This window comes from Enhydra lutris, unplaced genomic scaffold (assembly GCF_002288905.1).
Source record: "Enhydra lutris kenyoni isolate GAN:26980312 unplaced genomic scaffold, ASM228890v2 scaffoldscaffold27, whole genome shotgun sequence".
NCBI classification, from domain to species: Eukaryota; Metazoa; Chordata; class Mammalia; order Carnivora; family Mustelidae; genus Enhydra; species Enhydra lutris.
The window spans coordinates 6,355,371-6,427,459 of record NW_019154111.1 but is presented as its reverse complement, the minus strand read 5'-3'; the positions used below and the strand labels follow the sequence as shown (position 1 = coordinate 6,427,459).

Here is a 72,089-nt window from a genome sequence, read left to right as displayed (position 1 = left end):
GTTTGTCTGGTTTGGGATCAAGGTAATGCTGGCCTCAAAATGAGTTTGGAAGTTTTCCTTCCATTTCTATTTTTTGGGACAGTTTCAGGAGAATAGGAATTAATTCTTTAAATGTTTGATAGAATTCCCCTGGGAAGCCGTCTGGCCCTGGGCTCTTATTTGTTGGGAGATTTTTGATGACTTCTTCAACCTCCTTACTGGTTATGGGTCTGTTCAGGTTTTCTAGCTCTTCCTGGTTCAGTTTTGGTAGTTTATACATCTCTAGGGATGCATCCATTTCTTCCAGATTGTCAAATTTGCTGCTGTATATTTGCTCATAGTATGTTCTTATAATTGTATTTCTTTGGTGTTGGTTGTGATCTCTCCTCTTTCATTCATGATTTTATTAATTTGGGTCTTTTTTCCTTTCTTTATTTTTACTTTTAATTTTTTAAAATATTTATTTATTTGACAAAGAGATAGAGAAAGAGCACAAGTAGATAAGATGGCTGGCAGAGGGAGAGAGAGAAGCAGGCTCTCTGCTGAGCAGGGAGCCTGACAGGGGATTTGATCCCAGGACCTTGGAATCATGACCTGAGCCAAAGGCAGATGCTTAACTGATTGAGCCACAAAGGCACCACCTTTTCTCTTTTCTTTTTGATAAGTCTGGCCAGGGGGTTATCAATCTGATTAATTCTTTCAAAGGACCAGCTCCTAGGTTTGTTGATTTGTTCTACTGTTCTTTTGGTTTCTATTTCATTGCTTTCTGCTCTGATCTTTATCATTTCTCTTCTCTTGCTAGGTTTAGGCTTTCTTTGCTGTTCTTTCTCCAGCTCCTTTAGATGTAGGGTTAGGTTGTGTATCTGAGAACTTTCTTGTTTCTTAAGAAAGGCTTGTATTGCTATATACTTTCCTCTCAGGACCTTTTTGCTGTGTACCAAAGATTTTGAACAGTTGTGTTTTCATTTTCATTTGTTTCCATGAATTTTTTCAATTCTTCTTTAATTTCCTGGTTGACCCATTCATTCCTTAGTAGGATGCTCTTTATTCTCCATGTATTTGGGTTCTTTCCAACTTTCTTCTTGTGATTGAGTTCTAGTTTCAGAGCAGTGTGGTCTGAAAATATGCAGGGAATCATCCCAGTCTTTTGGTACCTGTTGAAACGTGATTTGTGACCCAGGATGTGATCTATTCTGGAGAATGTTCCATGTGCACTAGAGAAGAATGTATATTCGGTTGTTTGGGGATAGAATGTTCTAAATATATCTGTGATGTCCTTCTGGTCCAGGGTTTCATTTAAAGCCTTTATTTCCTTGTTGATCTTTTGCTTAGATGATCTGTCCATTTCAGTATGGGGGTGTTAAAGTCCCCGACTATTATTGTATTATTGTTGATGTGTTTCTTTGATTTTTGTTACTAATTGGTTTATATAATTGGCTGCTCCCATGTTAGGGGCATAGATATTTAAAACTGTTAGATATTCTTGTTGGACAGACCCTTTAATAGTGTCCTTCCTCATCCCTTATTATAGTCTTTGGCTTAAAATCTAATTTATCTGTTTTAAAGATTGCCACCCCAGCTTTCTTTTGATGTCCATTAACATGGTAATTTGTTTTCCACCCCCTCAGATTAAATATGGAGGTGTCTTCGGGTCTAAAATGAGTTTCTTGTAGACAGCATATCAATGGGTCTTGTTTTTGTTTTTTGTTTTTAAGTCCATTCTGATACCCTATGTCTTTGACTGGGAGCATTTAGCCCATTAACATTCAGGGTAACTGTTGAAAGATAAGAATTTAGTGCCATTGTATTGCCTATAAGGTGACTGTTACTGTATATTGTCTCTGTTCCTTTCTGTCTGTTACTTCTACTTTTAGGCTCTCTCTTTGCTTAGAGGATCCCTTTCAATATTTCCTGTAGGGCTGGTTTGGTGTTTGTAAATTCTTTAAATTTTTGTTTGTCCTGGACACTTTTTATCTATCCTTCTATTTTCAGTGACAGCCTAGCTAGATATGGTATTCTTGGCTGCATATTTTTCTTGTTTAGTGCTCTGAATATATCATACCAGTCCTTTCTGGCCTGCCAGGACTCTGTGGAAAGGTCTGCTGCCAATCTAATATTTTTACCATTGTATGTTACAGACCTCTTGTCCCGAGCTGCTTTTGGGATTTTCTCTTTGTCACTGAGACTTGTAAGTTTTATTATTAGATGACCAGGTGTGGACCCATTTTTATTGATTTTGAGGGGGATTCTCTGTGCCTCCTGGATTTTGATACTTGTTCCCTCCTCCAAATTACAGAAATTCTCTGCTATAATTTACTCCAATTTACTTTCTGCCCCTCTATCTCTTTTTTCTTCTTCTGAGATCCCAGTTATTCTAATTTTTTGTCTTATGGTATCACTTATCTTTTGAATTCTCCCGTTGTGTTCCAGTAGTTGGTTGTGTCTCTTTTGCTCAACTTCTTTAGTCTCTATTTGGTCTTCTATATCACTAATTCTCTCTTCTGCCTCATTTTTTCCTAGCAGCAAGAGCCTCCATTTTTTTATCACACCTCATTAATACCTTTTTTTATTTCAACTTGGTTAGATTTTAGTTCTTTTTTTTTTTTTCTCCAGAAAGGGATTCTCTAATGTCTTCCATGCTTTTTTTGAGCCCAGCTAGCACCTTGATAATTGTCATTCTGAACTCTAGTTCTGACATATTACTAATGTCCGTATTGATTAGATCCCTAGTCATCAGTACTGCCTCTTGTTCTTTTTGTGTGTGTGTGTGTGGTGAGTTTTTCCCGCTGTGTCATTTTATCCAGATAGGAAGAGATGAATGAGAGAACAAAATACTAAAAGGATAGCAACAACCCCAGAAAAATATACACTAACCAAATCAGAAGAGGCCAGAAACCAGGGGGAGAAGAAAGGTCGGGGTGGGGGATGTATATACATACATACATACATATATATTAATTAGACTGGTGAATAGAACAGAGCCACACACTTGATTTTGGGTGTATTTTGGCTTGTTAGGAGAAACTACCTCCCAAAATTTTAAAGAAAGAAAAACTTATATAGACACAAAAATAAGGGTATACACGATGAAAGGATGGAATATGACTGTAAAGTTGAAAATTAAAAAAGATTCTAAAAAAGGAATTGATAAGAAGTTGGTTGAAAGAGAAAGAGAGGAAAAAATGTGATCAGGCTGGATACTAGAACAAAGACGTGCACTAGATTTAGGGTATATTCTGATCTATTAGAAGAAGTTGTATCCCAAAATTTTAAAGAAAAAACCCTAAACGTATACAAGAAATAAGGTTAAATACAATGAAGGGATATAATATAACTATAATGGTGAAAATTAAAAAGGATTTTAAAAAGGTATTGATAAGATAAAATAGTTTAAACAAGTTAAAATAGGAAAGAGGAAAAATTTTAAAAATAGAATAAGAACAAAATAAAATTTAAAAAATTTAACTTTGAAAAACTAAAGGATCATGGGGAAAAAAGCCATGAATTCTGTGTTGCTTTCCTCTAGCTCTGGGGTTCTGCAGTTCTCATTGTTTGATGAACTTGGTCTTGGCTGGATGTTCTTACTGATCTTCTGGGGGTGGAGCCTGTTGCAGTGATTCTCAAAGGTTTTTGCCTGAGTCAGAATTGCACCATCCTTGCCAGGGGCCAAGCTAAGTAATCTGCTCAGGTTTGCTCTCGGGAGCTTTTGTTCCAATGGCAGCCACCCAATCTTTGGCCCTCTAGGAGCCAAGAGTTCTGGGACCCCCTCCTCAGAACACCCTCAGAGAAAAGCAGTCAATCCATCCTGTCTCCCTGGTCTCTGGCTGTGCTCTGAGCTCTCCTGGCCTGTGACCGAGTATTTCTCTCTCTGGGGCATGGCCCCGTTTGGAGTCTCCAAACCCAGCAGATTCCTGCAGTGCGCTCCTGTGCTGCTCCTCCTGAGGGAGGAAGGAGGGGTCTCCTTGGATCTGCAGCTTGTGGGGTCCCTGCTCAAAGAGCAGTGGCTGCAATGTGACTTGGATCATGTTTTAAGGTAACCCCGAGCTGAGAGTCCCCCTCCTTGTCTCCGTCTTTGCTGCCACCTTCCCCACCCTGATACCTGAGAGTTCTACCACACTCAGGCACCCCTGGTCTTTCTGTGCTCCTGCAGGTCCTGAGACCACACTTTCCCTGCAAGGGCTCCACCCCCTGCTTAGCCTCTGGAGTGATGTCCCTCAGTGGAGCAGACTTCTGAAAGTTCCAATTTTGTGCTCTGCTGCTCTACCACTTGCCAGGAGCTGGCTCCTCTCCCCGCAGTCTTTCTTCCAATCGCATCAGATTCACTTCTCCACATGTCCTACCTTCTGGAAAGTGGTCAATTTTCTGTTCCTAGAATTGCTGCTCTTCTCTTCTGTGTCCTGTTCAGTTTGTAGGTGTTGAGAATGGTTTGATAACTATTTAGCTGAACTCCTGGGACCTGATATCTCAGTCTCCTACTCCTCCACCATCTTACTTCACAATCCTTGAGTTCTGTGTTTTCAAATCCATTGTTGGATTTGATCTATAGGAAAGGAAAATTATTATTAATATTATTTACCCAGCAGAGATTGCCATATCTGCAAATGTGAACTATATATGATTGTAACTAACTTTCTATCTCTTAGGAAAGGTTAAGCCTGAGAAACATTGTCAGAAGTGAATATTAATGAGATGGTAAAGTATGAGAGTGTTAGGTGAGGAATAGATTCTGAATCCAGTCTGGACAGAGATGTAACATGCCTGTTTTGTACACTTAAAACCTATTGGTTGAATTGATGAACAAATCAGTGTATGAGTGAGAGAGTAATAGCTAAAAGAAGTGGAGAGAAAGTCATTGTTCCACTGTTGCAAGGAGGTCTAGCATCACGCCCAGAGGAAGCAATGGGGGCCCAGGCACCAGGGAGAGGATCCAATGGTGTGTTCACAGCTTGGCAGGAAGGACAACCTGGTATTGGAGAAGAAAGGCCGATCCTAGCCTGAGAAATTAGCGAAAGGGTGTGCTTGGGAAATAATTGACAACAGATTTCCAGCAACACTCTGGGCTTGCCTAGGGTTGTGACTTCCATTGGAATAGGGTTCTTAACTAATGGGTACCTGAAGTAAATTTGGGGATCTATGACTGAAACAGGGAAAAAAAAAATCTTGATTATTTTCACATGTCTCTGAACAGAAGTTTGACATTTTCTTCCATGACAACTATGGGCAACAAGCCACAACAGTATTAACAGTAATTGTGACTGTGTCATGAATAGAAAGCACAGATTGTCTCATTGTTCTAGCTTTGCAGATATCTAGAAGCATCCATTGTATGGATCACTATAGTGATTAGACTGAACTCTAGAACCTGTTATTTAATGGGTAGTGAGGCAAATTATTTCTAAATCAAACTTTTAAAAATATAGTTACACTGTATTACAATATATTTGGAATCATTTCTAGTCCAATGCAGTTTATTTTAAGCATAAAAACACTGCTCTGTGAGGGGACCCATAGGCTTGCCTAGCCTGCCAGAGGAGTTCATGGGACAAAAAAAAAATGTTAAGAACCCCAACTTGAGAACAAGCATCTTGGTTTTAGTGTTCTCAGTGCTCCATCACGTTATTCTCTACCAGTCTCCAGGTGAAGGGCTCCATCTGTGAGCTCTCTTCTCTGGGACTCTCCTGTGATTGATAGTTAGCACGACTCCTCTTGCTGCCTGTGTAGATAAGATAAGGTGTTACATCACCCTTTCTATTGTTTTCTACACTCTCCTGGGTGAGCATTCTCTTCCATTTAAATGACTTCCCCTATCTTAGCACACACCCAGAGATCAAGTGGATAACTTCAGGCAGGTAGGGATGATTCAGAAGGACTTAAATCTGGAAGCAGAGATCTCAGCACAGGGATGGGAGCTGCTGAAAGGAAGGGAAGGAAAGGAAGGTGATGGGAGAGGAGATGGTAGGAGGGACGGCCCAGTGGACAGAACCTAGCACTCAGCGACCAGAGAATATAGGGGTAGGCCCCAGGTTGGCCAGAGGCTAGCATCAGGGAAGTCCAGGAAAATAAAGGAAGATGTTAGCTGTAACAAAGCCCAGAGAATATGCTAGTGCGTACTCTAAAATCAGGCAAAATGTAGAGTCATACCCTGATTCACATCAGACAAGTCTGTCCAGATGTGGTTAGAGATTCAGAGCAGGACTACATCTGGATGGTGATGGTGTGGCTAGAAGGGGAGGGTAGAGTTAGAAAAACAGAGCCTCTTCTTAGAAAGGCCAGAATACTGGGCGAACTTCAAGGGAGTCAATTAAGGACATGGTGGAAAGAGGTAATAAATTGGAGGCTTTGTTTCAGGTGTAAGGTATGATTCTGTATCTTATACATGGGACACATTTTGAGTGGCTTGCCGGGGAATATCTTACTGGTGAATTAGAGGACAATTCACAAGGTTCATATTGGGACTAAGTCTGCTGGTCAAGGTGACCTCATTCATGCTAATAGGAAGGGAGGGCTATGAAGTCATAGAACCAGGAAGTTTGTGACAACTGGTCCACTTTCTAAATCTGCCATACGCAATAAGGGATAGCTATCTGACATTAGGCTCCCAAAGCAAGAAGAAAAATGTGTTATTAAATCAGATCTCCTTGGATCACAAAGAAAATAACAAGGCAACAGTGATAGAAGAGAAAAAAAAAAAAAGAGAAAATGACTGGGTGGCCAGAGGCAAAATGTATGACAGATCCAAATGACCTTCATTATTTCTCAGTTGGAAAATTCCAATAACTTCCTAAATTGTCTCTCCATCTTAAGTGCTTTGCTATTCAAATTTATCTTATAAACCACTTCCAGGTGACAGACTAAAATCTTTCAAGTGTAAGCATTGTTACTCACGCCCGTCTCCTACTAAAAATACGAGTAGCTCTTTGTTGTCCAACAGGATCCTTTTCTTTGCATTCAAATTTCTGTATAACTTGGTTCCAGCCCACATCAGTGCTTATTTCCTGGCAGTCCTTGTTTTTAATAGTTTAATATTAAGCATTATGAAAATAATTGATTAAAACAATTCTTTTAATGCTTCATTTTTAGTATTTTGTTTTTCTTTTTGGCAAACATGCCCATCTTAGAAGAGTTGCTCCATTTCATTTTTGTGTGATTCCAATAGGCTGCCCATCTGGAAACTCCAACACAATGGGAGTCCCATGTGGCCCAGGTTGGGCCAAGCAGAGTCCTGTCCCAGGAGGAATGTCCCATGAATGAGGGAACATAGAGGGACCAAAAATCACTGGAACTGAATCATGTGAGGAATTCTTGGGCTGCTCACATGTTCAGAATATTTGTCTTTTTTTGTTTTTTTTTTTTAATGCTCTTCTGATCCTCTACCCTTCCCTAGCCTCTTCTACTCAATTCTATGAGCCACTGAATATCCTTTCAAAAAATGTCTTTGCACACACACACTGCATTCAGTTTAAGAATAGCAGTTTCTATTAGTTGCAACAAAGGAATGCTGAACGATGCAGAAATCAAGAACAAGAGCATAGGGGGGCTGTTAGGTATAGAATAGGGCATAGACCTTCCGAGATGCAAGTGTGTAGAATTAATTATGAAGCTGAAACTCATTTAAAAAAGCAATGGGCTTGACATCAGCATCCTAAGCTGGGAAATGAAAGGTCCACAATATAGAGTGAAGAGCTGGTACATGAACTTATTGCTGAGATGCTGGGATGCTGTAGTGGAGGCTTTTAGTAACAGGTGGCTTTTGCCGTCAACCCCGCTAAATTAAACTAAGGAAATGAGGAGCTCAAATGTTAACATTTTCATTTGGAAGCATGGACTGAAATCCAGAGTCCTGCCACCAAGCATCTCTTACTTGTTGTTATGGGACTGGGATTGATGAAAACCAAACCAAAAGATGGGTCATTCAGCTCACTAAATTAAATCAGGTCAAGGGAGAACGTCACCACAGATGCGATGGTATGAACCTTGAGGACAATAATGGTATAGGAGTTGTTCAGCAGTTGAGTTAGTAAGGATTTGAGGAATCTGAAGAAACCTGAACCTCCCAAGCCCCTACCAGCCTTCTTACTTTGCCTTCTTGGTTGAGGAAGAGGTACTCTCAGAGGAGAAATAAAACTTCCTCTGGTCCCCACACCTCACTGGAGCTGCCCTCATTCCTGTTACTCTTGTGAGCTCTTCCTCCTTTACCCATGGTTTCCTGCATCCACAGGCTCCCTGTTATTCATGGAATGTGTTGAAAACTTCCATCTGGAGCATGCACCTCCTGCCTTACAGAGCTCTCTCTGCCTAGAATGTTTTCCTGCAGGCAACCCCATGACCTGCCTCTGGTTTTTGCTGGCTTGAATGTCCCCTTCTCTTTTCACTCACTGTATTTCGAATGCCAGTGTTTACCCAACACTGTGTATTGCCCTTCATGGTTTCATTTTCTTCTATGGAACATAACACCATCTAATGTATGTTTTACATTTGTGTATATTTTGTGCCCGACCAGACCCCCCGGTGAACCCTGTTTCCTGGGATTCACTCCCTGTGTAGATCCTGCCCCTAGAATCTGAGCTGGCCCTGACTCATTTTCATGATTAGAATGTGGTAGAAATGATGCCTGGCCAGTTCCAGTCCTAAGCTTTAAGAAGGCTGGTGGTTTCCAACTTTGTGCTTTGGAGAGTTCTTTGCTGCCAGAATACCACTGTATTCATGGTCCGGATCCTCAGTGGGAGTGTAAGTGCCTTGAGAATAGCGTTTTGTGCTTTCCTGCATCCCTAGCACCTGTATCAGAGCTGAGCACTTAAACATGCTTAATGAAGGAATTCACACATTAGTTAATGAATTTAAACTGGTTCTAGTCTATGGGGTAAAATTTATAATCAGAATTTGGAAGGGGCAATATACCCAAAGAGGTTTTCAGGAAATTAATCTATATTGATCTATATTGATCTGTTCAGGTATAGTGATTGTATCCATATACTCGACTTGCCCTTAGTGGAGATAGAAATGTTACATAAAATAATAATCTCAGAGAATATTCTGTTTTTTGACTGTCAGATCCATCATACACAGGCCAAAGTAACACTGAATAGTATTTCTTCAAACACATTTTAGAGATGCACTTCATAGGAGAATGGAATCTTATTTTGGATATTGTTATGTGTCTTAAGAAAGATGCATTCATCGGAAAGTCTGAATTCAATTTCCCAGCCCTGGTTAAGTTTCCTAGCTTAAATAACCCACGTGTAAACCAAATGCTCCCCAAAGAAAACTATCTTAGATGCCCAGGTATCCTTTAACTTAATATAGAGGTAAGGAACTCAGAGAGCAATTATGCATATCTTGCCCACTCTCCTCTGGGCCACTTCTCAGAACAGGCCCCTCCTCTCTCGCCTTTCATCCTTGGTACCAGACCAGACTGTAGTTTGTCAGATCTCTTAATAAATTGGTAAGAATTTTAATTGTTAGCATGACTACCTTAAAAGCATACAACTTTTGGATCTAGTGGTCTAAAAATTCATACCACTCATTGCAGGCATCTCAATCTATTTGTCATGTAATTCTATTCATGCAATTCTCAAAGAGTCTCCTAAACTGAGACACTCGAAGACGATGACTTTGGCCTGTGTTGGATGGATCTGACAGTCAAAAAACAGAATATTCTCTGAGATTATTATTTTATGTAACCTTTGTATCTCCACTAAGGGCAAGTCGAGTATATGGATACAATCACTATACCTACATGATCTCTAATGTGATCCCTCTATTCACAAGAATTTAGGGATATGATGTCAGCATGTTTTCATTCTTTAATGTAAAATGTATGGCTTCCATGCACATTTTCCAAAAAAACCCAAAATACATGGTGATAATTGAGACCTATAATCTCCTTCACCAACCCCATGGGTAACTTAATATAACAGTTACAATGGTTACATACGTAGGAAGTCATTGGACAATGTACTTCCTGTTGAGGTTTTGTCCCCTAAAAAAAATAAAACCCTTTACAGAAATCAGATTTTGAGAGCTAATTGGATTTTACTGTTCTTTTCAAATTACAAAAATAAACACGTGTAGGTCTGGATTTCTTTGTGCTGAAACATCCTTGAATTACATTATTTTACTTGTGACCCTAACAGAATTGAGCAGTTTACCTTATTTTTGGTGCCTCCCTTGAAGACTGAACGATCAAGAGGAACAGAGACCGTGGGACAGGGGGTGGACTTCTCAGATTGTGATACATTTTTCTCTGATTAAGATGTCCCATATCTTATTTCTGGGGGAATTAGAGTCTACGCTAGTTTGAGGTAGGCATGAGTTGCTGGATGCTCAGAACAACATTATGCCCCTTTCTCTTGATGTAAATGTATTCTAAGACTCTGTATCTTCTTTGAAAAGTAGATTGGAAATGTGTTTATTTGACAGACCTGGAGCAATTACTGTCTGTTACTAAAGTTTGTCCTCTTTCATTCTGTCTGCCTGATTTTTGCAGCCAAGATTTAATGGGGAAACACAGGAGAAAAACATGGTAATATAGGGAAAGACATGGAGAGAATTTTCCACATCCAAAGATACTTGTTTATTTATTTTTTTAAAGAAGATAAATGGGGGAAAAAGCCCTTTGCTTTTCTCCATTAGAAAATCTCATGACTGAAGGTTGATAAAGTTCTAAATGTTATGTTTGGGAACTATTTTTAAATAATTGAATTTGTGAAAGGTAGTATATTCAGTGCTTCCGAAAGCATATTTACCTCTGGTTTTCATTTAAAGAAGTTATAAAACAATTAATTTAAGACTTTCAGGAACATAGAGTTAAGTTGCTTATTATGAAAAAAAGTACATGTCTCTTATTCTTCAAGAAGTATCTCTTCTCCATGGCAGTGTAGCTTTTCTTTCCTCAAATAAGAAACAACAAATGAAATTAATTTTTTTTTTAATACCCATGCATCCCCTCCAATACAATTTAGTAGAACCTAAGAGCTATTTAGAACATAATTGGGTTTGGCTTTCTCCTCCTACGAGTTGACGGGAAGTTAGGATGTCATTCCAGGCATATATAAAGTCAAAATATCTTTATCCCAGATTTCTTTGTCTGTATGTAATGTGACAGCATTCACATATTCAGGATAAATCAGAAAAGTCTACCAGGGTACATGTGCAAAGGATGTAATCACCCAGCTGAACAAGGACCTTTTCTGGTGACTAAAGGAATGTTTTTGCTAGGATTTTGGATAGGCTCCTTTATGCCATCCTAATCACTAGAAGGAAAGCTTGTCTTCACTATAAGGCTATTTAAGGACTTACAACTGTTGTTGGGTGTTTTTTTTATTTGTTTGGTTTTTTTTTTTTAAGTTTCATTTTATTTTAAAGTATAGTTAACATACAGTGTTATGTTAGTTTCAGGTGTACAATGTAGTGATTCAACACTTCGATACATTACCCGGTGCTCATCACAAGAGCACTCCTTAGTCCCCTGCACCTTTTTCAGCACCCACCCCCCACCCTGTAACCATCAGACTGTTCTCTACAGCCAAGAGTCTGTTTCTTGGTTTGTCTCTTTTCTTTTTCTTTTGCTTGTTTGTTTTGTGTCTTAAATTCCACATGTAAGTAAAATCATATAGTATTTGTCTTTTTCTGACTTATTTTGCTTTGCATTATTCTCTCTAGTTCCATCATTGTAAATGGCAAGATTCATTCTTCTTTATGGCTGAATAATGTTCCGTGTACATGTACGTGTGTGTGTGTGTGTGTGTGTGTGTGTGTATACGACTTTTTCTTTATTTTTTAAAGATTTTATTCATTAGAGAGCACAAGCAGGGGGAGAGGGAGAGGGAGAAACAGATGCCCCACTTAGCAGGAAGCCTGACATGGGGTTGATCCCAGGACTCTGAGATCATGACCTCAACCAAAAGCAGATGCTTAGCCACCCAGGCTTGTTCTTTTTTTTTTTTTTTTTTTTTTTTAAGATTTATTTTTTTAATTTTTTTGTGACAGAGAGATCGCAAGTAGCAGAGGGGCAAGCAGAGAGAGAGAGGGGGAAGCAGGCTCCTCCTGGAGCAAAGAGCCCGATGCAGGGCTCAATCCCAGGACCCTGAAATCATGACCTGAGACGAAGGAAGAGGCTTAACCCACTGAGCCACCCAGGAGCCCCTTGTTCCTGACCTTAGGAGAAAAGCTCTCAGGTTTTTTCCCATTGAGGATGATGTTAGCTACGGGTTTTTCGTCTATGGCCTTTTTTATGTTGAGATATTTTCCCTCTAAACCTACTTTGTTGAGGGCTTTTATCATGAACGAATTTTGTACTTTGTCAGCTGCTTTATCTGAATCTATTGAAATGATCATATGGTTCTTATCCTTTCTCTTATTGATGTGATGCATCAGATTGGTTGATTTGCAAATATTGAACCACTCTTGCATCCTGGGACTAAATCCCACTTGATTATGGCAAACAATTTTTTAATGTATTGTCGGATTTGGTTTGCTAGTATTTTATTGAGGATTTTTATATCTATGTTCATCAGAGATAATGCCTAGCAATTCTTTTTTGTGGTGTCTTTATCTGGTTTTGTATCAGGGTGATAGTCACCTCATAGGATAAATTTGGAAGTTTTCCTTCTTCTCTTATTTGGAACAGTTAGAATAGAATAGGTATTATTTCTTTTTAAAGTTTTAGGTAGAATTTGCCTATGAAGCCATCAGGTCCTGGAATTTTGTTTTTTGGGGGGAATTTTTTGAATATTGATTCAATCATCTTGCTAGTAATAAGTCTGTCCAAATTTTCTATTTCCTCCTAATTCAATTTTGGTAGGTTATATGTTTCTAGGAATGTATCCGTTTCTTCTGGGTTGTCTAATTTGTTGGTGTAGAGTTTTTTACAATATTCTTCTATAGTTGCTTGTATTTCTGTGGTGTTAGTTGTTATTCATCCTCTTTCATTTATGATTTTTATTTGAGCCCTTTCTCACTCCCCCCTTCTTTTATGATGAGTATGTCCAGAGGCTTATCAATTTTGTTGTTCATTTCAGAAACCAGCTTCTGGTTTCATTGATCTGTTCTATTGTTTGTTTTTTTAGTTTCTATATCACTTATTTCTGCTCTAATCTTTATTATTTCCTTCCTTCTGCTGCCTCTAGGCTTCATTTATTCTTTCTCTAGCTCCTTGATGGATAAGGTTAGATTGAGATTTTTCTTGCTTCTTGAGGTAGGCCTGTATTGCTATAAACTTCCGTCTTAGAATGAATTCTTCTGCATCCCAAAGGTTTTGAGTCATTGTGTTTTCATTTTTGCTTGCTTCCGTGTACTTTTTTATTTTTCTGGTTGACCCATTCATTATTTAGTAGCCTGTTATTTAACCTTTATGTGTTTGTGCTCTTTCCAGATTTTTTCTTGTAGTTGACTTCTAGTTTCACAGTATTGTGGTCAGAAAAGATGCATGATAAGAGATGCAGAAAAGTCTTCCAAAATTTGTAGAGACTTGTTTTATGACCTGATATGTAATCTATTCTGGAGAATGAATGTTCCATGTGCACTTGAAAAAATGTATTCTGCTGTTTCAGGATGGAATGTTCTGAATATATTTGTTAAATCCGTCTGGTCCCGTGTATTGTTCAGAGTCATTGCTTCCTTATTGATGTTTTGTTTGGATGATCTGTCCATCAGTGTAATCAGGGTGTTAAACGTTCCCTACTGTTATTGTGTTACTATTGATTAGCTCCTGTATGTTTGTTATTGGCTGCTTTATGTGTTTAGGTACATAAATATTTACAGTTGTTATGTATTCTTGTTGGATTGTCCCTTTTATTATTATATAGTGTCCTTTTTTGTCTTTTTTTTCTGGGCTTTGTTTTAAAAAGTCTATTTTGTCTCATACAACTATTGCTACTCTGGGTTTTTGACATCCCTTTTCATGATAAATGTTTCTCCATCCCCTCACTTTCAATCTGCAGATGTCTTTAGCTCTGAAATAAGTCTCTTGTAGGCAGTGTATAGATGAGTCTTGCTTTTTTTTATCCATCCCATCACCCCATGTCTTTTGACTGGAACATTTAGTCAGTTTATATTCAAAATAATTATTGATAGATATATATTTATTGCCATTTTGTTACTTCTTGTTCTCATGGTTTTTCTCTGATCCTTCTCTTTCTCTCTTTCACGGTTTGCTGGGATATACTTGGATTCCTCAGTCTTTATTTTTTGCATATCACTGTTTTTCGATTTGTGGTTACCATTTGGCTTATATATAATATCTTCTGCATGTAGCAGTCTCTATTAAGCTGATGGTCACTTAATTTTGAACTTATTCTTTATTCCTCACCCTTCCCCGTTTCAGATATTTTGTATCATAGTTTATATCCTTTTATTTTGTGCTTCTCTTGACTGATTTTTACAGATATACTTAAAAAAATTTTTTTTTGCTTTCATGCTTCTATTTTTCTTACTTTCACTCAGTTGTTGTTGTTGTTGTTGTTTCTTAGAGTACCCCTTAACATTTCTTAGAGGGGTGGTTTAATGGTCATGAATTTTAACTTTTGTCTGCAAATGCTTTCTCTCTCTTTTTATTCTAAATAATAGCCTTGCTGAAGAAAGTATTCTTTCTGCATATTTTTACTTTTCAGCATTGAATGCATCATGTCACTTTCCTCTGGCTTGTGAAGTTTCGGCTGAAAAATCAACAAATAGCCTTATGGGATTTCCTTTGTATCTGCTTTCTTTTCTCTTGGAAACGTTAAAATTCATTCTCTATCATTTTTTTTTTTTTTTTTTTGCCATTTTAATTACTACATGTCTAGGTGTGGATTGCCTTGGGTTGAATCTGTTGGGGGAATCTCTTTGCCTCCTGAATCAGGATCTCTGTTTTCAATCCCAGATTTGGGAAGTTTTCAGCTATTATTTCTTCAAATACATTTTCTCTCCCCCTTTCTCACGCTTCCGGCATCCCTCTAACTTGAATGTTATCTGCTGAGGTCTCTAAGTCTAGTCCCATTATGCAGGATTTGTTTGTCACCTGTTTAGCTTGATAGCTTTCCATTCCTCTATCCTCAGGTCACTGATCTCTTCCTTTGCTTCTTGTAGTCTACTACTTATTCCATCTATAGCACTTTAATTTCATGTATTAAGTTCCTTATCTCTGATGTGTTATTTTTTAATCTCTTTGTCAGGGGTCTCATTGATGTCCTCCATGGTTTCCCAAGCACAGTGAATATCTTGATTATTACTTCAAATTCTGTCTCAGGCATATTGTTTCTGTTTCACATAGATCTTTTGCTCTGATTTTGTCCTATTCTTTCATTTGGGACATATCTCTCTTGTCTCTTCATTTTGTCTACCTCTCTGTGTCTGCTTTTCCTGTCTGTTAAGGTCAGTCAACTAGGTCTTCTGCTCTTGTGAGTAGTGGTTTTAGGAAGAAGAGGTCCTGTAGGGCCCTGCAGTGCACTGTCTCCTGTTCACCAGAACCCAGCACTTCAGGGGAGTCTCCTATGTGTGTTGCTAGTGTCCTGCTCTTGTGTCTGAGTCCCTTTACCTTTCAGCCCAGCTGTCTGCATGGATTTTCTGCCTATTGTGGCCAGTTCTTACTCTCTGTGATGTTAGTGAGAACCAAGCATGCAGGGTCTCAGGAGGCATGACCACAGGACTCAGGGGCAGGGCAGCATTGAGCTGCTGGTCCTACTTTGTATCCTGTGCAGCCCGGTGGCTGCTGGGAGCATGATGCATGGTCATGGTGTTGGTGGCCGGGACAGGCGGTGTCTGTGTGCATTGCAGTTGGGTGGGGCCTGCACAGCATTAACCAAATTGGTACTGAGCCCAGGGCCCAGGCCAGCATGTCTGGAGTGGGTGAGTCCTCAGAAGAACTCATGGGCAGAGCATATTGCTAGCAGGGTAAGTGGCAAGTGTCTGTGCAGTGCCACCTCCCTCAGGTGGCTCTGTGTATGCTGCCGGCTCCTTTGTTCCCAGAGAAGTTCCCCCAACTCTCTCTGAAATTACCGTAAACAGATCTCCCTGCTGTTGTGCAAACTGTGGCTTCTATGTTGACTTTCCCTGGGCTATTGTCTCTTTAGGGGTAGAGACCCAGCTACCACTGGCTATCCTGGCTCGCTCACTGCTCAGTCAGCTGACTTTTAAAGCTCCAGGCCCCAAGTCCCACTGGTTATATAGACTCACAGAATTCAGCCCTTCTTGGTTTCAAGGCCAGATATTATAGGGATTCATTTTCCCTGTGCGGGCTTCTTTGGGTTTTCCCCTCTCTGTGTCCATGGAGCCCTACAGCTTCTTCTCTCCTTTGGTCAACTTCCAACTACTATTTCAGCCCTTACTAACCTCTCCGATTTCTAACCTCTCCAATGCGGCAGCTTCTCTACATTTAGTTCTGGGGTTTGTTCTGCCAGTCCTCGGTTCGCTCTCCAATTCATGTTCTTGGATATGAGTGATAACTAGTTGTAAATGTAGAATGAGATGCACTCAGGGTCCTCCTACTCTGCCAACTTTCCAAGCCTCTTTTTTTTTTTTTTTTTTTAAATATTTATTTGACAGAGAGAGAGATCACAAGTAGGCAGAGAGGCAGGCAGAGAAGCAGGCAGAGAGAGAGGGGGAAGCGGGCTTCCTGCCGAGCAGAGAGCCCGATGTGGGGCTCGATCCCAGGACCCTGAGATCATAACCCTGGCCGAAGGCAGAGGCTCAACCTACTGAGCCACCCAGGTGCCCCCCAAGCCTCTTTTTTGATCATAGCTGATTTCTTTATATTTCCCTTTCCTACCTCAAGGCTAAATAAACTTTAAGGTAAAGTTCATAAAATTCAGAACATTTGGGAAGAAGAGTTTGCTAGTGTACTCTCTGAAATGACTAATGATGGTCTGTTTTCTCCTATTTGTGAGAATCTTTTTTTTTTTTTTTTTTTTTTTGGAGCTTGTCCTTTTGTATTTATGTTTTCAGTACTTCAGCAAGATATTTTAAGCTGGAGCTGGGGTAGAATAATTCTCAAGACTTAGGGAAAGTTTAATTTCATAGCCTATGCAACAGCAATGAACATTCCAACCCTTGCCCTTGCTTTAACAGAGAATCAGAGGGTTATCTTATGGTTTGTTAGGAATCATCCTCCATGCCCTGTGAGTGGAGGGGATGCCACGATCATTTACAGAGCTGCTTTTCTTTGGGGAGGTTTTGTTCTAGTTTACCTTAGCTCATTACTGATTCATGAGTTGCTATTTTGGCTAAAGAATGATGGAGGAGCAGTATTAGCTGAGAGGCTAACAAAATTCGCTGCAGACTCTTCCACCATCTCTATCCTTATGGGACTTGCTATAAAGAACCCTACTCAAAACTTTCTTCTCCTCCATCCATCCCCATGAGTGCTTTTTTCCTATTAAGGTCCTCTGGTAAAAAGGACTGCATTCACGGTTCATGTCTCTGTCATTTGCTCTTTACAAGGTGCTCTGCTGTTATCAAGCACCAGTCCATAAAATGTTTTAGGTTTTTCTACTCCTCACTGGCAGTTGGTTTTGACTCAGTGGGGAGCAAGGACTCCCTTCAACACTTCTAGCTCAACTGGAGTCTTTGACTCAACTGCAGAGCAGTTTAGCTTTGAAGGCTCTTTGGCTGTATCATTAGACCAGTTTGTAATGATTTTATGGCTCGCCCAAGATATGCTGAAACCATTATTCTGAAAGTGGACTTGGAGTTCTCTTGGTAGATAGGTGTTTTGTTTATTGAGTCTTACCACTTTAAAATTAGCAGTGGCTTTTTCAAGCGTAATACTAGCTAATCTCAGCAGATTTCTGAGGTGTTATTTCTCTAATAGAAGCATTGACTTGTTTATTTAGAGATTGTACTTGGAACCCAGCAGATAAGGGAGTAGTACAGATAGTCCTCGGTAGATATCTTGGTACATGTGATAGATAATAGAGTCGGAATTGTTAGCCTACAGAAGCCAAGTACAAACTACTATTTTGCATGTGTTACTCTGCTCTTATATTGGATAAATCTGAGCTTGCATAATCCAAATCAGGAAGAGTGTTTTCCTGGTCCATTAAACTCTGGGTTATTTTGGGACTTTTGTTCAATTCTATAACACTAAATATTGATAGTTAAAAATACAGAGATGGCGCCTGGGTGGCTCAGTGGGTTAAAGCCTCTGCCTTCAGCTCAGGTCATGATCTCAGGGTCCTGGGATCGAGCCCCGCATCGGGCTCTCTGCTCAGCGGGGAGCCTGCTTTCTCCTCTCTCTCTCTGCCTGCCTCTCTACCTACTTGTGATCTCTGTCAAATAAATCAATAAAATCTTAAAAAAAAAAATACAGGGGCGCCTGGGTGGCTCAGTGGGTTAAGCCGCTGCCTTCGGCTCAGGTCATGATCTCAGGGTCCTGGGATCGAGTCCCACATCAGGCTCTCTGCTCAGCGGGGAGCCTGCTTCCCTCTCTCTCTCTCTGCCTGCCTCTCCGTCTACTTGTGATTTCTCTCTGTCAAATAAATAAATAAAATCTTAAAAAAAAAATACAGAGATGTGGGGCACTTGGGTGGTTCAGTGGGTTAAAGCCTTTGCCTTCGGCTCAGGTCATGGTCCCAGTGTCCTGGGATCGAGCCCCACATCGGGCTCTCTGCTCTGCAGGGAGCCTGCTTCCACCTCTCTATCTGTCTGCCTCTCTGCCTGCTTGTGATCTCTGTCAAATAAAATCTTTGAAAAAAAAAAATAGAGATGTATGGGGCACCTGGGTGGCTCAGTGGGCTAAGCCTCTGCCTCCGGCTCAGGTCATGATCTCAGGACCCTGGAATCAAGCCCTGCATGGGGCTCTCTGCTCAGCGGGAAGCCTGCTTCCCCCCCCCCCCTGCCTGCCTCTCTGCCTACTTGCGATCTCTCTCTGTCAAATAAATAAAATCTTTGAAAAAAAAATTTAAAAAAATTAAAAAAAAATAGAGGTGTACATTTACATCTATGCTGTGTATACCTAAACCTTCTATAACATTTGTGCCCAAGAGTTATTTAATTAGTTTGTCTGATAGCAGGTTAATGGGGGAGTGTCGGAGACCATGGAAGAGGGTTGCAATAGCAAATCACTGCACACAAAAGCACCTTTTTTCAGCATCACCTTGATTTATTTTCCTAGTCTTTTTTTTCCTCAGAAGGAAAAATAATTTCATCAAGAAAACAAATGTTCCTGCCAAAGTGAATTTCTTTTAATGCTTTTCTTAAAAAAAAAAGAAAAAAGAAAAAAAAGCAACATTGAATTAGGGCTTCCTGTGCCCCCTCCCCCCATTTTGCTAACCAAAGTTTTTTTTTTTCTTTTTTAATCCGTTGGCAGAAAACAAGATATTTTCCTCAGATAGGATGATTATAGTTTATTGCTGTTTTGTTTAGTATGTATGTTTTTCTCAATTGGGAAAAAAAAGTCTAGGTGAAAAAATTAACAAGAAAAGTAGTTTACATGGTCATAACACTTAATTGCTGGCAAAAGAAAAAAAAGTAAAAAAAAAAATTTAAATGTAAAATACCACATAACTCCAAAAAAACTTACCTCAGTTTTCTACCATGTATCATGTACTATAAGTCAACTTTCTAAGTAGGATTACAGTCCTTTATTATAAGCCCCTAGTGGTCCTATGGTATACATTAAAAAAAAAAAAAAAACACTACTACAAAATTTTTCTGTTTTTTGTTTTTGCCTATCGTGTACTTAAGCTATAGATAACTGTTGAATAAAAAGCCTACATAGGTATAAATGCAATAGTTAACTGATCCTGTTTGCTGACGTCCTTTTCGTGTTCCACAGAAGGCAGCACCCATTAGTCCAGCATCTTCTCCTGTTTCTTGCCTTCCTTTTTCTTCTTCTTAGATTCTGCTGTGATGAAAAAGAGGAAAAAAAATCATCACGTTAGTAAACAATGGGGGTACTTTTCTTTGACAGTCAACCCTAGAACAATGCTTGGGATTTTCAACCCTCCATGCGGTTGAAAATCTGCATGTAACTTCTTATCCCCTCAAACTTAACTATTAATAGCTTACTATTGCTTGGAACCCTTACTAATAACATACATAGTTCATTAACACATTTTGTGTATACATTATATACCGTATTCTTAAAATAAAGGGAGCTAGAGAAAAAAATGCTATTGATATAATACTGTATTTATTAAAAAAAAAATTCACATCTAAGTGGACCCAAGCAGTTCCACCCCTCATTTTTCATGGGCCAACTGTCATCATCCGTGAATGAAATGATGAGATGGAGGGACAAGGCGCATGTGTGCGTGAACTTGCTTTTGCCAGGAGAGTGCACTAGGAGTGCCTAGTGCAGGCAGGAGGGGTACAGCCTTCCTTCATGCGGACACCTGTAGATGCCTGTCATCTTATTGGTTGCTCCCATTTGGTATTTAAAATACTGTCTGAGGGTCCTACTTAGAAAAGAAAAACAGGGCAGACCTCTGTGAGAGAACACACCAGGACACTCACTGCTCAGTGGAGAGGTATAAAAGCTCTGCTTAGCCCCCTCACTCCCCATATGCCCTTCCCATGGGGCTGTTAATAAGCACTTTTCCTGCCAATTTCAAAGTGCCTTTTCTCCTGATTTGCTCTTTGCTTATATATTCGCCAGCGATCCGTATCTGAAGGACCAGCTCTGAACCACATGGAGCTTTGACTCTATAGTCTTCTCGCCTTGGATGAAGCAAATGGAATGTCCCAACTTGAGCTAAACTGGGTAAGTAAAACCATGAGGATTTTTTTTTTTTTTTTAAGATTTTATTTATTTGACACACAGAGAGATCTCAAGTAGGCAGAGAGGCAGACAGAGAGAGAGGGCAAAGCAGGCTCCCCGCTGAGCAGAGAGCCCGATGCGGGGCTCGATCCCAGGACCCTGAGATCATGACCTGAGCTGAAGGCAGAGGCTTTAACCCACTGAGCCACCCAGGCGCCCCAACCATGAGGATTTAAATTGAAACATCCTGTCCTTTTCCATTCAATCATCATGCTGTCTCCCTTTTCCTAGGCCAAAGAGAATGCAGTGTGAACAGGGCTTGTCAGCGTGGGCTCCAAAGATGAGAACAGTCAGAATCGCTAGGCTAGCAAGTGAAAGGCTATTGCTAAATGTTTTTAAGATCCTTCCCCCTGTCTGGCCCACAGTAGTGGTAGAAACAGAGGGGTGAGGTACGGGCTCTGGAGTTGGACTGCCGGCGTGTGAGTCCTGGCTCCACCACTAAGCCAAGCTCCACCGAAAGCCAGTCGTGTTATTTGTCTCAGATCTCTCACCTGTGAATGGGCATATGAATTGTACCACTTTATAGGGTCAATATCCTCATTAAATGAGTTGTAGAAAATTCCCTGAGAACAGAACATGGTTTAACAGCCTGTTCTCAATAAAGGTTAGTCTATTATCACCCTAATGAAACCTGCTAAGAACAAGAGGCCATTTCTTACTAATTTTTCTTACTAAGAGGCCATATTATTACTATTCTTCATCATCCCCAAGACACACTGACTGAGCAGGTACCTGAATGTGCTGAGTGACAGAAGAATACTGGGACAATAATCATGGCAAGCAGGCCCTGTTCACTGGATCACAGGGCCTGTGTCCAAGAGGGACCTAGGGAACGTAATGCCAAACACATACATTGTAAAACCCAAACTTATACCTAGGCACAGCCTGAACCCTTTTTTCCCCCTAATCCTCCTCATTTCTTCTGATAAGATTGAAAGCCCATTATTTACTAGGTGAAGTAATATTTCCATACAAAGTAATTGTCCTACGCTCCTTACTCAAGCTTCAAGAGGGCATCACACAAAATTACTCCAGGAGTTGCTAACGTCCTGCTAAATTGCTGTTCGCAAGCTTTCACTTTGTTCATGCCCGTCCTTCCCGTTCCACCTAAACTGAAGAGACTTAAACTTTCACTCTGTTTTTGCTTGTCTTTATAAACGTCCCCTCCTTTGGACCCATGAAAGGTAAGATGACCAGAACTTCCAAGTTCAAAGATACCTATAAAGTCAAATTCTGTTTTCTGTTTTATTTCTGAATAGTCAGTGTCTTAACATTTAATAATTCCCAGTCTTTGGTTGACATTTTAAACCACAGCTGTTTTAGAAAGGTATCCTCAGAGAATAATCTGGGATGTCAGCTGGAGTACAATTCTAGTCTCTCTGATCTCAAATTCTCCAAATCCCCTAGTGGGGAATGCCCATAGTTTAAATTCACTAATTAACAACTTGCTAAATACCAAGAAATCAACCAATTGCCCATTTAATCTGTACAATGCCAATCAGACAGTTTTCTTTTTGACACTGCTGGCCAGTCATCTGGGCATTCCTTTGACACACTGGAGACCTTAAGACCACTCTGGGTTCAAATCTAAGTAGAAAGTAGTGGGAAGAAGGATTAAATTCTATTTGCATGAGGTCAGTTTGGTTTCTCACATAAAAAAGTATTCAAATTCTGAGAATAAGGAAGAAACTTAGGAAGAAACTTAGGTTGGTAATATTGCTTCCAAACAAAAGCATTTTTTTTTTTTGGTGACTTATGTACATTTTACAGGCAGACTATACGAATGTTGTCACTACTTGTCTCCGTGGCCTCAAAAACTCAGGAAAGCCTCTCAGGCTTTACCCACTCTACATGAGGGTGTTTTTTTAATATTTTATTTACGTATTTATTTGAGAGAGGGAGAGAGCACAAGCAGGGGAGAAGCAGAGGTAGAGGGAGAAGCAGGCTCCTGGCTGAGCAGGGAGCCCAATGTGGGACTCAGTCCCAGGACCCTGGGATCACCACCTGAGCTGAAGGCAGAGGCTTAATGACTGAGGCACCCAGGTGCCCCTCTACATGAGGGTTTTTAAATAGTATCATCAAATCTACAATCTGCAAAGAACCTAGTCCATCTGCCCTATGTAGGTGCTGAAGAAATGGAGTCCAAAAGAGTGTTAGTCATTCCTCAAGGTCCACCTCGATCTGGCTGTAGAATCAAATGAGCAGCCATTCTCTGACCTCCTCCCACAGCTTCCGTTGCTCATCCATCTCTAGTAAATGCAGTTGGTCTTGTTCTGCACTCGTCTCTTAGCCGTCACTCAGATCCCCTCCCTTGGCTTGAGTCTCTACCCTTCTGCCTATTTCAGTTCCTGGAACACATCATTCTTTTTCTCCCCTAGTCTTTGCCCTTCAAAGCTCCTTTTCATTCCGTCAGGTCTGCACTCCCCCCACCACCTCCGTCTGGTTAATGCCTCCCATCCTTTAGGTACCAGTGTTGACACCAACTTCTAGTTGGTTCTCTGCTTGGTCTGCGTTAGAAGCCTTCTCTCTGTATCTCTGCTCTCAGAGCACTGACTGTTCATACTGTAGTCGCCCCTAAGCGTAAGCTATGTGAGGGCAGAATCCTGCCCCACTGTTCCTTCCCGAGCCGCCAGCACAGGGCCTAGTGCGTGACAGCTGACTGGCAGCTCCTCGGTGAGGTACATAAATCTCTCCCATGACAAGAACTCCTGCCTCACTGGCTCACCATGGCTTCCTCTTCCTGACGGTGCTTCCTTGAGGTTTCTTTGCTTATTTTCACCTCAGCCAAATGACTGAATTGTGTCAAAAATTGTCTCAGGGTGTCAAAGGAATGCCCAGATAAAGAATGCCCATTATGCACGGCATTCTCTTCTTCCGCTCTTCCTCCTACCCCCTCAGCCTCGCTTAGCCAACATCGGCTCATCCTTGAGACCTTCGTTTCGACTTCAGTTCCTTAAGGAAACCTGCCCAGAACCCCCAAACTAAGCAGGTTCCACCCACAGTCAGACACTTCCATGTGCCTCTTACTGCTCTTAGAAAATTCATTGTTCAATTCTAATTTCATACCTAATTAATCTACGTTTCTCTCTTCCTGTGAGGGCAGAAGACCGTATCTATCATTTACATCGGTGTCTTAGTGCCTGGCACATGATAGGTGCTCATGAAGTATTTGTTGCCTAAAAGTGAAGAAATGAACACGTGGATGGGAAACAGTCAATTCATTCGTATTTCTCGAGGAGAGTAAGGAGTGCAGTCAAAATCTTGCACTATTTCAGTATCTCCTTAAAGCTATTTGATGAAGAAGAAAATTACAAACATACATCCATGAACGCTATCCAGGTTTCTCAACCCTTTAAAGCTCTTGTCTTTAAAATAGAAGACTGAATTAACTCTGTGAGAGAGTTCTGTCCCATCTTAGCAGCCCATCAAGGTTACAGGGAGAGAAATCTGCTGTGAGCATGAGGGTCATGAATAGGCTTGCAGCAGGGCTATACCAGCGTAAGCAAGTGTTTTGTGACAGAGTCACACAGCGGCTACTCTGAAAGGTTTTAAGAGCCGCTGTGATCGGTATCCTGACGTCAAACAGCCGGACACCGTAGTTCCCAGTGAAAAGAGCCAAGACAACGGAAGGAAGGACACACATGCCGCACATGAAATAACACCCCAGGATCCATGTCACTCTTCCCCACAGGGGCTGAGGCTGTGAAACTCAAAGGGATGCCAACAGGAAGTGAGCCACTGTGGACATGTGCGCTCAAAGGGCACCTGCCTGAAAAGTGGCTTGTTCTGTTCCCTTGGATGATCCCTCCTGGGACCTCACTGCATGAACACTCACAGGGGTGCCCTTGGTGTGTTTTCCTTTCCTAGGTTTATAAAGACTTTCATTCTTTTTTGGCCACTTTTTGAGGTGATGGAGGATAGTAATCCTTCTTTTCTCCTGATATGTGTGTATTTCATGTTGCTCAGAAAGAAACAGGTTGCTTTGTTCAAGATATATTTGAAAGTGTTCAGAAAGTCCTAAGACTTTCCTTAAGGAGGAACACTCCAGAAAGGATTCGGGTTGCTCACATGGCTATGAGTCACCTGGAGCGCCACCCTGACAGTATTCTATTTAGAAAAATCAAAATTTGGCCAAGGAAAATTCTCATGATGCATAGCTCTTGCTATGCATCATGAGAATTTTTAATTTAAAATTTAACATAGGGGCGCCTGGGTGGCTCAGTGGGTTAAGCCGCTGCCTTCGGCTCAGGTCATGATCTCAGAGTCCTGGGATCGAGCCCCGCATCGGGCTCTCTGCTCTCTAGGGGAGCCTGCTTCCTCCTCTCTCTCTTCTTGCCTCTCTGCCTGCTTGTGATCTCTCTGTCAAATAAATAAATAAAATCTTAAAAAAAAAAAAATTTAACATAGTAATTTAACATAGGGATTAATGAGAGTCATGCTACAGTAAATTCGGAACCTATACATTTTAAAAATTCTGATTAGAAAACAAAATCTTTAAGAAGTAAGTGGCACCAGGGCCTTTGTTTAGTAGGGCAATGAGGAAACCATGAAATTCTGCTCGAATCATACTAAGAACCAAATCCTCAAAGAATTATTCTAACCCGGATCCTTCCTTTTACCAGCTCTGTGATGTTGGGCAAATTGATTATTTTACATCTGTTTCCTATAAACTGAGAATAAGAACACCTAGTCTGTCCTCTGAAGAGGGACATCATGAATACTGTGTGAGCTTACAACCTCTAATATCCTATTTGACCACCACTGTTCAAGAAACATTCATTTCTTCGTTTAGCAAATATTACCCTATATCCACTGTGTACCCGGCACCGTTCTAGATGCTGGGAGATGATGGCAAACAAGAAAAATTCTGCTTTTGTAAAGTTTATAAGATTTCAAGAGTGCTTGCTGTGAGAGTCTTCAAAAATCGTAAAGTACTCTAAAAGTATGTGTTTTTAATTGGAATCATGGGTATGCAGCAGCTGTTTTGATGACCTCAATGTCTATTTCTCTTCTTCCTAGTTTCTCATGGCATCATTGATGCCTACGCTGTAAAAGATACAGTATCCTCGGGAAGAATTAGTTACTAGGGAGAAAAAGAATGTCTACAGGAAATTCAGCCTGAAGGTAAGAAGGAGTTTCTCCTCACTCTGTTATTTCATTCTTCTTAAAAATATTACTTTGCTGGTTTTAAAAGTAATACAAGCTTATATAGAAAGTAAAGAAACAGATATATGTTAACAGAAATCACCCATATTTTCAAAATACAGACAGAACACTTTCCACCGTGGGTTCTGTTTGTATTTTATTTTTTTAAGATTTTTATTTATTTATTTGACAGAGATCACAAGTAGGCAGAGAGGCAAGAAGAGAGAGAAGGGAGGAAGCAGACTCCCCGCTGAGCAGAGAGCCCGACGCGGGGCTTGATCCCAGGACCCTGAGATCATGACCTGAGCTGAAGGCAGAGGCTTAACCCACTGAGCCACCCAGGCACCCCTCTACTTGTATTCTTTCAGTGACTATATGTAACATATACTTTTAGTAGGAATATATTGACGGTTGATAAAGTATTTTATACTAAAACTTATTTCCATACCACTGCATCTACTTTGAAGCATGCCCACAGACGATTCCTTTATGGCATCCCGTTCCATATGTTTTGTAACCTTCCCTCTTTTGTTGGTTAGCTTGTTCTCACTTTTTATTACCACAAATAGGGATGCAATGCACATTCTGAACAAATCACAATATTGTAAAGTGTTGTACAGATTACTGGAAGAGGATCTGCTGGACCGAAGGGTAGGGCCTTCGGAAAGCTCTAGATATGCACTGACAAATTTCTTTCTGGAAAGGCAGTAATCATCGATGTTCCTAGCAGTGACTTCTGTCGGACCCCATCACAGCAAACTTGTTCTCAAAAGGCCAGTAATCAACAGCGTGCATCATCTCTTTTTCATCCATCACAGGTCCTTTTAGGAACAGGACTGCCATGCAGTTGGTACAAGTAAACACCCGTTCCCATTTTCAGGATTCAGGAAATTGGAGAGAAAGTTGGAGGAGTGGATCTTGGAAGAAAGATAACAATGTAAAGGTTTTCAGAGAACTCCAGGGAGATATTATGTCAAGAGTAGAAGAATTGAGAATTCTGGAATAAGCTTATCTCATTTTCTTAGCAAAATGTCTTGGTTTCATTTGCTTTTTTTCAGAGGGCCTGCCTGTGCCCCCAGAAAGCATGAAAAGGAATTGAGGGATGAAATGGTTGAGTGGAGCCTGGATTTTAACTACCGTGAGTTCAACTCTGTTTGCTATTGACTTCAATGAAGTAGCTTTGGGTCACTAAACCAGTGGCAGGAACTACTTACTGGAATAGAAAAAAGAGATTTGCACCTTCTTACAGGTAGAATTCATATAGGAGGAGGCTATGGACAGTCAGAAACGGACATGCTAGATTCAGAGAGCAGGAAGGCAAGGCCAGGGGGAGCCATGCCAGAGCCATGGGAAGTAGCCTTTGGAGACTCATTCAATAAATCATGAGAACAGGGCACCTGGGCAGCTCAGTCAGTTAAGCGTCTGCCTTTGGCCCAGGGTCCTGGGATCAAGCCCTGCATCAGAGCCTACTTCTCCCTCTCCTGCCCAAAATTTTATTTATTTGACAGAGAGAGAGATCACAAGTAGGCAGAGAGGCAGGCAGAGAGAGAGGGAGAAGCAGGCTCCTCGCTGAGCAGATAGCCCGATGCGGGGCTCGATCCCAGGACCCTGAGATCATGACCTGAGCTGAAGGCAGAGGCTTTAACCCACTGAGCCACCCAGGCACCCCAATAAAAACTTTATTTAAAAAAACCATTAGAACTGAGTGAAGGGAAAGGATCATATCACTGTCAGCGTATAGTTACAATGTAGATATGTCCAAAAGGCTGGAAACCACCACCGTTCTTTTATTGTTTCATGAACCAATTTAAAGGAACTTGCTTGTGCTTCAGAATTAGCCACCTGCTTACCTGAAAATACCTAATCCCTCATGTCACCTAGCTCTTCCTTAGAACTGGTAATAAGGCTTTTAAATCCCGAGTTACGCAACTCAGTGATCTGCCTAGAATCCGACCAGGTACTAGACAGCTCAGCCTCCTTCATTAAATTTCCCAACATTTCAGTTTAAAGTGGGGTAGCATATATTAAGTTGCACAGCACAGAAAGAATTTCCTATTTAAAAATCCAACATATAATCTTTACATTTTTTTTTTTTCTTAAATCATTCTCTGATCTGATTAGTCCACTATCTGTGCAATTATTCTGTTATTTCTTCTTCGATTTCTTATTTTGGAATACCACTTGCTTTGTTTCCTCTTGCTGACTCCATGCATTTACTTCCAGGATTACGTATGGACTGCGTACATCCAAACCGCTCCTCGGTGCTGCCCACACGCGGATACGTGTTCTCTCCCTCACCATCCACCTTCCTTTGCACTCATCAGTCGTGTTGCACAATACCTACCTCTCCCTCTCAACCATCCGTCCTCCTGACCTATCCTTTCTGTTATTAAGTAGACAGGACAGTGAGTGCTAGATAAAACATAGTACATGTCTGTCTAGACCCTGGCCAACCATGTCTGGGCTCTATGGGGAACCTCTGTCTTGCCCCCACTACTCTGAGAGGTGACTCAGCGTTTAACTGCATCTCCTCAAAACAGAAAGTTCAACTGTGAAAATGCTGGTGAGTAATACAGATTTAACTGTACTTATTGTGGATTATTTCATTGATCACACAGAGGAAGCTTAATAAGACACTAAACATGTCAGTTCCGTGCCAAAACAAGTCACCCAGCAGTGGTAAAGTAACCACCCTCCCTTCACCCAAGACCCAGCTCTCTAGCCTTTCAGCCACTTTTCCCTCCCATCTCTCCATTCTCCTTTCTTTAAAGGAAGTGGAGACACCTTTTGGCTTCCCCAGCCAATCGTGAAAGGGATTGTTAGGACGCACTTTCTTTATTCAGCAGTCATGAGTGCGTTGGGGTGATGCCCTGATCTGACCTATGTGTATATGTGTATGGGAGACCGGGAAGACGATCAGCAGCAGGCCTACGGGAACCTCCTATATTAGCGCCACCGATTCATTGGTGTGGAACAGCTGAACATTTGTGTGGCTTTTCCCTCTGAGTCACAGGAGAAGAGCAGAGAGGAAGGGGATCAGAAGGGCATCATCTCTAAGGCCTTTAATCCCTGGTGTTCTCACTTGTATACAAGTTACAGAAGGAAAACAACAGCTGTGTGTTGCAGGGGGTGAATTTGATGTTCACGTGCTGAATTTTGTTTTTAAATACTAGCTAAACTGAAGAGAGGCAAACATAACCAATGCAAGGGAAACTGCCTGTGGAAGGCATGCACTTCTGATGCTTATGCTAGGGTGTGTGCGTGCACGTGCGGTGGGTGTCCCAGTCACTACACGTTGTCACAGCTGCTGGTAGTGACAGCTAGTAGTAATAGGTAGAATGAAGCTCTGACTTCATTCTCGTGTCTTCCAAAGTTAGTGTAAAGAACTCGAGTTAGGCACAGTGGTCTACGTGCGCATGTGCTCACACAGACGTAGAAAAACATGGGGCCGGGAACTAACAAGGGGTTTCCTATGTTCAGCAAAAGCATCTGCCCCTCCCTCACTCTGTGCACCACTCTGAAGACCTCACCCTTCTTCACTTCTACCCCCACACAGGAAAGAGATGGTATTTCTGACATGACATGTAAATGTTCAAAAGCTGGTTTCTGCAAGAAGGAAGGCCCAGGGAGAAAAGCTGTCATACAATCAGATCTTATATGTCGGTAGCCTAAACCAGAAATGCAGAGTATTATTAGAATCAATAATAAGTAGTTCCCACTTAGCATATCATCACTTTCTCTTATTGTATGTGATGTTGAACATTATATGACCGGTGCTACTAGAAAGTCAAATTTTGATTTGTGTCAAGGGGAAAAGTTCGAAGTCTAGAATATTTAAAAGTTCAGTAGGTACAGCTCCATAAATCATTTCTTATTTCCTTCCCCAATGGGTTTTTGTTGTTGTTGTTGTTGTTGTTGTGGTTCCAACTGATTCTATGCATCTTGCTACAGGCTGAATTAGGTTTTCCTCAAAAATTCATATCGAGTTCCTGACCCTCATACCTCAGAATCTGAATTTCCTGGAGAGGGTCTTTTTAGAGGTAAGTAAGTTAAAATGAGGTCATCAGGGGCGCCTGGGTGGCTCAGTGGGTTAAAGCCTCTGCCTTCAGCTCGGGTCATGATCCCGGGGTCCTGGGATCAGGCCCCACATCGGGCTCTCTGCTCAGCGGGGAGCCTGCTTCCTCCTCTCTCTCTGCCTGCCTCTCTGCCTACTTGTGATCTCTGTCTGTCAAATACATAAATAAAATCTTTAAAAAAAAAAAAAAATGAGGTCATCAGGGTGGGCCCTCACCCAAAGACTGGTGTCCTTAGAAGAGGGAATTTGAACATAGACATGCACAGAGTGAAAACTATATGAAGACACAGGGACGAGGCGGCTATCTATGAGCCAAAAAAAAAAGAGGTCTGAACAGATCCTTCCCTCACAGCCTTCAGACTCAGCCCTGCAGAAACCCTGATCTTGGCCTTCCATCCCGCACACCTGTGAGAAGACGGATTTCTGCTGTTGAAGCCACCCAGGCTGAGGTACTGTGTCACCCAAGAGCTAGTGAACCCGTACCCCAGTGAATTACATTTCACACTTTCTTCTTGGTACAAAAATTAATTACAGAAGTGCAAAATATGTCAGCTAACTGTGACTTACATGTGTCCCCCAGATTTTAAAATATATATCATTTGGGTATGTGACTTTGGCACACAATATAGGATTTGATGTCCCTTAATAGTTTCATGGGTGCCCCCCTCAGTCACCTGTTCACACACCTGCACGCATGTCCTCCAGATTTCCCCACCACCCCGTTCCTCTTGCTCCCCCCCCCCAGTGCTCTGTCTCCAGCAGAAGCCCAGGTTAGACTTGAAGAGGTGCCCCCAGACTTCTCTCTCTTCAGAGAGAAGCCCTCACAGTGGCTTAATGTAGTGCTTTTCTGCATCTCGGTAAAGATCTGAAAATATACTTTTCTATGAATGAAAATAAGATTCGAAAACCTCTCAAAAGCAAATGAATAGGTGAACCCACTGGAAACAGTGCCAGGTCTTGTCCCCTGCATGCCTGAGCAGCAGGACACCACGAACATTTTACCTGCTTTCTGCTCTTTGCATTTCTGATGAGCTCTTCTACAAATACTGTTTACCCCTCTAGAAAAAGTCTTTCAGCCCCCCCCCCCCACCTTTTGTGCTGAGCAACAGCCAGCCTGCTTTGATTTCCCTGAGGGTTCCCAGAGGCTTTGCATCAGGGCAAAGCTGGCTGGAGTCACGGAGAGCGCGCTAAGCGTCACCCCTGGTTACCAGGACAGCAGAGCCTCAGGTCCTCGTGAAGCCCCAGAGTCTCTCCGACCCTCACAGCACCAAGGCAGCAATTCGAGTCCAGCTCAGCATCTGGGCTGGGAGGCCGATGGTAGCAGGCTACGTTGTACCATGCTCTGTCGTATTCTACAGGAGTGTCCCCCTCTTTAAAAGACCCCAGCCTGAGAAATGCAGCACTAAAGGTTATTATTTGCTTTAGAGCACTTAGTACACACAGGCTTGAGCCAAAAATGATCTCCCACAGCTCAATGACCCCGAACATGCATCTGGTAATGATTTAGGATTATCGTAGAAATATAATCCAAAATTCCTAATTTCTTTCAGAATATCCCAAGAGACACCATATGGAGCACTCGGTTTGGGAAGCATGGATATGATGAAAAGAACTCTGGAAAAAGGACTATTCTGAGTTCAAGTTCAAACCTGACCCTCTCTTGAGCTGGGTAACCTGCAAACTGCAACCTTCATGTCCTATTTGTAAAATGGGCACAAAACTCCTTGGGGCTCCTGGGAGGAGTAAGTGAGACGATGCACATTCACAACGTAGTGAGAAGCCAGTGGCTTCAAAAATACTCAACAGGAACCACCTGTATGTGGCTCAGAAATGACGACGCAAGTGACAACCGAAAACGCAAAGCACAAATGCTCAGTCGGGAAGAAGTCAGAGGGGAGAAACGCCAAAGCAGCAGGGAAAGAGTGAGAAGGTCCCTCAACCCAGCAACCCGCCTGTGCGAACACTTTGTATCGTGCGCAGCCTTCCTGCACGCGAATCACGGCATAGCTGTCGCCTGTGCACAGCGAATGAGCTTCTGAGCGCTGGGTTTACCAAGGGCGATGAGGACTAAAAATCCTTTCACAAGGCTGGGAGTAATACAGCCCGATGACTCGTACTGCAGGTGAGCAAACGCTGCCCCGGCAGGGATTCTCCGTCCGTCTGGAGCCGGGGAACGAATGATGTGCCCTAGTGAGCCAGACAGGACGATGGGGAGGGGTGTTCCCGGATTCACCGATGGACGGCTGGGTTCATTCATTCCAGTCGGTGCTGTTCATTGAAATCCTCTCGTGGACTAGGGACTACAAAGGGGAACGAGGTTCAGGCTTGCAAGAGGCAAAGACACTCACTACGGAGGAGGAACCAATGAACGTCTTAATCAGAGCAGCCGGTCCTGCAGAAAGGCAGGACCTACCGCCTGGGAAGGGAAGCCGAGCGAGTTGTAACACTGATCTCTTCTCTAGCCCCGGAAAAAAACAAAGCCTGTTGGGCCTCAGGGACTTTGAACTGGGCCTTGTTTGAGCAACCAGCAGGGCTAGCTCCTGCTCTGTGTTCAAGACCAAGTTCCGGACTTACTCTCAGAAAAGCTTGCCCTGGTTTCTCTCTTTCCCCTCGCCGCCCTCCTCTCCCCCAACCGCCTTTTCCAAGAGCGCTTCCTCCAATATGTGGTTGTCCTTTGAGTTCTTATTTTTGTCACTATTATCTACCCCCCCACACCCCCCCAAACAATGCCCCCAACTAGAACAGAGCAGTAAGAGGGAGGAAACTTGCTTTGTATCCCCAGCACCTGCCAAACTGCCCGTTCCACTGCAGGCTCTTCACAGATTTTCTAAATAAATGAATAAATTGGAGACCGTGCCAGAGGACCGCATGGCTCTCTAACAGCACCTGCCCTTCCGCGGCGCATGGGAGCGCTCTCTGCTGCTCCCTCCGCTCTGTGGGTCCAGAGGTAGCTGATCCGGTGCCAACTCTAGCACAAGGCCCACGAGGCCCACGTGGTTTCGCTTGCCAAACGAACAAGCTGGATTTCACAGAACAAAATGTATGATGTCTAGAAGGAGAACAGGCGCCAGGATTCTAGGCCCACTGGTGCAGAGAAGCGGGTGTGTAAGCACGCATGGCCATGCCACCAGCCCTCCCCGGGCTGTGGCGGGGCTGGGGCAGAGCACGTGGGCAATGCCGGGAGCAAGGGTCAGGCGAGACGTTAGTCAGGGGACGCCGGAGCCACCTGTCCTGCCGAGGAGTCTGGGTCTGACTCCACTGCTGATGGAAAGCTGCGACAGAAGAGGGAGTGTAGGGCTGGGTCTGAAGTTCATTCTTTCTTGGGTAAGAAACTGGGGTACCTGTATTATCAGCTGTACAACCTCACGCTAAGCATCTGACTTCTCTGACTCTGTTCTCGGATGTAAAGTTAGGAATGATGATAGCAGCCATTTCACAGCGCTTTTGTGATTCTTCAAGGACACAGTGTAGACTCAGTATGCTAAAATGTCCTCCAAACACACAAGTCTCTCAATAAATATTAATTGTGATGACTCCTATTGTAATCGCCGTAGTTCTTTAGCCCAAAAAGGTACTGAGGGAAACATCCACCTCAAGATTTTCATTTGGAAGGAAGGAAATAGTTTTAAGAATACTGCATGTTTACCAAGCATTTTTACAGTCACTCCATCCTGACAACGATGAGGTAGTCAGTATAGACTTTAGCTTACAGAAGACAAAACTGTTATGCTAATAAGAGATCTTGCTAATATGCTAATAAGAACTAGATCTCCTCACTTCAGCTACAGTGTCATGAATGGGAACTAAAATACAGATGTTGAAAGACAATTTCCACAGCAGAATAAAAACCAAATCAGACCTTAAGACCAAACAGAGCAAGGGCTTCCCTCTGATCAAGAAGGACAAAATTCCTGCCTGATTCCTCAGGCTTCTCTTTCTGGTCAGATACAAGGGCAGCAACCACCAACCTGTCGGGGTCTCGGGGAGAAGGGGAGCCCGTCCCAGGCTGCCCGCCGCCCCTCTCCACACAGCGGAGAGTCTCTCAGCCTAGAAAAACGCATCTGCACGCTCATTGCTAAGGGATGGCAGAGCCCAGAGTCTAGAAAGAAATGTTTTTTTCTTTTATCTTTAAAAGAAGCAACAAAAAAATATCTGTTGAGCAGGAGAGAACTGAGAATGCTGGGAACATCACTTTACCGACCCCCTTTCTCATTTATAATCAGCTGCCCAGTGCCATGTCCTGCACACAAGCTGAGTCTTGCACTGAAACAGTGGCCGTCCTTTTGATCTTTAAGGATGGCTTGTCAATGGGGCGCCTGGGTGGCTCAGTGGGTTAAGCCGCTGCCTTCGGCTCAGGTCATGATCTCAGGGTCCTGGGATCGAGTCCCGCATCGGGCTCTCTGCTGGGCAGGGAGCCTGCTTCCCTCTCTCTCTCTCTCTCTCTCTGCCTGCCTCTCTACTTGTGATCTCTCTCTGTCAAAAAAATAAAATCTTTAAAAAAAAAAAAAAAAGGATGGCTTGTCAAACCTAAGAGAGGGCTAGGCAACTGCCCAAAAAAAGGGCAGCAAGACGGTAAAACATTGAGAAATAGCTGGGAAGAAGTAAAAGGAATTGGGGTTTTCGGGAGCAGGGGAAAATGTAACAAGGATCTGGTGACAGCAGAGTAAGAACGGGTGGACAGGATGGTGCGGCGGGTTGGTGGGGGAGATTAACCTGGTTCCCTGGCCCACCTGTAGCACAGACACGCATTCCCGTGCTCCCTCCTCTTCCTGTCCCAGGCAAATTTGGAGGCTCATACAAATGTTATGTATCTTGTTTAAACAGTAACAACTAATAATTTCCATTTCGACCATAACTTAAGATTCTAGAATGTTCTAAGATGATCATTAGGCCACATCTTCTGTAGTCCCTAGGAAACTCTCAGCTCGTACAAAGGCCTTCTGCGTGAGCCCCAATCCAGCCTCATATCAGACTCTGCACTCCAGTGGTAACCGCCAGAAGCCTGCTTCACTGCGCTGCCCCTGCTCATGCTGTCCAGACTGCCTGCAGGGCCATGGCTCTCCCACAGGGGGGCCATCTTGCCAGCTCCACTTAGCTTGCCTACCTTCTGTTCTGCAGTGAGACCATCCTCCAAGGGGACCACTGAGAGACACTGTGGCTTAGAGACCTGTTCCTCGCCCTCTGAAGGGTTCTGTGCTCTGGTCATTTATGTAGCACTGTTGGCAGAGAGTGGCCCTGGTTTCCACTTTCTTCACTTGTCCACAGCTCAATTATCCTCACTTCTCCCCCTCAAAACTGAAAAGACCGAAATGACTCAACAACAACAACAAAAAAAACTACCGGTGGTTCCAATAATGAGATCCCTAACTCACTCTGCAGTGGGGGAACTGTCTGATAGGACATTACTCTTGGCAACTTCTCTGAGAAATGTCATCAATGCCTCATCTAGGCAAAAGGAGGGAGGGTTAGGTCCGATGAGGACTTCCATACATTCCAGCACTCCCGCACACTCCTCTGCCGGCTGCTCACTAAATACCAATTCAAGACACACTCACCTGACTCCTTGGATTTACAGGGAGAGTTTGAAAGTTAAAGACACATTTTCCCAGAGTCCCTTGCAGCGGAATTTTATAGGTGACCTCGTTTCCAGCAAGCAGGTACACTTTGAGGTAGAAGTCAGCAACCAGAAAAAAAGGGCCAAATTGGGGGAAATTGGGTATTTTGGCAAGAAGGGAGGCAAAAGTATCTGGTTTCGAGGGGAAAGGTATGGCGTTCAATTCTTAGCATATGTGCTGAACTGTGGGTAATTTTAGCAGCAGGGTTTCTGCATCAGTCACTTTTGGCATGATTAGACACTTCTCTTGGGATCTGTTGCTTTCTGCACAGTCCTCCCGGATCCAACTCAAGTCCTCTGGCCCTTCTGGAGAGTCTGTGAGCTATCGAATTCCCCCCGAATAACCCCTTTCTGCTTAACTAGCTAGAGTAGATGTTGCTGCAACTAAAAACCTGGACAGATACAGGATTTTCTTTATTTCCTTAATTAATAACTGTAATTAATAATGTAATCCATCTCTTTTCCTGAGAAATTATAATCTACAGTGTCCAACGCAATTGCTCGCCAGTATATCCCTGGTAGATTTTAGCAGCAACGAAGCAAATTCCAGTTACAATCCTTCAGTCACTGACCACTCCAGAGCAACCCTGTCCCCATCTCCAGGAAAGCTATATTCTAGTTATGCACCTTTCAGTTCTCATGTCTGCGTTAAGTATATCAATATTTTCTCTTCTTCTGAGTATATAATATGGAAGAAGAGGACAAAAACCTCTTCCCGGATTAAGTGGCGTTTCAACAGAGGAGAATCTTTACTAAGAGTTTCCAACTTGATAACTAGTGTTGATGAAATTGTACCAAGGCTAGAGGGTGGAGCTTCTGCAATATCGACGTAACCACAGGATGAATCATTTCTACCCAAGGGACTGGAGTGTGGTGAGTTTTAAGGTGATTTTTAACTAAAACAGAGGGATAGTTAGTCATCTCCCAGGGTTTCGGTGCCAAGTCAGGATAAAAAGTGCCCTCTCTCCCCCAAGCAAGTCTTTTAAATTTTTGGCCTTATTAGGAATCAAGTCACAGTGATATTCTCCAGCTTTTTCTCAATTTAATGCCGGTAGTCACAGCCTAACCAACATCTTTATGTTCCACTCTAAAATTTAAAGAGCACGTTCTCCACACTGAACATCCCATCATTTGCCTATCAAGCCACTGCCATTTCCCAAAACAAAAGAGGACAGAAATCAAACTGAAAAGGTGTATAAAACAAACATTAAAAAAAAAAAAAAAAAGGCAGACAAAAGACCAGAACCTGATGATGTGTTTGATGAGAAGGTAACGATGGAGGGGTAAAAGGTACTTTCTGGGTATGAGCTCAGGGACTGGGATAAAAGGGCAGAAAATGGCGCTGAAAGAGAAGAAAGCCCGGAACTGACTCTGCTCCTAAGCAACAGGATGGATGTAGATGAATCACTGACGCGTCTCTGTCCTCATCTGTTCCCCCAGGGTTACATCAGATGACAGGCAAGGTCCCCAGAAGCTCTACTATTGAATGATTCTAGACATCGAGATTTATCTAACATGGCCAAAATTTCATGGGTGTATAATACCAAGAGGCAGCACGGTCTTTGGTGTTTGTCTGACCTCGAATCTGAATCACCACTTATAAGCTGTGAAGCATTAAATAAGACCCTTTCTGGCCTATGCTTTCTCAAATATAAAGTAAGATAAATACAATCTCATGCACAGAGTTGCATTGAAGCTGAAATGAGGAGTGCCTATCACATCATAGTGCCCAACTCAAAATTAGTGGGTACCCTACCTCCCTCTTTCCTGAGTTAAAGTAGCAGGAAGCCCTAGTGAATTATTCTTTCCTGAAGAAAGGGAAAAAATAATTTGTAATTGCATAACTGTATGAAAATATTACTTAAATGACTTCTTTACCACAGCTTCCACCAGTTTATGATAAATTTCATGTGTGAAACCTTTCTTCTTTTAGCTTATTCAGCACCTACTATGGGCTACTCCTTGTTCTAAGCAAAAGGGATACAGTAGAGAACAGCACAAGTCAGGTCCCTGCCCTCCGGAAACTTATACTCTGGTAGATATCTTCTAGAACAGTTTTTAGAAATAATGTTCTAGAGAGTACAGGCAGTAATTTCTCTTGACATCAGTCATAACATTTTTCTAGATGTGTCTCCTGAGGCAATGAAAACAAAAGTGAAAATAAATTACTGGGACTTCACCAAGATAAAAAGATTCTGCACAGTAAGGGAATCAATGAAACTAAAACAACTTACTGAATGGCGGAAGAAATTTTAAAATGACATATCCCATGAAGGGTTAGTATCCAAATATATAAAGAACTTATACAACTGAGTGCCCAAAACCCAAATTATCCATAAAAAATGAGAAGACATGAACAGACAGTTCTCCAAAGAAGACATCCAGATGACCAACAGACACATGAAAAGATGGGCAACATCACTCACCATCAGGAAATGCAAATCAAAACCACAATGAGGTATCACCTCACACCTGACAGAATGGTTAAAATCGAAACCACAAGAAACAAGTAGTGTTGGTGACGATGTGGAAAAAAAGGAGCCCTCACACACTGTTGGTGGGAATGCAAACTGGGACAGCCACTCGGGAAAACAGTATGGAGTTTCTTCAAAAAGTTAAAAGCAGAACTACCCCAAGATTCAGTAATTGCAATACCAGGTAATTACCCCAAAAAATACAAAAACACTAATTCAAAAGCACAGGTACACCCCATGTTGACTGCAGCCTGATTTACAATAGCCAAATTATGGAAGCAGCCCAAGTGTCCATCGACTGATGAGTGGAGGAAGAAGATGTGGTATAGATACACAATGGAATATTATTCAGCTATAAAAAAGAACAAAACCTTGCCATTTGCAAGGATGCACATGGATATAGAGTACAATGCTAAGCAAATAAGTCAGAGAAAGACAAATACCATAGGGTTTCACCCATATGTGCAATTTAAGAAACGAAACAAAGGGAAGAAAAAGAGGCAAACCAAGAAACAGACTCTTGACTATAGAAAACAAACTGGTTACCAGAGGGGAGGGGAGGGAGGAACGGGGGAAGGGGATTAAGAGCACACTTGTTGTGATGAGTACCGAAGCATATACAGAATTGCTAAATCACTAGATTATTTTCCAGAAACTAATAGAACTCTGTATGTTAACTACACTGGAATTAAAATTTAAAAAAAGAAGAGTCACGCTCTAGAAAGTGTCTTCCATTTGGGAGCCACCTTTGCACACCGTGGTGGGCTTTACCTAGTGCTGTGAAATAGAGAACTCACTCAGGCTAATCCCATGTTTAATTCATTATATATCTTCATTTTTGATATAGAAACAAAGGACAGAATGTTTATCTACTTGATATGTTTTTAACCGCCATTTTTCAAGGTGAAAGCCTGAGCCGAACTTACAACCTTCATTACGTATCACCAGATGAGAAAAATGTAAAAAGGTCAATTATCCACTGGTCCAAGTCCAAAGAAGAAGGGGTCTTTCTGAATCATGTCCCCACTTCGTTCTATTTATTCCAAACTCTGCAATGATTTCTGTATCCACCCAGCCCTACCACCACCCACTGCCTAGTCCCTCTCTCATTCTTTCCTCCTCATTCATTAGGCTGCAGTTTCTCTCACCCACTGGAGAGAACCAGAATGGACTGTGGACTTATGTGTACATGCATGCGTATATGCACGTGTGAGTGTGTCTAGTCTCTGTGAGTTTCCTACTAGCATAGTAATTCTTGACTCTGGCTGATACTGAAAACTTTTAAGGAACATCTTAATTTTCAAAGCAATTTTGAGATAGTTGGTCTGGGTTATGGCCTGGAAACTGGGATTTTTACAAGTTCTCATAGGAAGTTCTAATGTGCAACCCAGGTTGAGAACCACAATGGTCGAGCATGGGGACTTCTTTAATTCCTTTTCTTTTCCATGCTCAATTTATGCTGAATATTTTGGTTCTCTAACTGCCTTAAAAATAAATTAATTTGAAAACTGTGTATCTCTGAGTTCTTCCAGTTTTGGAAATGTGTCACTGGATAGACATGGCTGCTAATTTTCATTAGATCTGAGCAGTTGTTTCCAGACAAGTAATACTTATAAAGCAGGCACACACACTCATATACTGACCCCAGTCCCACTTCTTACCTTCCAAACACACACCGGAACCGGCACATTTCCATGATCTGGAAAGGGCAGCCTGAATCCTAGACGTGCCATCGGCAGGTGTGGCCTGCATCTGGCCACCCTACCACTGGGGGCAACCGTGTCCAATCCACCAGAGATGGAAGCGCTAGGTCTGTGAAGTTAGACCTTTCTGATGATCAGTAACAAGCCAGCCAATCCTCCTAATTCCTGGAGGATTTTTTTTTTCCTATTTTCATTTCCCGTGGGCTTCACGTTCAGTTCTTCTGAGTTTCTCCTTATATTTAATCTAGCCAGTATGAGTTTTAGAGCACAAATATAAGCACAAACCAGGGAGATATTTTAGAATTCCTGAGACCTGCCATATTATTTGCAAGAGCTGCCTTACCCTGTACCACAGAGTGGATGGCTTCAACAAGAGAAATGTATTTTCTCAGAGTTCTAGAGGCTAGAAGTTTAAGATCAATTGTCAGCAACTGATTTATTCTGAGGTGTGTCCCCTTGGCTTGTAGACGGCCATCTTCTCGCTATGTCTTCACATGGTCTTCCCTCCACATGTATCTGTGTCCTAATCTCCTTTCTTCACATGCCAGTCAGATTGGACTGGGGCCCACTCATATGACTTCATTCCACTTTAATGACCTCTTTAAAAGTCTTATCTCCAAACACAGTCACATTCTAAGGTACTGAGGGTTAGACCTCGAACATGTGAATGGGGAGCGGGGGGAAGAGTACACCATTCAGCCCATAACACCCATGAAATAATAGTGTAATACCTCCTTGTCTTCCCTCAGCTGGGATCCTATTTCTATGAAACCATAGCCATGATATTTGTTTTTGGTTCCCTTTCTCTGGCATGAGAGCAGAGTGTAACTTTCTGGGAATAAATAGAAAGACAGCTCTGCATAATTTGAAAATTTCTCGGTGAATGTACTTAGTAAAAAGCTAACTTAAAAAAAAATATATATATATATATATATATATATAAAGAGAGAGAGAGAGAGAGAGAGAGAGGCTGAAAGAAGTGAAGGAAATATAGGACCTATCAATTTTTGCATTGGACATAGGAAAAATGTAAAAAACAATGTAGCTGACTTCATGAAAACTATGTTCGTTGAATAATCTAGGAGAGACCTGATTTTAGATTTTCTGCCTCACGGTCTTCATGAATTTGTTCATACTTGTCAGGATGCAGTCCCAGTTTAGGGCTTGGAATATACAGTCACCACACAGCAACTGTCTTAATTGGCTTATTCTGCTAAATTGTTTATTTGTGCGAGGAGGCTGTTCCAATCCCCGCCCCCACACCCCATCTGTGCAGAGGACTCTAATCTGGACTCGTCAATTGCCTGCTAAAAAGCACTGGTGTGATGTTCAACATACAGGGTTTGTTCAGTCTTTTTCTTGAGGTGATTCATCTAAGGTTTCCTTCCAGAAAACTCGAGTTTCCCTACCTGAAAATCCCATGTGAGTCCATCAACACATGCACGTGAAAACTGCGGTGCAATGACAGGAACCTACCTTGAGGTTTGGGCTTAGTCAGCTTGCCACAGGGCTTGGAGATGGTGACTGTCTTCTGGCAGTCCGCGTTGTGGAGGGCTCGCTTCAGACTTCCGGTTCTGGTCTTCAAGGCGGTATTCAGGTCGCATTCTCCCCAGGCCTGGAACTGGTATTTGCACTCCGCTAAAGGCAGGGTGGGACCAAACAGAAATCTTTGAGTTCCTCTAGTAGTGCTGTAAAGGTAGACGCACTTCTGTTTTTACCTTTTTGTAGTGAGATCATTGTAGAGTGCCATGCGGTTGAAAAAAATAATTTGGAGAGACCCCTATAGCCTTCGCCCTGTCTCCCCTCGATTGTGATTATGTTGCATAACCAGAATTCCTGAGCACAACCAGGAAATGAACAGGGATACATCCCGCAGAAGTCATTCAAGTTCTTCCAATTTCACACGCACTCATTTTGTGTGTACGCGTGCGCATTTAGTTCTGTGTGATGCGGTCAGGTCTGTAGATACGAGTGAACATCTACACGTTAACAGGCAGAAGAGTTCCAACACAACAGTCCTTTGGGTTAATCCTGTCATAGCCTTTGCCTAGGCACCTTCCTCCCTTGCCATCTCCTTAAGCCATGGCAATCACTCATCTCTTCTCCATCTCTGTAATTTTTGTCATTTTAAGCTATCTACTATTTGTGTACAAATTTTTAGAGGAATGTAAGTTTTCATTTCTCTAGGATAAATGGCCAAGAGTGAAACCACTGTGTTATATGGTAAACAGATGTTTATTCTTATTAAAAACAAAACCAAACCTGCCATTCTCCTTTCTAATGTGGTTGTACCATTTTACATTTCCATCAGCAAGGTATGAAGGACCTAGTTTCTCTACCTCCTCTCTAGCATTTGGTCTTATTTGTCATTTTAGCTCTTCTGGTACGTGGTATACGGTGACATCTCACTGGTTTTCATTCCCGTTTCCCTAGCGCGGAAGAGATAGATGTTCAACATCTTTCAAGTGTTTGTCACCTGTATCTCGTCTCTGGTAAAATATTTGTCCATGTCTTTTACTCACTGTATAACTGGATTCTTATTTTTGTGAGTTCTTTATATATTCTAGGCATTCATTCTTTAAGACACTTTTAAAAACTTTTTGTAGGTGAGTCTTTAGGGAACCCATATACAATTTAAGACCAAATGTATCTGAATTTCACCATGTGCTATAGAACTTACCAGCATTCACAAAAAGTACCCCAGAGGTTATAGAGAATGAGAAAGATACAGTATATATACTTGTTGTCCTTCTTTACTGTCTTATAGGTCAGAATACATTTCTGCAAAGAGTGAGAACATTTGGGGCACTGCATACCACCAAGGCCAAGAAAGACAAAAAGTCTGGAATGTGGAAAAGACAGGTAATCTGGGTGTTCAGTAGTGGGTTTCAAAGTTGGAAGTGTTGAAGGTTTCCTTCCCAAACAGGCAGCGGAGGCCAGCAGGAAAATGACAATAATTAGCGAGAGTAAAGTCTATGGAAACTGACTGTAAGCAGCCTGGCTAGATTTGATAAGCAAATCTATTAACCAGGGTGGATGGTGGGGAAAGATCAAAAGAGGGGGGACTGAAAGCCCCAGAAAGATGTCTGGAGAAGGAAGAGGAGAATAAATAAGAGAAGGGGGAAGGAAGAAAAAAGGAATGAGAACTAGAAGGAGAGAGAGGAGAAAAGACAGGTCAAGGCACACTCAGGAGGGATCAAGGTATGTTTTATGTCCCGATCGGTAGGACAGTGGTTCTCAATCTAGGACTATTTTGACCCCAAGGATCATCTGACAATATCTGGAGACATTTTTATGTGTCACAGTTGATGGGGGCAGAGAGTGCTACTGGAAACCAGTGGAGAGAAGCCAGAGACCCTGCTCGATATCCTACAATGCCCGGAACAATATCCTACAGTGCCCTCCCCAACAGACGCATCATGGCCCCAAATGGTAGTAGCACCAAAGTTGAGAAACCTGGGGGGTAAGGCAAGGTATCTGGTTATTTGTGATCTGATAAAATCAACTGATAAAATAAACGGTAGTCAAGCTCAAAAAGAGGACTGGTAGAAGAATGCAAGCATTATCCCAGAGTGGAAGACTAAATCTACAGGACAGTAGTGGTGGGGCTTACCTCCAAACTGCTTTTTCCAGTTGCAGGGGATCTTACATCTCTGGGTCTTCATGGTTTGCTTACATTCGGCTCCAGTCCGGGTGCCCTCCCGGGTGCCCAGGCCACAGTCCCCGCTGGTGGGCACGCACACACTCCACTGCCACTCCCCACAGTCGGACTTCTTCACTTTTTTTTCTGGAAAGAAGATAGGAACACGAGTCCACCTCTGGGAAACTCTGACTCCTACAACAAAGTTCATTCCAAGACGCCGTAATTGCGGGGTCTGTGCTTTTGACCTCTGTCTTCACTATCCAGTGAACCGGAGCACCTTGACCCACGTTAGCCAAGTGATCAAATCGGTGAATGATCACGAGAAGGAAGAAGGTGAACAGAAGGAGATAGAACTCATATTAGTGTAACTCCAGGGGCTAGGGACTGTACAAAGGATCTAATGACATCTCCTTTCAGAAGCAAACACTTCTGGTAAAGATGTTCAAAACCAGTGAAACATGAAAGATAAGGCGACATTCTTTTAGAAGTAAGGGTTGTCAGATTAGCATTTCATTGCAAGTCAATGTTCCCTTCTCTGTCTTAGAGCTGGAAGACCATAAGCTGAATGTCATGCCTCACAGACATAAACAGACTGCCAGCTCCACAGCCTGCCGCGTATGACGCTGGGAGTGACAGAGAGAAGATGCTGTATCACTCTGAGCTTCAGTTTCCCCCTTTGTTCATATGAGATAAAACAAAAATGCCCTGCAGGACTCCTTTTGGAGGAAGAGACTCAACGTAAGACACCTGCTTGCTCATCAGCAGTCCGTACATAAGGGCTACAATACGGTCATTATGTTAATAACCATCAGCTATATTTTAGGTCCTATGGCAGGGTGGGGACGGGGGATGTCACTTAGGTTCCTCTAAAGAAAGAACAAAGGGAGGGAGAGGGGGAGGGAAGGAAGAAAGAAGGAAAGAAGGATGGAGGGGAGGAGGACAAAAATCAGGCAGTTGGATTAGATGGACATTAATCCATGAACAGTCTTGCCTTATGTATGTCACATGTAGGATTATGTATGTCATATGTAGGGTTATGTAGTCATAACTCTACAGCTTACCTGGCTTCTCTTTCTTCCCTGCTTCAGCAGTGTCCACAGTTGCCAAGATGAAAATGAATGCCAGGAAGGCAGCTGCAAATTTTCGACGCTGTTGCACATACTGCTGGGACTGCATTCTAGGAATAAACAGAGAAACAGAAGGTGGTGTCAGCCTAAGAGAGGAAGGCTGGTGGAACTCCTTAATAAAGGGCGCCATGTTCCACTTCTGGAATAGATTTTCAGAAGATTTCTATCAGTGCTCTTGAGCAGAATTCTTTCTTTTCTCTCCCACGGCCACTGAAGTAAGTGTTCTTCTGCAATTAGGTATTCACTGACAAAAATACAATGGTTCTCCACTTAAGAACTTCACCCATAATTACTTGCTTAAGTATGACTCGAGAATTATGGACGCAAAAGAATTTTCATGGCATAATTCTGAGCGGACTCCTGCGGTTAATCTTGCTGGTGGGGATACATGGTAAGGTCCGTAACTATGGTCATCTTTGTAACTCCTGACAATTCCTAGAAACAACTGCGGTTTTGTAGTCCACATGGATAATTTGAATGGACACAGTTAATGGATTATCTGTGCCAGTATATGGTTTACCTTTATCTTTACATGTGTCATAATAACCAACATCTCTGACTTTGTTTTTCATGATTAAGATTATTTTATCATCACTGTTCCATTATTCACTGGTCCACCAAGAGGGAAGTGCAAGACAGAAGTTGGGCTAGCTCGCTTTGATTTATGTCAAATACATGTATAAGCTCACATAAAATCTAAAAATCTTCTCAATTTTAGGATAATGAAGAGATTACACTCACTCATAATTTGAAATTCTCCACATTTGCTATGAGTCAAAAATCCTAGAATAACATTAGAAAGACTCTCCTGGAACTTGAAGTCACTTGTGACAACTAATTGTCAGCATGGTTACCCATGGTCATTAGCTCTGAGGATTCTTTTTTTTTCCAGAAGAGTGATTTTAGATTCCCTTGAGTGTGAACAATAAAACCTCACGCACACACATGTGCACACACACACACAGAATTGAGATTATTCTGTTCTACAATTTATTGTAGAACAAAGTGTACTATAATGTGTACATTGTCCTCTGAGGATTCAGAAGTTCCCACTGAGAAAGCACAGCTCATGAGTAAACTTTCCAATTTCCCACACAATGGGCTGATCTTTGTAGAGCCTTGTAATGCCCTTGGAGCCGCGTGAAGAACCACGGTCACTCAGGCAAACGGGTATTAGTAGAAAGCTGTTGTCACTACTTCTAACCTCAGCATTTCTAGTTTTACACTGTTAAGTTCCTACTTTTATATTTATTTTCAAAAAGGTTTCAAGTTAAATTCACTGAATTCTGAGGAGAAAAACCCCACCCAGACCAGAATTTCCTAAGGATACCCTTGTTTTGAGTCAAGGGGTTATTTTGCCATAGTGTGAGCTAACAGGAAGGAAGAAGAGAGGGGAAATGGATGACAGCTGGAGAGTTGGAATGGAAACACACCCTCTCTGCTTCTGATATGAATTCGCAACAATTCAGAGCCTGAAGAAGTGGGATAATGGTAGACTTTAGTTTGAGACACACTAAGGAAAAATGCACCCAAGTCCCTGTGCACAGGAATTCGCCCGTGTAAAAGGAGCTACCAGCAATGGGGTTGAGTTGGAGACCATCTTTCTTTTCATCTCCTTTTCCCCTTCCTCCTACTTTGCTTACTATTCTGCATGGGCCTATATTTTGGTAGCTTCCATTTTTCTGGCTGGAGAAAATGAATAAAGATTATTTAAGAGAGTAAGGGGTTTTAGAAAAGGGAGGACTAGAATCATCCCCAAATTCAAGTGTTCCCAAACAATGCCCAATGTGCACGTTGACGCCTGCTGCTGTAGGAAATACTTGAGTAATTAGCACACATGTAGCTCACGAGTCCCCTGCTTGTGGTATTTGCATCGCTGATTGTTTATTTGTCCTTAGCATCAAGTAAAGGCAAAAGTTCTCTCTGCAAACAGTTTAACCCTGTCCGCTCTCCAGGGGTGTGTGAGATGAACGGACGCAAGGACCTGGATCATGGCGAATTGTTGGCACTGAGGGAAATAAAACAATGGAAGAAGGCTTGCTAAATCGGCTATTCTTTTGAATCATTTCCTTATTTTCACCTCCTCTTACCGCCATTTTTTGTTGCACTTGCCCTGATAGATTTAGTTTCATGGGGTTGAACCATCAACTGGAAAACTGCCATAGATGGTGGTGTGTCATAGATGGTGGTGTGTGGAAACTCCTGTTGAGTTCATCTCCATCACTAATAAGTCTAGAGCTCAGAGATCAAAGGAAATTAAAGTTTAAGAAACCAACTCAAAGGAGAAGAGTTAGTTTACAAAATCCTCATCCCTTCCCTAGAGAAAAAGCTGCTGAGAAGGAAAAAAGAGAGCTCTCCTTCCTTTAGCATTTTAACAGATCTAGAATTTTAAGAGGCGATCAAACTCTGGTGTAAACGCAAGACAAGAATCCTGGAATCGAACTGGCCCCTTAGCGATCTGTTTGGAAGGACGACCATGGGACCCAGAGGCGGAAATGTTGGATCAAACTTCAGCCTGACCACCTAATTTGGGGGATGTCCTTAGGCAAATCACAACCACTGGAACGTCTCTTTTGACATCTGCAAAGTGGGAGTGATTATAGCAACTGCTTGAGAGGCTTGCTGTGAAAATGAAGATGTAGACAGAGAGCCAACCCAGAATCTTAAGAAATGTATTATTAATTGCTGAATAAAGTTAATTCACCCTTACACTCTTATTACTTAGTACAAGGAAATACTTCTCTTCAATTTTTTAAATTGAGGTATATTGACACATAGCATTATATTAGTTTCGGGTGTACAACATACTGATTCAATATTTGTATTGCAAAACGATAATATTGCTCTCTATTGAGAAATAACAAGCATCACGCTTTGAACTAGCTAATATTATTTAAAAGCAAAACACAAAAGAATGAAACAAAAAAGAGAGAGAGAGAGGATTTGATTGTCCACTGAAGACTTGTTCAGCATCATCGGGGCACAAATTCATTCTGACCTTGGACTTCCTAGGTTAAAATAAACTCAAGGACCTTTATCCCCAGTATTTTTTTTGAAGTTCAGGGAAGTTGAGAGGTTCCACGTTGAGACTCAGGGAACATGCCAATGCAATTTAACTTGTATGAAATGGGGGAAAACAAAAATCTCCTGTTGCAACTGTATTTTATGTCCTCTGCGTGCAGAAACTGTGCCAGTCCCCTCTTTTTGTTTTAAATACCTAGGTCCGGGCCCCAGCCCAGAGTAGCTGCTCGGTCAACTTTTTGCTAGTGAAAAATATCTCCAAAACACAGCATCAAGCACAGGAATTAGTATGCATGCTCAACTGATTTTTCCATCCTTTGTCTATGCCAGGGGACATGAAATTTACTGAAGAAGCCGGGCTGGAGACAACAGCCAGAATCTAAAGCAGACAGACACAGTCAATGTCCACAAGCGTACATACTGCGTCATCAGTGAATGATCTGCACCATGTATTACACATCACTAGAACTTTCTAGACTTTTTGTGCTCTCTTTGCCCAAACTCCTGGGAAATAGTTTTTTTACTTTTATTGTAAAATAAAACACGACGTATAGAAAACCACACAAAGCAAACACACAACTTAGTGAATTATAAGATGAATTAATTTTCCACTCATATCCAAAGGCTTTACCATGCTCCCCATCACCATTAGAGCCCTGGAGCTCCAACACTAATAGGCCGCAATTCCTTCTTTGCACTTCCTGAGGCTTTTATTCGAGTGTGCTTCTTTAGACATGTCTAATTTTAAAAAAGGATATCTTTTACATTTCTTTTATTATGTAGGATTATCCTCTAGCTCCCCATTTTTCTTTCTTTTCCTGCTTTTCACTTTTTACAAGAACCAGGCCATTTAATCAGCAGTGGGCCACATTCTGGATTTTGATGATTGCAAATTCACGATGAATTTCAACATTCCTTTGTTCCGCTGCAAATCGGCAGCTGGGAGCAGAGGCTTAATCAGACTCAGGTGTTATCCCTTTGGCGAGACTGTAAGTGGCACCGTGCTACTTCACCAGGAGCTGCACCGTCTTTTTTTGGCTCTTCTGTGATGGGAACAGCAATGGGTACTACTCAGTGATTACTGGTGGGCTGGTATGGACTGAATATTTGTATCCCCCCCCCAAACTCATATGTTGAAGCCATACCCCTCCTCATCCGCATAATACTAGGAGGTGGGACCTTTGGGAGGGAATTAGGATCCAACGAGGTCATATGGGTAGGGCCCTCCTGAATGGGCTCTGTGCCCTTATGAAAATCCTAGGAGAGTTTTCTTTCTGTCTCTGCTCTCTGCCATGTGAGGATACAATGGCAAGCTAGCAGCCTATGACCCAGAACCCAACGATCCTGATACCCTGATCTCGGACTTTGAGCCTCCAGAACTGTAAAAAATGATAATAAAAATAATAAAAATCTACCCTGAGTGTTGCTTTAAACCTTGTCCCTTGGTTGTAGTTTTGTTATCAATCTACCCCCCCCCCATCTGTATTTATGTGAGGATTCAGGAAGATTCCAAAAATATCCTAATGCTTCCTTTCTCCCCACATGAGCACATTCTTTCATTAAACATTTTTGGGACACCTACCATATGCCAGCCATGGAGCTATACTCTCAGGATACAACAATGACCAGTGAGAAGTTTTTGTTTGTTCTCACAAAGCTTACACCCCAATAAAGTTTACACTGTCAAATAGCCAATAACGGTTCACTCTATTCTGGTAAGAACTACAGAATGTCATGATGTATGAGGGAAGGACCACTATTTTGCATTTCTCTTTCTTGAGGGCAAACCAAAGACAGGGATTCAGTTAAGGCCAAAGATTTAATTTCCTTTAAGTTTCCTACAAAGCAAACGAAGCCACTGATGGTCAGAAATTCTGTTATGGAGCATGAACTATGACTCATGTTCTAGATGACCGCAGTCATAGACATTTTTAAATGTCTGTGTTCTCTTATTTCTCAGAAGTGACTTTAATTTAGTTTGAGGGAGATCGGTCAGCTTGTATTATTAGGAAGGTACTCACTTGGTTAACAAGCATTTATTGTACTATATGCGAGGACCTGTTTTAAGTACTTTATAAATACTGACATATGTTAATATTAATACTTGAAACATCACAAATGGTGTATCCATTTACTCAATTATTCAAAAACTCTGTGTATGTAGGAGTTGCAGCCTTCGTAGCCTGAGGTGGTCTAGGCCGCGGTGACAAGGGTTTGAACAACACGGACCAGAGTACTGACGCCGTGGTGCTTACACTTGGTGGGCAAAGTCAAAAGTAAACAAATAGGCAAGTAAAGAAACTCAAAAATAAGATAACTTCTGATCAGTGGTAAATTTTATAAACAAAATAAAAAGGTGATGTGATAAACAGTGAGTCGAAGAGGACTAATTAGGTAGGGTGGTTACAGATGGCTTTGTCCATGTGACTGAGAAAGAGCCAGAAGACTATGGTATCTCTTACTGATAATTATTTTGCATCAAGCCTAATTATCACCTTCATTTCTCATTCTTGTCTTTAGAGATGGAATAGACCTAATAGCTTTTATAATTCTTCTGAAATTCAATAATTAGCCATCTACTCCTCCTGACTGACCTTGTTCTCTTCACTCCACTACAATCTCTGGATCCACTTAAGGTTCGACCAACAACCAACGATTTCTCACTCCTATTGACTTACTAGTAAGCAGCCCAGTCAAAGCTGAAGTCTTACCAGCCTATAATCTGTATGAATATCTAATCTCATGTTTCAAAAAAGAAAACCAACCAAATCATCATTTTAAGAAATGTTTACCTTTCTCAAGAAAAATGATGACCACCATTTATTTAATTTAAACATGATAACCCAGCGTATTCTTTTCTCCTGTTTTCTGACTTGGTAATATAGCAGGAAACCCATTTTGACTAAAACCATGTAGCCGCCTCACCTCGGACCCTTATTAATCTTTACAGGAATGCGTAGGTTTCTTGAAAATGGCTTTCTATTTCCAACTCAACTCTAAAAACACAAAAACATCCAGGAATTAGAAAGGGGGAAAAAATCAATCAACTGAAGCAAGAATTCAATGGAAATCAATTTGGTTACCCTTCATACTATAACAGTGATGGGAAGGTATGTTTATTCAACTAGTTTTTGGAGCCACATGAGTTCAAAAGGGACTTGGGTCAGTTGTATTATTCTCTCGCTGCTTTCATTTGCTATAATCAAAAGTAACTGGAGATGAGCTTTTAGAATTTTAGAATGTTCTAGTTTCCTCTTAATCCTTTTTCTATCTGTTCACTGCAAACTGATACAGAGGAATAAGTAAGGGTTTTGTAGTAGGTGAGCCCTGAGTTAGAATCCCAGCTCTGGCTATGTAATGAAGCCCTGTATTTAATTTCTCTGGAACTTATCTTCTTAAGCTCTCGACATGGCTGTAAAGACTGTCCCGCCATGTTTTGAGAGGAGAGAGGATGCATGAAAAGTTAGCAGCATAGTACCTGGCACATGGCAGACCCACAGTGCCTTTGGTCGGTAGGCTTTCTTTCTTTTTTTAAAAATATTTTATTTATTTATTTGACAGAGAGCTAGAGAAAGAGCATAAGTAAGCAGAGCAGCGGGTAGAGAGAGAGAGAGAAGCAGGCTCTCTGCTGAGCAGGGAGCCTGATGCGGGCCTTGATTGTAGGACCCGAAGGCAGCCACTTAACCAAATGAGCCACCCAGGAGGCCTTCTTACCTTCTATTGCAGCCCCCTAAACCCTTCATCCTTAATGGTATTAGGACAACAAATTGGCATTTTGGGTGGGATCTTCCCAGAATAGAAGGTAAAAAGCTGAATTTCCCCTGGGCAAAAATGGTAATCCAATTCTCCTCCTCACAGATGACTACTATCTTGTAATTTACCTTCTAGCATGAAGTGGCCTTTCTTGCTTCCTTCTGATCTATACTCTTGTAAAGCCTAGGTAGAGACAGAATTTCTAGAACATGTGCTAATCTTTCTTTCTCACAGGAATTCCTTTCACCTGTGCTCTCCCTTCTGCACCCACTCCATGTGTCTCTAGCTGGAAAGAAAGACTTCTAATTCTCTAAACTCAAAAACAGCGTTTCAGTCAACTGATCCTTGGCTCCTGCTACCCCATACAAGAACAAGTTCTTTCCCACACCTTTCTCTACCTAGCAAACTCTTATCACCTCCCAAGGTTTGCCATGAGGGATTTCACCTTTAATGAAGCCTCTGTCAAGGCCACATTGTCCTCTTTATCTTGGGAGCTCACTGTGTCATGTCCAAACCGTAGACTTTGTCCATTCACAAACCCTGAACATACAATTGGCATATTATTGCCTCTATGAACCGAAGCATAAAAAACTGAAAAATACCATGAGCCCACTACCCCGTTATATTGAGTAACCATCACTTCGTAAAGCCCCTTTGACTTGTCTTCTTTTGTTACCATGACTAGCAATTGACTCTCTCTTAAAATTATTCCTTTCTTAAGAAAAATGAAAAGACACATTCTAATTGTCACGCACAAAGCACATAGAGAATAAAAGACTGTAGTCACGGAGCAGTCAATGGAGGTTCCTCAGGTTCCTTGCTACCTAGCTGACTCGCCCCCACACACCGGCCAGGAAGTAAGTGCCCATCTTTGGAAAACTGCCAATAATACAAGCCACGAACCTTTTGAGGTCCTATTAGAATGACTGACATTTAGAGTATCCTCTAAACTGAAGTTCTATCAAAAGCGTTAACGTCAGAGGTGCCAGGTGGCTCAGTCATTTTAAGCGTACGATTCTTGATCTCAGCTCGGGTCTTGATCTCAGGGTGGTGAGTTCAAGCCCAGCATTGGGCTACACGCTAGGCATAGGCCTACTTTAAAAAATAATAATAATAAAAAAATGAAAAAAATAAAAAGCCTTAACATCTAGTATAACTATCGCTGTGTGCATGTGTGATTGTGATTATATTTGTATATCTATGTATATAGTTGTGTACATACACAAACTGTATGCATTTCCCTGCAGAATCCATAAGACTTTTAAGGGACAGGACACTATCTTTTCCTTACATTCATTTTGTAAAGTTCAGAACAGTGTCTGACACAGGAATGTCACTGATCTATTTGCTAAATGGATGAATAGAATAACATAAATAAGAGAAAAAATAGCCTGGTGTCTGATAGGGTAACTCATTCCACTATCTAAAATGTCACCAATTTCATACACGTATGTTCCCTTACCTGGCTTTACGATTTCCTTGACACAAGCCCATGTGGGATGTATTAGGTCTTTATTTTTGTTTGCTAATTATCTTCTCTCCCAAGACAGCAGAGCTCTGGAGAAGAGAACAGTAGGTGCTGGCTGCTGAGATCATACTAAGACCAGGGAGCAGAAAGCACAAAGAAGTGGAAAGACATCCCAGGGGGATGCATTGAGCACTGGGTGTTATGTAGGTGCGACTGTAATGAAAATACATTTGAATTCATGTGTTCCCTGAACAGCTCAAGACCCTTGATTTTGGAGTAGTTTATTGTATATTTAAGCCCACTTTCTCCATCTTGCTTGTGAAACACACAATATTCACAGAGGGAGGTGTTCTAAGGTTACAAAGGACAAAGGGTTGGTTAGACAAATACACCACTGTAATTTTATCTTCCCATATAATACCTGTACTTAATAATGGTGATTTCTTCTGCCTTCTACCTTTGAGAGAGATTTGTTTCTATGGGGAATTTAGTGGTTTATTTTATTTTATTTTTTAATTTTACTTATTCATTTGAGAGAGAGCGTGAGTGTGTGCGCACAGGCATAGGAACAGTGAGCGGGGTTGGGGGGGGTAGGGGGGGAAGAAGGCTCTCCCTTTCTGCTGAACAGGGAGCCCAACATGGGGCCAATCCCAGGACCTTGGGATCATGACCTGAGCCAAAAGCAGAAGCTTAAGCGACCGAGTCATCCGGGCACCCTGGGAATTCACTGTTTTAATTTTATTTTCCCTTGCTTACAGGTTCCCTTTGTTTTCAGTAACTCTTCTTCAAGCCTAAAATCATCATATTGATTTATTCTTGAATGGTTTGATCACTGTCTCAGGCTCCTGGTCTCACGTAAATAGGCATTGTGTTTATAATGAAATCTGTTACTAAATCAGCCCTTCATTTTGGCCTTGTTAAGCTGTCTTATTTAAATACTAAGCCTTGAAAAGAATCCGTCCCAAGCACGTGCGTGCATAACCTCAGGTACGCTCTGTTCACAGCACAGAAGTAAATTTAGCAGCATTCCACCTTTGATTTTAACTAAGTGCATATCAATTAGATTGATAAAGTAGGGCATTTGTTTGATTTTGCACAATGCAATGCCTCAAATACAGAGAACTTTCAGGCCAAACTATTTTTATGGCATGGTGGCACCTGCTGGAGAAGTGTGATATTTTAGGACATTTTTGTTAGACATCTACCTGCCAACTTTTAGAGCGCCTGCTAAGGGCTGGGTCTATGCTGGGAATGGGAATATGAGAAATGAATGTGATACAGCCCTTCCTCAAAAGAGTTCCAACTGGGAGGAAAGAGAGAGAGACAAGTACGATGATTCACTGTGGTAAATATTATGGAAAAATTATACACACAGTGCTTTCTGAGGGTACAGGCTCAAGTAATAATTTTGCTTAGAAAGTCTGAGTGAGGTAGAGGATTGGAGCATTTTTTTCTGTTTTTTTTTTTTTTTTTTTTAAAAAAAAATAGTTGAAATCATCTAAGAAAGGAGGCAAAGAAGACAACTTCAGGCAGAAGGAATCACATCAGCAAATGTGTGAAGATGTTTGTGATATATTCAGGGACCAAAAGTGATTAGAACATGGAGTACAGGGTATCAAATAGCAATGGATGGACCTCAAAAAGAGAAGAGGAAATGAGTACATCCTGAGAGGAAATGAGTACATCCTGAGAGGAAGACAGACAGCGTCACGCATTAGTCTGGAGAAGAGAAGGGAAGATGACCGAGAGAAGGAAAGAAAGGCTGCTTGTTGTGCGAGTGTGGCTGAAACTGCAGGTCTCCGCCAAGATGTCAGCCACCACACTCAACGGTCCTTCCAGGTGCTCTCTACGTGACTACTCTTCAGGCTGCGGGTTTTTGGTTGTTGTTTGTCAATTTATAGATGTTTTAGGGACTTCATCTTGAGGTGTTTATTACAAAGGTACTATAATTGGGAGTCAAGAACAAGATCTAAGACTCAACACACACACACACACACACACACACACACACACACACACACACACCCTTCTGATTTTCATAGGAAAACAAAGTTGGGCTAAAGCAGTGATTTTTTAGAGCACTGGTGTTTTCCCAGAGAGGCATCAAAGGCTGGTGCAAGGCATTGAGTGCGTCCTGCGTGGGTTTGCTGAAAGCCGCCCCCAGCCCTCACCATCATCTCCGCTTCAGCTAGAGCAGCTCTTCTTTCACTCCTTTCCTCATTGGTTCCCATCTAACTTTCATCAGTCAAAAATGAAAAATAAATTTAATTGTCACCTGTCTAGCCAATCTCAAGTCTACACTGAAGGGGATATGCCAATAATACAAAACTATCTGTTTAAAACGCGGAACTGAACAGATATTGCAAGGTATGGTGATGGAAATGTGAAATATATTTTGAGTATTCAAAATACCTTGCTTGTGGTATTAAGAGGAATTTCCATAATTCCTGTATGTAAAAATAGAAATTTTACAAGTGTGTTATTTTGACTATTTCAGACTTTACAAGAATTTGACAGAATTTTATCTTCTTATCAAACACATAGTTTAAACAAGTATGATCATAATTACAAGGATAATATAACAGAAAGTCATACGGCAATAAAACCTTTGTTTTAATTCAATGGAAAGAGAAGAGGCTTTAGAGTCAGCAGGATTTCCTCCACATTGACTCCATCATTTATTGTATCAGTGATCCGGACAAAGTAGGTAATCTTTTATGCTCAATATCCTCCTTTATGGAAACTTATTATGTAGGCTTACGATCTGTTTGAAGACGACAACGAGATAACAAATATGAGAGGCACCTTAGGAGCTCCATCAGTGGTAGCTCCTGTGGTTCTTAGGGAAGAGAGTGGGATGGAAGAGAGTGTATCTTTATGAAAGGATACCAGGGACAGCTTAATACATGGGGTGGCAATATGATATATTTTTTTTTTTTAAAGAGAGAGAATCTTTTTTTTTTTTAATATTTTATTTATTTATTTGACAGCCAGAGATCACAAGTAGGCAGAGAGGCAGGCAGAGAGAGAGAGAGGAGGAAGCAGGCTCCCTGCGGAGCAGAGAACCCAATGCGGAACTTGATCCCAGGACCCTGAGATCATGACCTGAGCCAAAGGCAGAGGCTTAACCCACTGAGCCACCCAGGCGCCCGGCAATATGATATTGTAAGATGGTTTGGATTTTGGTAAGTAAATCTGGAATGGGAAGCATTCCACTGAGAGAAGCAGAATTAGCTAAAATTTTAGGTGAGAAATCAAGAGACCGTTTTAAGTACATAGTTCAATTTACAAGGTATCGTTTACTGTAGTTTTGTAGTAAAAAGAAGAAAGTGTAGTTTAGATAAGCTGGAGTCAGAATAGGCACAGCTTTGAAATCCTAATTATTACCAGTAAATATTTAGTGACCACCTAGCATATGCAAGATAATAGGCTGTGTTATAAGGGAGACACAGATGTGAATTATATCTGATCTCATGAACCCTACAAGATTACTAACTCATCATAGAGACCAAGGCAATTAAAGCATGTACCATATTTTGTGTGAGATATAAAAGCTGTAACTAAAAGCAAATGTGTTTATGATAAAAGTGTCTAATGTTTTTCCAAAATCTCTTCTGAATAGTTGAAAGGACACTTCTCAACTTGGGGCAGTAAAAATCAAAAGAAAGTCATCTGTATTGACAAACTGAGCTAATTTCTCAATAGTATTAACAAGTTATAAGTAAATGCCCCCTGTTGCCTGAAAAGACAAATCCATACTCATTCAGCCTACTCAGCAAAGCAACCACATGTTCTTGACCTTGACCTGAGCAGTGGTTTCATGGGCACACACATATGCAGAGATTTTTTGCAACTTGCATGTTACTTAAAAAAAAAAAAAAAAAAGTATGAAGTCTCTTCAGGTTAAATAGAAAAGCAATATCCACAAAGCAATCAAAGACCAGTTCATTCCAATCTGACACAACTCTCCCAGAGGATAAGAAAAATAAAGAATATTCATTAACTCATATTATGTGGTCATATAATCTTCATGTCAAGACCAGACCATGGAAAACAGGAAGAAAAAGAGCAAGCCCCTCTTATGAACAGAAATGAAAAAATTCCTAAACAAAATGCTACCAAAATCAATCAGGAATTACCATTCTGGGTTTGTTCCCCAAAATGCAAGGTCGGTTTAACAGTCAAAAGTCAAGCATCAGCCACAAAATTAGATTTAGGAGAAAAAAAAAAAAGGTATAACTCTCAGCTTCAAATAAAAAAAAAAAAAGTATTTCCATCAAGATCACTACCATATTTTCATAGTCTTCTAAATGAGTAAGTACAACTTTATTAACTACGAAGCTCAGATGGGATCTCTAAGAGCCGGTGGCTTTATCTGTTCACTTGAAGTGACTCAATTACAAACAGATGGAGATTTTCACGTTCACTAATATACCGCTAAGTGAATAAATACTATCCAACAATATTGTATATTCTGTATGGCTGCATAAGAAAGAGAATTCTCAGGGAAGCATTTAGCACCAACTCAGAGCGGAAGCTCTCCTACATCTGCCAAAAGTCAAAGACCCAATGAAAGTGCCCCACCTGGGAAGTGAGACTTTTGAAGAGGGACCTAAATTTGTTGATTGGTCTGTCATAGACTTTATTAAATCTATACCAGAAAAGGAACTGATTATTATTTTTGATTTCAAAGAAATTATGGAAAATCTTTACCTAGTAAGTCTGAATTGTATCTCAAAGGCTGTGCTGAGTTTCTCAAGAACCTAGAATTACCCAAGAGTTTGTAAGGAGCAGGACTCTATTCACAATTCGCTGGAATTACCCCAAAAAGCAACAGGACTGATAAGTGAGTTCAATAATGTTGTAGGATATCAGATCAATATCCAAATATCAATTATACAACTATACATTTGCAATATATGTATCTATCAAAGGATATTTATCTAGAATATATAAAGAACATTTCTAACTCAATAGCAATATGAAAATCCAATAAAGTGTGGGCAAAAGAATTGAACACTTTTCAAAGAAGGAGATACAAATGGAAAAATAAGCACATGAAAGATGTTCAACATTACTGGGAAACCCTCAATATGATACTCCTACACACTCAAGTGACTTAAAGACTGACCACAGCAAGGGCTGGAAAATGTTGAGTAATTTAACTCTCATAATCTTCTGATTACAAGTATTTTGGAAATCATTTTGGCAGTTTCTTAAGAATCCAAACATATACCTACCATACAAACCAACAACTCTACTAATTGGGCATTTTCCCAAGAGACATAAAAACTTAGGACTACACAAAGACTTACACACAAATATTCATAGGAGCATACTCTATTTATAACAGCCAAACTGGAAACAACCCAAATGTCCATCAACAAGAAAACTGGTAAACAAACTGTGGCATTCTCATATTCCTACTAAGCATAAATAAACAAAAAATAATTGATACATGCAACATGTATGAATTTCAAAATTGTGCTGGGTAAAGGAACTTATTAAAAAATAATATGAACTGGGGGCGCCTGGGTGGCTCAGTGGGTTAAGCCGCTGCCTTCGGCTCGGGTCATGATCTCGGAGTCCTGGGATCAAGCCCCGCATCGGGCTCTCTGCTCTCTAGGGGAGCCTGCTTCCTCCTCTCTCTCTGCCTGCCTCTCTGCCTGCTTGTGATCTCTCTGTCAAATAAATAAATAAAATCTAAAAAAAAAAAATAATAATAATATGAACTGTACAATTATATTTTCATAAAATTCTAGAAAACGCAAATTTATATAGTGACAAAAACAGATCATTACTTAGAATCTGGGGGCATTAGGAGGACCATAAGAGAAAGATTACAAAAAGGTATTAGGAAATTTTTGGAAGTGATGGAGATATTAATTAACTTGATTGTTGTAATAATTTTGGAAGTATATACATAAATCAGAAGTCATCAAATGAATAGATTAAATGTGCAGTTTGTGGTATATCAGCTAAATTCAATAAAGCTTTAAAACTGCACATGCCAAAGAATTGCAAAGCAGTGCATAATCAAGAGAAACTGTAGTCAACATAAATAGATTCCAAGGGGCACCTGGGTGGCTCAGTTGCTTAAGTGTCCATCTCTTGATTTCAGTTCAGGTCATTCTCTCAGGGTTGTGAGATCAGCCCTATGAGATCAGCCCCAGGCTCCGTGCTTAGTGGGGAGTTCACTTGGGATTCTCTCCCTCTCCCTCTCTGTCTGCCCCTCCCTCTGCTCACTCTTTCTCCCCCACTCTCTCTCAAATAAATAAGTAAATCTTAAAAAGAAAGAAAGAAAGAAAGAAATTGATTCAAAGATGACATAAATGTTGGAATTAACTGAAAGAGTACTGTAGATATGATGAATATTGTCACTGGTTCCATGAGAAGGTGGAAACATCACAACAACCAATGAGGAATCTTAGCAGAAAAATGGAAACTAAAAAAGGATCAAATGGACATGAGAGAACTGAAAAATACATATGCAATATTTGTTGGATGGGTTAACAAAAGATTAGATGCAGCAGAAGAGAGATTCACTGAACTTGAAAATAGATCAATAGAAATGATCAGAATTCAAAACTTGAGGTATTAAAACAAAAACAAAAACAAATAGTGCTTCAGTGTCCTGTCCTGGGAGGCAGTGTTGAGCAGTCTACCATGCTCCAGTGAGGGAGCCCCAGAAGTAGAGAAGAGGAAGAATGTGGCACCACAAGTACTTGAAGAAATAATCACTGAAAACTTCTATAGTTTGATTAAAACATCAACCCACAGAACCAAGAAGCTCAGCAAACCCCAAGCATGATAAAAATAAATATTCCTCACAAAGACACTTCATATTCAATCTGTTGAAAACAAAATTTAAAGAAACAAATAAAACACTTTTCAAGCAACTATGGAGGGAGGTGCATGATGTAGACTGAACAAGGTGACTTTTTCTGATTTAAACAAAGGAAGTGAAAGACAGGGGAAGAAAATCTGACAGAAGAAAAAAAATCACAAACTGTAATTCATATATTTCAAAACTGAGGGCAAATAAATACATTCTCAGGAAAAAAGGTGACAGAATCAGATGCAGGCAAGTTTTCTTTATACTGAATTCTAAATGCAGTTGTTCAGATTGAAGGGAATGGTCTATGGCTATGTATGTATCATAGAAGTTAAAATATATGTAATATGTAATTATAGCCGTGTGTGTGTGTGTGTGTGTGTGTGTGATGATAAATATATATTGTAAATAAATTGTAGGGTTTATAGCATATGTAGAAGAAAAATGTATGACAACAATCAAATGAAAATGAAGAAAATGCAATTATACTCTTTTAAGGACTTCCGCATTTTACATAAAGTGATATAATGTTCTTTTTTTTTTTTTAATTTATTTTACAGAGAGAGAGAGAGCGAGAGAGGGAACACAAACAATGGGAGTGGGAGAGGGAGAGGCAGACTTCCCGCTGAGGAGGGAGCCTAATGTGGGACTCAATCCCAGGACAATGGGATCATGACCTGAGCCGAAGGCAGACACTTAATGACTAAGCCACCCAGGCACCTCAATAATGTTCATTTTAAATAGAAAGTTATGTGTCAAAGATACATATTTGAGTAACCCAAAACAATCAGGAAAAGAGAAACAAAGGAACAAAGAACACATGAGATAAAAAGAAATAGCAAGATAGTATATTTAAACCTACACAAATAACTGCATTAAATACAGATACAGTAAAAATATTAACCAAAGAGATTGTCAAACTAGATAAACGAGCAATACTAAACTGTACGCTACTTACAAGAGACACATTTTAAGGATTATTTTTTAAAAGGCTAAAAGTAAAAAGATAGGAAAAGATATTCCACCAAATTAGCAGTCATAAAAAGGCTAGTGTCTATAGTCATATTATTCAATACAGACTTGAAGAAAGGGACAATTAACAAAACTGGACATTTTATAATATTAATCTATAAGACATAATACCAAATTTCAAACATGAATTACTCAATTATTCAGAACTAAAGAAGGAAATAGACCAATCCAGAATCATAATCTGGGGTTTTAAAAATCTGATTAACTGAAATAATTAGGAAAAAAATTCAGTATTGATGAATTTTACTTGATACCAAAACCTGACAAGGACATTAAGGAAATTGTAGACCAATATTCCTAAGGAACGTAAAGATAAAAATATATTTTTTAATATTAGTAAATCAAATCCATATATCAAATACTTAAAAAGCTAATAAATCATCACCAGTGGTATTTATTCCACGATGCAAGGTTGTTTTAACAACCAAATGCTCATGCATTTCACTGCATTAATAGGAGACCAGAATTATGGAGGAAAATCCTAGGATCATTTCAACAGAAAGACATCAAAGAACTGAATCAAATCCAACACTATTTCTATGTGTAAAACTCTGATACACTAAAGTTTAAAAACTGCTGTAATCATTTTTTTTTTAATGGGCATAAAACAGTTACCTAAGTATGTTTAGAGATTTTAAGAAACTTCCAGAGGAGAGTAATTTTGAGTTTAGTCCCAATCAGATAAGGTGAGGGGAGGAAGAACACTCAGGCACAGGCTGAGTAAGTGTGCAGATCTGAGTTAAGTGTGCAGACCTGAGTAAGTGTGATACATGCCAGGAGTCAACTCTTAGTTAAAGACTGCTGGAGTGTCAGAGAGAAAAGTTAGGAAATAGAAAAGGAATGGAGAGAAGCTACGTGTCTGGGTGTTTCTTCCTTGTGTGTAAGGGTCCCATGAGAACAGCAGTGATGTTTTAACTTAGGACACATGGGCTCTCAGGAGCCCGGAGCCCAACGGGAGCACGATTGTCGGCGCGTTTCTGAGAGGGGACCCTGAGAGGAGTCAGCAGAGTGACTGGAGGACATAGGACTGGAGTCAGGGAGGCTGAGAGAAGGCCATCTGATGTAGTCCGGTTGGGGCATGACAAAGACAACTGTGGCATTGGAAAAGGAGTGAAGGGAAAAAGAGAAGGTACCAAAGAGCTAAAATTGATTGGATTTGTCAAATTAATTGAATCTCCTAAGGATGGAGAAATCTCAGCCATCTTCCCAGTTCTGATCATCAATCCAGGGACAAGGGCCAACACAGAGAATAGAGGCCCATAGACCACTTCATAAGGAACACATACCATGACCTATTCTAAGGACAGTAGTCTAAGCCTCTGACATGGATTAAATGTGATTGAATTCTCAGCAAACATGACTTTTAGTTTCTTTTACTATCTCGACTTTTCAGATCAGTCACTAAGGCATAAAGACGTTGAGCGACTAAGGTTAAGAAGAGCTAGGAAAGACCTGTTTGGACATGTTGAGTTTGAAGCGCCAGGAGGACGTCTGAATTGAAATTGATAGGAGTAATTGATCTGGAAGAAAGCACTGGCTGGTCCGCTGATCAAAATTACAGTGGAGGGGCGCCTGGGTGGCTCAGTGGGTTAAAGCCTCTGCCTTCAGCTCGGGTCGTGGTCTCAGGTCCTGGGCTCAGGGTCCACACCGGGCTCTCTGCTCAGTGGGGAGCCTGCTTCCTCCTCTCCCTCTGCCTGCCTCTCTGCCTACTTATGATCTCGGTCTGTCAAATAAATAAATAAAATCTTTTAAAAAAAATTACAGTAGAGTCAACACAGGCTCCTTGAATGAGTGGAAAGCCTTGGGGCTGCCCAAAGACACCAGAGGATAAGACACAAAGTAAGAACTGAAGAGGTACGCAAAACGAGAAAACAATTCTAGTTTTTCTGTAAGTAGGGCTAGCAGCAGAAAGGTAAGAGTAACAGGAGTTAGGAAAGGGAGTTGAATCATGGGAACCAAGCAAAGAGAAGTTCAAGAAGTGAAAAATGATGAGGAAAGTCAAAGTCTACAGATAGGTGGAATTAGCAATAGAGGTCACTAACAATCTCACAGAGATACATTTCAGTATAATTGCGGAGTTAAAAAAAAGCAAACAGCTATCTGAGAAAAAGATAACATTAGTTTGGAGACCGTTTCTGGGCTGGTGAATATCCTGTGTGACTTTGCCAAGTTATTATGTTAGAAGAGCCTAATAAATATTCAGTGTGACATAATGAAAGGCTTTGAGAACCCACACAATATAATGGAAAAGACTGTCCTAGAGTCATGGGACCAAAAGGAGTTGCTCAAGGAGCTGGTGTGACTCAGAAGGAGGGCGAAGACAATGGCTCTTGCTAGAAATAGAATCCGAGCAGACCCTGTCAGGTAAATTTGATGAGAGAGAGGACGCTTTTACTCGTAAAAGAATAAGAGAAATAAGAGACCCTCTCACTGCTTTCGGTTGTGATGCAAGGAGTCCTAGCACTGGACACTGCGTGTTTTTATAGTTCTGAAGATGACATCCATACCTCTCTTCTGAAACCCTTAATGCAGATTCCCAGGCCCCGCCCCAGAACTTCGGAACCAGAATCACCTTTTAACAAGGTCACGATCCCCAGGTGAACTCCTACATACATGGAAGTTTAATAGACAGTTCCTCAGAACCATCATTTCTTCTGAAATAAAAAACTGAATATTGGGGCACCTGGGTGGCTCCATCGGTTAAGCGACTGCCTTTGGCTCAGGTCATGATCTTGTGATCCTGAGGTCGAGGCCCATGTCCAGCTCCCTGCTCAACGGGGAACCTGCTTCTCTCTCTCCTCCCTGCTTGTGCTCTCTCTTGCTATCTCTTTCTCTCAAATAAAAAAATATAATATTTTAAAAAATTGAATATATGCTCACTCTTTCTTTCCTTCCTTCCTTCCTTCCTTCCTTCTCTCTCTCTCTCTTTCTTTATAGTCCAGCTTCTTCCAGGAAGTTTAAGGTAGGTTTTAAGGATGTGTTAAAAAATAAAAATAAAGAAGAAGATTGAGGGAAATAAATGTAGGGAAAGATAATAGTCACCATGTATTAAAGGCTTTGCCTTGTGCTAAGAGCTTTACCTAACCTTTATCCTCACAACTTTAGAAGGCAGTCGATATTATTCCAGTTATGGAGGTGAGAAAAATATAAGTGGGAAAGTTGAGAAAACTTGCCTAGATCACAAAGTCTGAGAAATGGGGTCAGAACCTAGACCAGTTAGACTTTCCCCTGTCTGTAAATTAGGCCCTGTGCTAGGCTAGGACAGAACCGTAAGTATCAAGAACATGAAGACAACCCTTCTTCCGCCTAACCCCATGAGTCAAGTGAAATCCCTTCATCCACAGTTCCCACACTACCAGAAGTGTCCACACTACCAGGAAGACACCACAAGGTAAAGACGTGGTGTGTATTTTCTTGGGTTAGCCTACAAGAGCTGGGTTATTAATGTCTGGTTCCATACCAGGAACAAAGCCCTAGGATAATCAAAGAATTGCCCAGGAAGCCATTTGGATTGAAGTTAGCCTCTCCTTCAAGAACGGAAGAGCTGAAACTTGCCAGCTTTGATTTGCACGCCTTTCAGCTACTAGTTCCAGCCAATTCAGTTCATACAACTCCAGCTTTCATTTGGGGCTGAGTTCATTGACTAAAAAAATAAAGAAGAACGGAAAAAAAAAACCCCACAAGAAAAGAAATCAAGGAAAGGCTTAATTGATTATGCAGAGTGTTGCTTTGGGAAAGGGAAAATCTTGTTAGAAGGTTGGCAAACTCACTTCATTAGGGACCTAGTGACATCTTCTAAAACCAGAACATTACATCAGGTTCGTTTAAAACATCAAATGACCTTGTAGTTCGGTCGGGATACCCCGTCCCCATTCATTCTGTCTGGTTCAGTCTTTGCGTTGTTCCCCATATTTTTATCGATAGTGAAAAGGCAGTTACCAAATAAGTTGAAAGAAATGGGACTTATTGGAAATTAGAAACACTAAAATCGGGGATTGTGATTCTGCTCGCGCACTTTGTCCTCTAAAAGCCCACTTTCTTTTTTTACTTCCATGATCATTTGACCCTCTTTCCACCATCCTTCTCTCTCATACACAGTCCTACTCATTCTCCTCGCACCTGATGATTCTCTGTACGTAATGTTGAAATGAATCCAGACACGAGCATCAGATCTCATAAGGGTGTGTGAGAATCCACTGCTTCCGACCCCTTTGGAGGTTCCCCCAAAGTATGCCTGCACAGTTTCCCCACCAAAAAAAAGCGTGTTAATTTTTTCCTTCCTTTCTTTGGAAGCATCAAATGCCCCACTCATTGAAACCCCCATGCTTCCTATAAATAATTAGCTTAAGGGATAAAACGACCATTGCAATTTATAAAAGAGACATCTGAGACATCAAAACTGAGCTGAGACATCAAAATGGTTCAGTCCTGCCAAATAAGTCTTATTCAGTTATGTGAAAAAGTGGCTAATAACAGTGATCTCACAGCCAGTTTCCTTTCCGCTTTAGAAAATTATTTACCTGCAAGTAATTCTTATCTTGGTTTCAGGCAATATTTGACACATATTCTGAGAACACACCTCTGAGTAAGACCAGGAAGTTTGAATTAGACAGTAATGTTATGAGGTGGGTACACTTAAAATTTAGGTAACTACCACTCTGGAAAAGTCAACTGGAGAGACACCTACAAGAAATCCACAGAAGATCCTCTCTTTAAACTTGTTCTGTAAACCATGTACGAATAAGTGAAATAGAAACATCAAAAGGATCCTGGTTAAATGTGCAGGCTACTTCAAATCTGAGCAAATACGAAATGGTTTTGTGACAAAAATCGAAATTATATTTTCAATGGACTACAGTATCAACTTGAAATTCAAAAACTGGAGCAATCAAAGTGGTTCATAGGATACCAGGAAGGCTTTACTGGACCACAAAATTTATACAAATGGTAAGTATATGGGAAAATCAGTACATTCCATTTTTGAGAGGCTCCAATTATTTTTTAAAAATTTTTTTAATGATTTTATTTATTTATTTGAGAGAGAGAGAGAGCACTAGAGGAGAGAGGTCAGTGGGAGAAGCAGACTCCCTGCTGAGCAGGGAGCCCGATGCGGGACTCAATCCCAGGACTCCAGGACCATGACCCAAGCCAAAGGTAGTTGCCCAACCAACTGAGCCACCCAGGCACCCCGAGAGGCTCCAATTATTAACAAGTTCTTCCTTCTATGGAGCTGGAATCTTTTCACTGTCAATTTCATTTAATTGTTCTCAGAGAGGAATGAGGTTGAATTCTTGGTAACTCAGACATAAAAACACCAAGATATAAAATTAACTCTGATTATAATATGTCTAATTGTGACTATAACAGCAAGGAATAATGCTCAAATGGATTAGATATTACTACCTTGCAATTGCAAAATTTTACCTAGATTTTGAGTAGTTGCTAACCTAGATCATATTTATTTCCTTAAAAACCATACAATGACGTCTTATTTTTTTTGGCATCTAGATCCAGGAACTTCGTGTTTCTAAAACACTCTGTCCTATATGTCTTTCTACTCGCATGCTTACTAAAGTACCTAAGTACTTGGCAAATATTTACTGAATGGATGAATAAAATTTGAAAGATTGACCAGCCAAACCTAATGAAACAGTATTAAGGTTGGCTTCCCTTAGGGGATTAATGACTATCTTTTGAATTTTACACATTAATTCTGCAGGCTTGTCTAATTGGTTTTCAGGCCTATGGTAAATTAGAAAGAAAGAAAAAAAAGGCCATCATCAAGTATCCTGGTACAGCATAAAAATAAAGGAAAATATGGAAAATTTATTTTTAAAAATTCATATGCACATATGGGTCATTTAGAGTAGAGTCAAATAACCCCCAAGAACACTCAGTTTTCCTTAATTAGAGTACCCACAGACATCACAGTACTGATATCTGTAAGACAGCAGAGATCATCAAGGTACACTTAACGTTTATAAGGCATTGTGTGATTAGCAACAGAGGAAAGTATGCACAAAGTAGCTTTACAAGATTATACCTACAAGGTTAATTAGTTGAAAAATTTAGCACACAAGGCATAAACTCTCAGCCCTCTAAAAATACTCCAGACTCCACTATTTGTGGTGACTTGCCTCACCTGAGCTCCTGAGAGTGTCAGTTTCATGACACTTCCAGAAAAGCTCCTTAGCAACTTCCGTTCTTATCTTCCGGCAATTTCTGTTTTCACCTCAATTATTCTAACAGCTCAGAGTGGTAGAATGAGGATGCATATCCAGTTTATGGATACACAAGCCAAATTAACACAAAAGAAAGTGAATCAGGAGAAAGGGAGGCTGGTCTACTCCTCAAAGGTCAAGATTTTGTTTTTCACGTAATCATTCACGGAGACTGAGTGCATTCATGATGTGGATGTCTGCTAAATTCCAGATCCAGGCTGGGCAATGCACGAGTAGAGCTAAAGCAACTCTCTTGGGAAAACAAACATAAATAATTGGAGGAATAGTTCAGAATGACTTAAAAATCAGAAGGTCTGACAGGTTTAAAATACCCCATATGGTACTAGATATTTTTCTTTAAAGCACTTTTCCATTTAAAGCTCTAATTAGACTAAATAACCATTAACTACTTTTCAACCCCAAAACGATGTGATTCTATCTTGTTCAATTTCACAAAATCACTGTGAAATAAACAATGTCAAGCATTGTTAATCTGCAATTAATAGACTATGAAATTGAAGATTTTATAGATTGCGTAACTTACCCCAAACCACACAGCTAGTTAACAGCGAGGCCAGAGAAGAAGCTAGCTTGATTTGAATCCTAATTAATTATTCTATTATATGATAAGTGTCATTCATGTTTTATGATGGGAAATCATTAGCTGCCCCATTTCATAGACTGAACTCTTACTCTGGGGTTATATTTATGATAAAGCACATAGACTAAATGAAGCTTGCTCCCCAAATGGCGGATGATTTGCTGTTTTGCTGATAAAGTTTTTCTTTCTCTTCTCTTGGCATTCCTTGTGGACAATCTGTGTACGAATCCACTGTTAGCTCTGCTCCTAGTACTTCTTTTAAGTAACTGCTGCTTCCAGAGTGCTGGTAAAAAGTAGCTGAGGAATTGCCAAGCTTCATTACTGTGTGTATGTAAAGCTTGTCAACTATTTCAGGGATGACGTGGAGTTCTTTTCTACTTAGGGTCCTTCAGGATTCGATCTAAATACAAATGAAATGTGCATGTTTTTTCAGGGAATTTTAGAAAGAAGAGTTGCCTTAAATCCTTCAGGGGTGCCTGGGTGGCTCAGTCAGTTAAGCATCTTCCTTCGGCTCAGTTCATGGTCTCAGGGTCCTGGGATCGAGTCCCTCACAGGGCTCCCTGCTCTGTGAGGACCCTGCTTCTCCCTCTCTGCCTGCTGCTACCCCTGCTAGTGCCATCTCTCTCTCTCTGGCAAATAAATAAATAAAATCTTTTTAAAAATTAATCCTTCAGCTACTTATTCATCAATGAGAATTTATTTAGTGTTCATATAGACAAGACCTGATGGACATAAAAATAAATACGTCACCTTCATCCTTAAAGAACCTGCACTAAAATTTGAAGATTTTCATGAAAATTAAAGTGCAGCTCCTTTGCTCGACATGACAAGGTATGCCCCAGAATCATAACCTTCTGCTATATGTGCTTCTCAAAATGTTTATAGCACAGTCCACTGGAAAGCCAGGGAGATCTATTAGATGACTTCTTTTCATTAATGAACATTTTCTGAATTAGAAATGGTGGATATGGTAATTAACATCAATTGTGGATTCCCCCGGAAGTCCAACCAAAAAACACTATTGACTAAGCAAAGCTAACTTCACTAAATCCACAAGAGTAAGGAAGAATGTAACCTTGACTGTGCCTCCGTGTCTCAGGGAGGGTGGGTTCTGGAAGCTATCTGTGGGGCTTTGGGGTCTGATCTCAAGTGCTTGAAGTTCAATCTTTCAAGGCAAGGAATTGACCAGGAATGAGAGAGTCTCGGTAAGTGAACTATTGTTTAAGAAGCAAACTGTTGGGCGCCTGGGTGGCTCAGTGGGTTGAGCCGCTGCCTTCAGCTCGGGTCATGATCTCAGGGTCCTGGGATCGAGTCCTGCATCGGGTTCTCTGCTCAGCAGGGAGCCCGCTTCTCTCTCTCTCTCTCTCTCTCTCTCTCTCTCTCTGCCTGCCTCTCTGTCTACTTGTGATCTCTCTCTGTCAAATAAAAAAAAAAAAATCTTTAAAAAAAAAAAAAAAAAAAAAAGAAGCAAACTGTTTACCCAGGTAAGCCATCCAGCATTCTAATAGGAGAACAATTTGCTCAGATGAGTAAACCATGTGTTCGGATGTATTAGCTTTCAGGAATTTGGTGAAGCAACAAAGTTATGACTTGGTTTTATAGCCCTATCTTTTTTTTTTTTTTTTAAAGATTTTATTTATTTATTTCACAGAGACAGAGATCACAAGTAGGCAGAGAGGCAGGCAAAGGGAGAGGGGGAAGCAGGCTCCCTGCTGAGCAGAAAGTCCGATGCGAGGCTGGATCCCAGGACCCTGAGATCATGACCTGAGCCAAAGGCAGAGGCTTAACCCACTGAGCCACCCAGATGCCCTTATAGCCCTATCTTCCTGCCAATATTTCCTGGGATGATGGGAGGTATGCGTGGGTCTAGTTTTTCCCTCAATTCCCTTCTTGCTCACATGTAAAATGTGATTTGTGATTATTGTTTATACTTCAAAGGATATTCAGTCACATTCTAGGGGCTGCCGATGAAAATAGCACATGCATTTATTATCAAATATATTTAACGTTATCGAAAGCCAATTTTTTCACTTTTTAATTTAGTGTTGTGTATATATTCATCTGCACAGAGGTGGAAAGAAACATTTATTTGGGGAAAACAAAATCTTCATTTGGAGTTTGCCAAGTTTGGACCTACTGTTCTTCAAGAAAGCTAAAAATATAAATAATATATTCATTAAAAATGATACTGTTATGGGATAGCACTTTCAGTAAAAGCACTAAAAAGGCAGAATCAGCCCTTCTGCTGGAGGGTGGATTTAATTTTAAAAATCCGAGAGAAAAAAATAACCTAAATCTGCATCTTCTTTGTTTTCCTCCTCACTGAAGCAACACTGAATTATTATTCATTTTGCACTTAAATTCAGATGCCATACTCAAGCTTGTTACACACATTCTTATTTCTTAGGGAGAACACCCTTGTCAAACAGGTAGCATTCACCAATTTACAGGAAGAAAGACAACAGACTCAAACAGATTACATATGTTGCCCAAATCGTGCAGGTGTGGGTGTATTTGAACTTTGTGTATCTGATTTCTTTTCCTTTTCCTTTTTTTTTAAAAGGAGGGAGAGAGGTTCGGGGAGGGACAGAGAGAATCAGAAGCAGGTTCCATGCCCAGCACAGAGCCCGACACGGGCTTTATCTCACGAGCCTGAGATCATGACCTGAGCTGAAATCAAGAGTCAGACGCTTAACCTACTGAGCCACCCAGGTGCCCCTGTGTATCTGATTTCTAAGCCTGTTCCCTTGAGCCTGCCAAGAGGAGATTATCATCATGAAGTTAGAACCTCAGTAATCAAATAACACCTCCCAGCTCTCTAGAACACAGACCTACTCATGACTCTTGCACTGGGGGTGGGGGAGGTGCAGTGGAGTCTCTTTATTCAGAGAACAAGAGTAGTCCTTTAACTCACTGGAGGAGAAGAACCTTGGATTTGGAGGGTGTGGTAGGCAGAATACTAAGATGTCCCCCCGATTCCCAGCCCCTGGGTACACACACCGTCTCCTAGTTATTCAAGCAAACACTAATGTAAGTGCTGCTGCGAAGGGATCTCACAGATGCGATCAGGTCCCAAACCAATTGACCATAATACAAGGAGACCATCTGGGTGAGCCTGACCTACTAATCATAGGAGGCCATTAAATTAGGGCCTTGTGGTCAGAGACAAGGGAAATGTGAGGTATTTGGCACAAGGGACATTCTCCTGCTGGCTTTGAGGGTCACATGGCCAGAAGGTGGATGGCTTCTAGGAGCTGACAGTGGCCTGGGGCTGAGGTCCCAGGAAAGGGGGACCTCAGTCCTACAACTGCAAGGAACTAAAGATGGCTAATCATCTGAACGAGTTTGGAAGCAGATTCTTTCCTCAATTCTCCCCAAATAAACACAGCCCAACCGATACCTTGATTTCAGCCTTAAGACCCTGATGGGAAAACCCAACCACATCATTGCCCAAGCTGACCTCCAGAAGTATAAACTAATAAACCACAAGGTATATAGTCATTTGTCACATGGCAACAGAAAACAGAACAAAGAGCTACAGACATCTATGAAGCGAGAGTGTTAACTTGTGATTAGAAGAGTAATGAGCACTTCTGGTCAGTCTGAAACTTGGCTTGCCTTATCTGCAAGTAGTGTAACCGATTTTCTACAAACACAATTCCAAGAAAACATCATTGGTGTATAAATAAATGGCAGGTGCATCAAATTCCTCTGGTCATCTAACCACGTGGACTTATAATAACAGTAATATGGAAACAATCCTTTGGGGTGTTCAATGTACTTTTGCATTCACTGTATCATTTGAGCCTTATTATACCTCAGGGGAGCTGACAAACAATTACTATTATTATTATTCCTCCTCACAGCACAAGAAAGAGCATGTAGAAAGGGCAGGTGACTAACTCAAGGCAAACCCCAAGAACTCAGTGGTGTGGTGCGGTAGGCAGTAGGTGACAATCAAGGTCTTCTGATTTCTCTCAAAACCACATTTTATTCTCAGGGCTGACTAAAACATTTTGGCAAAACAAAGGAGTTATGTTCCTCCTTTCCTCCTCTGTTTCAAGAAATAGAAGAATTAACTAGATAATTTTATATTTGGAATAATTGATTTTCTTCCCACATCGATTTTCCTACCCTTCACACAACGTGGGCTATTAAAAAACATTTTTTAGACATTTATTTTTATGTAGAAAAACATGTTTATAAAAAATTTTTTTTACTGTCTTAAAAGAAACAAACTGATTTTGTAAAAATTTGAACTAAGCTTCAAAAGGATTAAAGCTGTAGGATAATGAAAATTTTTCAATAGCCAATATGGGATTCATAAACTGTCTGCAAAATGAAATTCTATGTTCCTGTTTAAGTGAGATCTATAGGGGCGCCTGGGAGGCTCAGTCAGCTAAGCATCTGCCTTCGGCTCAGGTCATGATCCCAGGGTTCTGAGATCGAGCCCCATGTTGGGCTCTCTGCTCAGCAGGTAGCCTGTTTCTCCCTCTCCCTCTGCCTACTGCTCTGCCTTCATGTGCTCTGTCAAATAAAAAAAACAAACAAAAAAAAAAACAAAAAAAACTGGGAAAAAAAAGTGAGATCTATATTTTTCCACTAAAAAGATGATATATATTTATTCACACAAGAAGTTGTTGATTCCTTTGTACACTATAATC

At 41.1% G+C, this 72,089-nt stretch overlaps 1 protein-coding gene across 1 annotated transcript; it reads right to left on the bottom strand.

The window, feature by feature from the left end:
• Positions 1 to 19,249: 19,249 nt before the first annotated feature.
• LOC111152070 (pleiotrophin) lies at positions 19,250 to 44,543 on the bottom strand. The gene is made up of 4 exons (XM_022510360.1): positions 44,429 to 44,543; positions 43,338 to 43,511; positions 41,201 to 41,362; positions 19,250 to 19,798 (listed from the first exon to the last, which is right to left on the bottom strand). Exons 1-4 carry the CDS (start codon positions 44,541 to 44,543, stop codon positions 19,743 to 19,745), a joined length of 507 nt encoding a protein of 168 aa, XP_022366068.1. The 3' UTR covers positions 19,250 to 19,742.
• Between the last annotated feature and the right edge of the window lie 27,546 nt (positions 44,544 to 72,089).

Bases quoted from the DNA above. Each gene is read 5' to 3' on its own strand.
- LOC111152070 (XM_022510360.1), bottom strand. From the start codon at position 44,543: ATGCAGTCCCAGCAGTATGTGCAACAGCGTCGAAAATTTGCAGCTGCC. The intron at 43,512-44,428 runs GTAAGCTGTAGA...TCTTCTTTCCAG, and splicing joins AGGGAAGAAAGAGAAGCCAG to AAAAAAAAGTGAAGAAGTCC. The intron at 41,363-43,337 runs GTAAGCCCCACC...CCCTGCCTTTAG, and splicing joins CTGGAAAAAGCAGTTTGGAG to CGGAGTGCAAATACCAGTTC.